This window comes from Ovis canadensis, chromosome 15, assembly GCF_042477335.2.
Source record: "Ovis canadensis isolate MfBH-ARS-UI-01 breed Bighorn chromosome 15, ARS-UI_OviCan_v2, whole genome shotgun sequence".
Lineage (NCBI taxonomy): Eukaryota > Metazoa > Chordata > Mammalia > Artiodactyla > Bovidae > Ovis > Ovis canadensis.
This window is the reverse complement of record NC_091259.1, coordinates 52,140,195-52,211,221: the sequence shown is the minus strand read 5'-3', so window position 1 is coordinate 52,211,221 and position 71,027 is coordinate 52,140,195. Positions and strand designations below refer to the sequence as shown.

The following is a 71,027-nucleotide window of genomic DNA, read 5'->3' as shown; positions in this document are numbered from 1 at the left end:
CGAGGCAGGTCTTCAGCAGTTAATGCTCAGATGCTCCTTGTCTAGCAAGGTCTCCCTTCTCACCAAATCTCCTGCCATCCTGGGCCTCCTTCCTGCTGTCCAAAGCCCAGAAGTGGTCTGGCCAGGAGAGAGAAGAGGGAGTCCATCACCTTCCACATTGTAGACACTATACTGGTGGGCTATTTAATCCATGGGGTCTATAATGCAGCCTCGCTGGCAATAAGGTTCTTAGCAAGGGTCCCTCTTCTCCCCAATACCGCCTGTCCTCCAAGGTTCAGATTCATTGTTCTGAAAAGGAACCAGAAAGAATAAAGACACCAGAAGAAGGGTGGGACCCCAAGTATTGGGTTGGTCGAAAAGTTCATGTGAGTTTGCCATACCAGTGTGCAGAAAATCCTGAACGAACTTTTTGGCCAAGCCAATAGGTACTCCCAGACTTAATGAAGTCGTCAAGAACATAGGTGTTTCCACGCCTTCATTCTGCTTTCCTGGGTGTGAGCTTCATTCTAAGGCTGGTTTCCTTTGCGGTCATAAGATGCTTCCAGTAGCAAACAGAGCTTCCTTGGGGTGACTTGGATACCTACTCACAGTGGACCAATAATTGGTGTCAGGTGGACCCTTTTGATTTAGACTGATCATCTGTGGAATGGAGGTTGAACCAAATGTCCACCTGAGAGGGTGTCTCAGGGAGATGCTCCCTGTTTCCTGTGAGAGAGAAAAGGATGCTGCTGCTGTGGTTCTGCTTCAGTATCTCAACCAGACATACACGGCTTCTCCCTGGATTTACCTAAGAGAAATTTGCCACTGCAACATAGCTGATTCTCACCAGAGGAATGCGTGTTCCTCCTAACAACCTCATTTTTATTTCTCTCCAATAATTATGACCTGGAATTACTGTGCTAAGGAAGTGTTTGACTCATTTCTGATCCTGCTCTCCCAGGCTCCTCCATTCACAGAAAATGCTCCCACTTGAGTCATTTGGGATATTGGCACCATTCTCAATTCCTTTCTCTATGAGCCCCAAATGTCTTCCCTGGTAATGGAGGGGGTGATACTGAGGAGCTGGCCACAGTCCATCTCAGCTCACGAGAAATTGTTTACGCAATAAGAACACTGTTCCTTTGGCCATTTTATTCTCTGTGCTTGCAGATGCCCTGGGAGCAGAACCTGGGTAAAAGTCCTGGGGAGGAGATCTGGGAGGCTGGGTTTTCTGAAAAAGGAAAAGGCAGACCTTGGAAGGTATGGCAGGTAGAGCATCTCACCTCTGCATCCCCAGAGGGGTTCAAGTATATGTTTTTTGAATGGGTATAAACATAAAAAATCCCAGCAGGGGCTTGTGAGGAGCAAGTCATGCAAAGCTCATTTCTCACCTGGGCAATTTAAACCACAGGTGTTCCCACCCCTGGGGTCTGCTCCTTCTGATTCACCCTTTATGTCACTCCAGAATGATCTTTCAAAGAGTGCAGATCTGATCATGTCCTTATTCCGTTTACAAAGGCCTGACATTTCCCTGTTGCCTCAAGGATAAAGGCCCATCTCCCCAGCCTGGTGTGAGGGCTCCTGGCAGTAGCCCGGCTGCTCTCCCTCAGGCCTCTGTGCTCTGAGTGGCAGGCATACCGAGCTCTGGGCCACCCTCCACCTGAACTCATTCTCTCCCACCTCTGGGCCTTCACCCGCTGCCTGCCATGATCATCTTCCCTTGTCTGATAGTTGAAGCGTCATTTCCTCAGGAATTCTCTTGTCTCCCAGGCTCAGTTAGTCACCTTTTTCTTCTTTCTGAAGCTCTATCATGACACTGACACCCTGAGTTATGACTTTTTCACTGGCTGGCTCCTGCCTCCCCTCCTTTCTGTGAGACTTTTTGAAGGCAGGCACTTTGCTTCATTTCTTTTGTATCTCACTTGTCATATCCTGTATTAGATGTTCAACATACATTGGCTAGATAGAGAAGTGGATGGAAGGGGGAATGGAAGTGGGGAGGGATGGATGGAGAAATTAAAACAACCTCATTTTTTTTCTGCCTCCATCACACACACTTAGGTGTTTGAAGACTTGCCCCTCAAAAGCACCAAATGTAGTAGCTTGATAGGAGGTGCCTAGTGATCAGATACAGAACTCTGTCCTAGGCCATGTCATGCCCAATTTTTAGCCAAGAGAGTGATCCTCTCTGCTTGCAATCAGCATTATTATCTCTTGGGAGAGGCAGCATTTAAAAACATCAACCCATGGTGCTGAACTCTGCCATCTGTTGAACCCTCTGGTCTCTCAGACTTCAAAGTCCTCTCCAGTAAAGGGCTGGGGATGCCCTTTACTGGGCCCAGGGCTTGCACTAAGAAGGCCTGGAGGTCCCCAACAGGACAGAGCATATTACTTTTTTCCCCTCTTATATTTCCACTTTAACAGGTTATGGGCTGAACATTGGTGGACATCTATTGCTGCTGGAACTGGGAAGAGAGCATTCAGTATCACCACGTGTCCTTTGAGAGGGGAATCAAGAGCTCCCAGAATGTGGGCGGGGAGGGATCTCTAGGATTATGTAGCAAATTCCCCAGTGAACTCAGGAAAGCAGAGCCAGATGGAGTTGGGAGCCCAAGTTAGAGGCCCTAAATTAAGAAAACAATGTTAGGGCATCTCCCTATGTTATTTAAAATAAATATAATATCTAAAGTGCAAAAGAAAAGTGCATTTTTGAGATGAAACAAACTTACATATATGACAAAATTAAGATTGTCCTTTGGGAATTTCCTGGTAGACTCTGTGCTTCAAGGTTGGGGGAAGCCCAGGTAAGGTCCCTGGTTGGGGAACTAATCCCACAAACTGTTCCCCCCGCCAAAAAAGAAGATTTCCCCTTTTAATTAATTATTTTTTTTTCCACCTGCAGGTTCCAGGCAGGAGGTAGAGAAGAAGATGGGTCACTATGAAGGGCTATGTTGGTCATCATTTCCCAGAGTTAGAGGGGCCTGACAAGGGGTCTCCCTTCTTAGACTCCAGCTGCTTCTGGAGACAGTGAGCACCTGTCTTCCCAAAAAAGGCTACGTCTTGATACTTGGAGATGCTTTCCACCATCCTTTCCACTCTGGATAGCTGAAAGAACCAGAGAGCTCAGGCTCAAAAAGTTCAGAACCATGGAGAGCTCCAGGGAGCGCTATAGCCCTAACCCCATTCTCCCTTCAACAGGGCATGTTCAAGCCTTGGGTTTGAGCAGGAAAATTCTGAAGCTCCAGAGGCGATGATCGCCACCAGTCAGCCCTGCTTTTCCCTTCATCCCTCCTCCTCAATACCTTCTCTCCATCCAACCCTACCTGTTTGGACCTATCTTGTGCAGTCTCCTCCAGGCTCAGCTTTCCTGAACTCACTTGGACATTTGCCTGGAAGGAGAGGCTCCTCTGATGATGCTCCCACTGCTTCCCTGCTTTGGAGCCTGGAAAGGCATCTGTAAAAAGCCACAGCCTGAGGCTAGGTGGGAGGACAAGGAGCAAGGTCCCTCTTCAGATGGGAAGCAGTAGTGATTAGCCTTACCAGGGAGGGACGGGTAGCCCATTTCATTACAGGGAAATGAGATTTTAAAATCACATTTTAAGGGCTGCATCAGCTCTAAAATGGCCAGTGGTGGGGCCTCAGAGCAGTTGGTAATTAGCTCTCTTGTTTCTAATGAAAGCAGAGGGGCAGGAGGAGGGGTCACTTAATGAACACAGGGATTAGCTTCCAAATAGGCCCTGAGCAAGAAGACAGGTGCAGGAGACGGGGTGAAGGACAGGCCAGGCCAGCTGGGTCTGAGAATGAGGGGCATCCAACTTGTGCGGACTTGGAGAAGGGGGTCCAGGGTTTCCTGAGCCCCACAGAACCAGTGCCTACACCAACCCTGCTTTGTGAAAGTTCCCCTCACTTCTTCACTGGGAGCCGATAGGGCTGGGTGGGGGCCCGGTGTCCCTCATCTAGAAGCAAGGGGCTCTACTGTCAGGGGGATTCTAGAAATCTATAGCCCTGGATGAAAGGCCAGGATGAAGCAGGAGGGGCATCTCAAGAGTCAGACAAAACCACTCTTCCTCCAGGGGGTGCCTGGTGGGGTACACTGTTGGCAGCAGCCCCCAACCTCAGCTCTGTGACACAGTCAAGAGAAACCCACCTCCACTGGCCCCTCTCTGGGCCAGGTCAGTCCAGTAGGAGCCCTGAGACTGAGCCTCAAGCTGGATCACCTCCACCCTCAGAATAGACCAGCAGAGCTGAGGGTGGTGAATAAAGAGCTGAGGGTGGTGAGGGTCTGGAGAAGAGGTAAAGGAGGGCTGGTCATGCTGCCCCATTGTTCTGTGGCCCTCTGGGCACCGCCAATTTCTGCTTTTAAAGCACCTCTTCTCCCTGGAAACTGGTCATGCAGAATCTGCAGAGAAACCTACTTTCTTGATGCATCCTCTGTGGAGGGCAGTCATTCCAAGTGTTTAGAACAATCAGACTAGAATCCCGGGAAGCAAGGATCCAGCCACTATGTCCTAAGTTAGTGGTATTACCGTGCAGGGAGACTGATGATGGCAGCCAGGAACCCAAGCCCAGTTTCCTGGTATTTTAAGAAATGCTATTTTTTATGAACCTAGAAAACAAAAGGAGAGAAGCAGCGAGCAGGTGTCAGGGCTGAGAGATGCTCTCTTCATGCATGGTGTCCCAAGGAAAACCCTTGGCTGGAATACAGGTCTCAGGATGCAGGAGACAGAGCCCTGGGTCAGGCTGAGGCCCAGGAGGCCAGGCTTCCAAACCAGTCTGGCTACAGTGTGCCTACAGGCATTGCTTTCTCTCTGGGTCTCAGTTTCCCCAAAGTGAGCTCTTTGGTTAAGATGGTCTATAAGAGTGGGCAAGAAAAGCCTATTCCTTCCCACTCTGTCTGAAGTAAGCCTCCTTCAAGCCACTTGACACTATATTTAGCTTGTTATTGATCTATTTATCATTTGTCTCCCCCACTAGGGTGTAAATGACACACAGAGAAGGACCCTATCTTCCTTCTCCATTGGCATTTCCATTCCTTTGCACCCAGAACCATGCCTGGCATGTTGGCATGTGGCAGACACTTGATTCATGACTGTTGACTGACTGATGGGCTGGCTCCCTGACTGAATGATGATGCACTGAGGACTGTCTCACTGAGAAACCTCCAGCCCAGGGATTGGGTGACTGAGAAACCTCCAGCCCAGGGATTGGTGACTGAGAAACCTCCAGCCCAGGGATTGGGTGAATGCTAAAACTTTAGCCTTGGGATTGGTGGCTGAGAAACCTCCAGCCCAGGGATTGGTGACTGAGAAACCTCCAGCCCAGGGATTGGTGACTGAGAAACCTCCAGCCCCAGGAGTGGATGAGCTGCTGGAGTCTCACCATTGCTCCACCTTACACTGCCTCTAACTCCATCACCTGGAATTGCTCCGTTCCAACCCAGCACCCAGCACAAGCCAGGCCCAGTGAGAGGCTCAGTCAGGATGTGCAGTAAGGGACAGAAGGGCCATCCTTACCCAAGAAATAAGTTCTCATTTGGAGGATGGGTTGTGAGACTCAGGGGTAGTCTGGGGAGGTGGAAGTCCAGGGGCTCTGTCATAGGTAAAACCTACTGTGTACCCTCGGATCCTTTCACTGCATGGGGCTGCGTCTAGTTATTCATCTCATATGGAAATTACCTGCATGGAATCTGGTTAGGCCAGGTCTGAATTCAGATCTAGGTTCTATTGCTTACTAGAACAGCTCGCTGAGCCTCTTTCTTCAGCTGTAAAATGGGGATGATGATAATAGTGGCACCCATAGCAATGGGGGTAACAAAAATAGCACCTCGCAGGGACGGGGGAGCCTGGTGGGCTGCCGTCTATGGGGCCGCACAGTCGGGCGCGACTGAAGTGACTCAGCAGCAGCAGCATGGTCCTCTTGGGGAAGGTAATGGCAACCCACTCTGGTACTCTTGCCTGGAAAATCCCATGGATGGAGGAGCCTGGTGGGCTGCCGTCTATGGGGCCGCACAGTCGGGCACGACTGAAGTGACTCAGCAGCAGCAATACAGTTATGGCTTCCCTGGTGGCTGAGTGGTAAGGAATTCGCCTGAAAAGCAGGAAATGTGAGTTCAGTCCTTGAGTCAGGAAGATCCCTTGGAGAAAGAAATGGCAGTGCACTCCAGTATTCTTATCTGGGAAATCCCATGGACAGAGGAGCCTGGCAGGCTGCAGTCCATGGGGTCCCCGAAGAGTTGGACACAGCTAAACGACGAACAACAGCAGAGCTCTGGAATGGCTCAGCTGGGTTTGGCATGTTTTTGCTTTCGAAAGCCCACTGAGTCCAGAGTGCAGTGCCCTTTCAAGGGACCACACACCAATGCCCAGCAACAACCACTGGCATGTGGCCAGAGGCTGCTGTGGGGAGCCCAAGCCTCCTATGGGAGGGCTCCAAGCCTCAGAACCAGACCTAGACATGGCTGAATGCAGTGAATGTTCCAGCAGTGGAACTGCATGTTCTGGTGTTTACCATGAGCCTGCTGCAGTTGTAAATGTTGTCCATGTAATGACTCAGCTAATGCTCAAGGCAGCTCTGAGAAGTAGGTACCATTGACACATCCCTTACAAAGATGAGGAATGCCTCATCTGTAAGCTAAGTAAGTTGCCCAAGGCAGTAAGCTGCCAAGAGGAGGAGCACCTGAACCCACACAACTGGCTCCCAGGCCATGTGCCACCACCATGCCACACTGCCCTCTGCCACCATGGCGGCCCCTACCCCAAGTCTTCCCTGCAGTTGGCAGATTCTTCCCAGACTCTTGCCCGTTCTCTCTCCCACTCTGTCTCATCTCTTTTCATCTCTTTCCCCCATGCCCCCTTCCTTCTCCCTATCCTCATTGCACCTTTCCTCCCTTCCTGCTCCCTCTCTTATTCCCTGCTTCAGCTCTCCCTGCCCCTCTATCTCAGGGAAGTGATCCCTGATCTGTGTTGGCAAATGGGGAGGGAGGAGGAAGAAGGGGAGCCTGGGTCCTCTGGGGAACCTTTGGCTACTCTATGGGGCGAGCCCCCATGTCCCCAGGTGCAGCAACAGACCAGGTGGAACAAGAGGTGTGGCCTGGGAACTGCCTTAGTCCCTTAGCATCTCAGACTCTGGGAGATAACCATGGACTTGCCAGAACTATAGGAAACTCCACTCCGCTCACAAAGCAGACCCAGGAGGTACGAGTCTGTAAGTCAAGCAGGGGGAGAAGCCCCCGCCTTAGCTTCTCTCTGGGATCTGGTTGTGCCTGCAGAGAAGGCAGGGGAATGTAGGTATGCAGACCCCCGAACTCGGTGCTTCATGCAGCCCGAGGGACTCAGCCTTTCTCTGCCAAAGTCATAGTCTCTGTAAAGCCCAGTGCCGGTGGGATGGACTTGGGACTGGGCTGCTTGTCCTGGGCTCTGAGCATGTGAGTCCAGAGAATCGGGGCCTGAGCAGCACCCACTGGAAGCCTTGGGTAGCTGTGCAGACTGGGCGTCTGGAGGGCAGGAGCGACTGGTGATTTGGAGTACCCAGCAGCACAGAGGGATTCTATCAGTTCTCAGAAAGGAGAAGGATGTGGCCCCAGAATAAAAAGAATTTTGTAGAGTCCAAAATATTTGCATCCAAGTTTCCCCTGCCCCGAACACTGAAAATAGGTTCTTAAAGCTAACTTCACTCTCTGGGCTATAGGGTTCCCTCCTACCTGAGGCTTGGTCCAGCCTCTCCTTCCTGCTACAGCAGTTTCAGAGTAAAGCACCTCTCACCTCTGCCCCGCACCCCTGATGGATGCCGGAGCAGCAATGGCGTTCCCTTTCCTTAGGTGCAGCCCTGAGACCCTAGAGAGGGTCGTGAGGGTCTAATGCAGGTAGAATGAGCCATACCGTGGGAGGTCCGCTGATCCAACGAGATGGGTATAGGCAGTGAAAGCGAGAAAGCACAGGGTGGAAAGAAGTTTGCTGTGAAACTTATTATGTGAGCATTGGATCCAGTCCCAGGGGGAGAGTTGGTGAGTGCTGGAGGCCACTGGGGCCTCAGGGGCTGAACATGGTGGCAGGAACAGAGAGGTGTTGGTAGATTGGGGGCAGACCCACTGGCTGGAGGGGCTGTTGGTGGGGGACAAAAAAATGGCCCCAACAGGAGGGAGCTCAAGAACAATCTACTCTGGAAGTACCAAGAGTCTGAAGAAATCTGGACACCCCTCAAACCTTTCCTCTGGGAGCAGGAGGTTCCCACTCTTGCTGGGATAAAGTAGCCTGAGAGTCTGCCCCAGAGGCCAGGAGCAGAGATGAGGTTTGCTCAGTAGGTGCTGATTAACCAGCACTTTTTTCCTGGATCTTAGTTCTGTGTGTGGGTGTGTGTTTGGTTCATTTGATCATTTTCTCATGATAAACCAGTCTGGATCAAGTATTTTTCTGCACCAACTCATCTTCATGTCAGCTCTTCTCTATTCATTATTAGGCAATTAAATATATAGCAAAGGAAATATATAGCAAACTTTGGCCACCTGATGCGAAGAGCCAACTCACTGGAAAAGATCCTGATGCTGGGAAAGACAGAGGGCAGGAGAAGAAGGGGGCAACAGAGGATGAGATGGCTTGAGTTTGAGCAAATTCTAGGAGACAGTGAAGGACAGGGAAGACTGGTGTGCTGCAGTCCATGGGGTCGCAAAGAGTCGGACACGACTGAGTGACGAAGCACCCAACAGCATATAGCGAAATAATGATGTGCAGACTGGCAGAATTTTCTCACTGGAGTTTTCACCAAGAGTGATACACAATCTCAGCTACAAAGCATCTTTCCTGAACCTACCCTCACCTTGTGGCAGCATCCCCAGATGGGTGATGCTGGGGATCGGTCAGTGCCAGATTTAGCCTGCCCTTCACTATCTCTGACAGCTTTAAGGGAAAGAGCAGCTGCCTCCATGTAGAGATGAGATGTCCCAGGCAGAGATTTCATGTGGATTCCACCTGTGGCTCCTATGTGTCTCATGGTGTGGAGCACGGTTTCTGGGCCATGTGAGGTTTCAGGATGGGCCTTGTAGTAGTTGCAAGGCTAGACTCAAACTTCTTTCCAAACACAGACTGTGTGGTCCAGCTTCAGACCAAGCAGTGGGGGCATAAGCACATGCCATGTTCCATGGGCCCCAGGCCTCTTGTTAGAGTATTTTTGATGCCAAGCCACTAAGGAAAGCAGGAGGGGAGATGGGATCCCATGGGCTGGTTGGGGATAGAGGGGGTTTAAGCATCGCTGCAGTGCAAGGCCTTCCACATTCCTACCACCCACAAGCCCCAGGCTGAGGCTTGAGCTACTATAGCCTCTACTGGATCATGTTCAGTCAACCTGGCTTCTCTAATCCAGTCCCCTGTGGTGGTGGGAGGCAGCCTCAAGGAGAACCAGGTCAGGACCATTCATGCGCTATATTTAACCAAGTTTCTCCTACACAGTGACCAGGCAGGTGGAGAAAATCAAGGTCTTCCTGCATCTCCCCTGAAGGCTTGCAAATCCTCTCCAGGCACATAATGCCTGGCTCCCAGTAGCCATTCCAGCCCTAGCTTGACTGCCCTGCTAGAGAGATTGGACCCCTCTCTGACTCGCTCTCCTCCCCACCTATTGGTTCTACAGCTGCGGAGGCAAGGCCTTGTGTGGCCTCTTCGTGGGGGCAGCTGTGAACTGCTATGGGTCTTCCTGGGCTAAGGGTCTCCTACTCAGGACTTCATGATGTCCAGGATGGTGACCCCAGCTCATGTAAGCACAGCACTTCACAGTGTGGATCTCAGCCTTGTGGCTGTCCCAGGAAGCAGATCATCTCCATTTCCTGGAGGAGGACAGTGAGACAGAGGTCCGTGGAGTCACGATGCTGGACTTGGAGCTTTCCACACCACGTTAGGCTGGAGAAGCATCCTGGCAAGGTCTGCGTCAGGCAGAGTGGGGCTGGGGTCACCTTAGGAGGCCGGCTCTGCTCTTAGGGGCTTTCAGAGCCTAGCTGCCTGACTTTTGAGTCAATCTCATTGTGAATGAATTAATTGTTGTGCAACCTAGAGTGTGAGACAAGTTAATTACATAATTACTGCAAAATGACACATTATTTCATGGCTGCAATATGGTAACTCTGTTGGAAACAACTGTAATTGCCCAGAAACTGCATTCGAGTGGCTCCGTTATTTCTCGATAACCATGCAATTAACTTGCATTACAACTTTATCTGTGGCAAACTCCGAAGTCAGGAGTTGGGTTCTTCGGGGTGGGCACAGCCATCCTAGACCTCAGGGGCCAGGGAGGGTCTGGCACTGGGGATTCTGCTACAGTCCAGAGAAATAATTTACTTGCTCATGTTGAGCAAGAAAAATCCCTCACTACGGACTTCAGCCTCCAGTTCATGCTCTCAGATCCATTCACAGTCTCACATAGTCACATATGGATGACAGCTCCTGGTCTCACCAGACTCACTCCCCCTTCAGCCTCTCTTCTCTCTCATATACATGGATGCAGCTCCTTCACAGAAGGTGGGAGACCCAAAGAGGAGAACTCTTACCCCAAGATCCTTGGCCGTAGCAATCCCTTCCCGTGGACTGGGTCACTGGCCACAAAATCATATCTTAGAGACACAACCTCCTCCAAGTGCCCCTAAGAGCCCAGGTGTCCTCCCACATCACTCCAGGGAAGAAGCAGGCCTCGGGGCGGGTGACATGAGGTCACAGTGCAGCCCCCGCTCCATCCAGGCAACAAGTCCCTTGTCCAAGAGTAGGCAGAGCTTGAAGCTGTGGGCTGACTTCATCTGGGCTCTGGTCTGTGGCCAGGATAAAAACAGTCCCTGGGGAAGGGGGAGTGAGTGTCCTGATGGTTGGAGAAGCCTGTCCATTCAGCCTTCTCTGTTTCGGCTTTGGATCCAAGGAACCTCTCTCTTTAATACTGGAAAAGTGATGCCTTTTCAGCCCCAGGCCGTGTGCTTGGAGCCATGTGGCTCCAGCTGTGGCCCCACTCGGCCACTGGTTGTCTGGCTGCCTTCCGGTCTGAGTTCCTGCCAGCTACCTGGCTGTCCCTACCTCTCTCTGCCGACACACCCACCTATGTGTGTGTCCATCTCTTCTTGTCAGCACACGTATCTGTCTGTGTGGTGTTGACTTGTCTGTCTGACTCTGGAGTCATCACCAACAGTCCTGTGTCTGCTGGAGGAAACGGGCCTGTCCCGGGTCTCCCCATGGCATTGGTCCTCACTTTGATGTGATCTGTTTGTTTTCTTGGCTTTCCCCTTGGTCCTCAAGGGCACGGACTGTGTCCGATCCGTGATTCATCCTCGTGTCTGGTACTGGCAGCACAGGGCTCAGACAGAGCGGATTAAGGTTTGCCGACTGAATGAATGAAAACCTCCAGCCTGCGTGGGTTGAGTTACAGAGAAACAGGATTTTCTCTCTCACCCAGAGGAGCAAAATGCCAAGACCCAGGCTGTAAAGAAGAGACAGCGAATGCTGCTTGTCCCCCTGAAGGTGAAGAGAGGTTTCAGGATTGTGGTCCCATGGCAGGGAGCCTGGGATTTGGGGTCTTAGCATGGAGGTAGATCAGAGCTGGGTCCCTGACTGAGCAGTATGGGGGGGGGATGTAACACAGGATCCCAGGGAAGGGAAGTTTTCATTTGGGGGCCAGGGTATATGGTTGCCAGAGGGTGGGGGGTGGACAGCCTAGCTCCTGCTTCTGGTTGGGGGGTACTGGGGGTTGTCCCTTCCCCTCCAGCTTTTCTCCATAAGGCCCACCTGGAACTCCCTTGCCCAACAACAGCAAACGCTAGGGCCCCCACGTCCTGCTCTAGGGCCCTCCACCCTGCCAAGAACTGAGGGAGGGCCTTGTTTTACTCCCAAGCTGAGGGGAGGGTCCCCCAGGTCTGTGTCAGTCATGTGATCAATGCAGAGTAACCTCCCCGGAAACATTCATAAGTTTAATCCACGCCAGTAATAAAATCGCATTACATTTCTCATAAAATAAATGTTCCCATTTATATACAGAAGACAGACTGTACAGGCCCAGCCTGGCCCCAGGAGGGGTCACACACAGACGGGCAGCGGCGGAGGGAGGGCCGTCCCTCCCATCGAGGATGGAGGAGTTCTGATCGGCAGGAGAGCGGCTGGCCGGCCAGGCGGGTGGACAGGCGGGTGGATGGACAGACAGACGGGCCTGGAGGCCAGGTGCCGGGCGTTACTGAACGTGGGAGTCAAAGGTGCCGTTGAGCTGCCCCTCCTCATAGTCCATCTGACACAAGATCATGTTGTTCTTCAGGAAGAATTTGTCTCCCACACAAAATCTGGAAAATCCAAGCAGGAGAGAGAGGCCATGTGGGGTCCCAGCGGATGGTAGGAGCTCCAGACAGGACCCCACCGGCACAGGAGGACATGGGGACAGTGAGGTCCTGGGGAGTCTGTGCCTTGAGCTTTCCAGACAGGATCCCAGAAAGCCCCAAGCAAACCCAGCCAGTCACCCTGGGTGAGCCCAGCCCTCAGCCAGGCCCACAGCCCAGGCCAGAGGCTTCCACAGCCAGCTCTCTCGTGGGGTGGGGGCAGCGGTGGGCTTGGTGGGAAGGTGTAGAAATGACGCCCAAGAGAGGGAGAAAGAGAGATGGACAAAGAGATAGGAAGAGACCAAGAGAGGAGAGGGAAAGAGAGAGGCAGAGGTGGAGAAAGAAGCAGGGATTAAATGGCCGACTTTTCCAACCCTCTGTTCCCCACCCACCTTAAGGAGATGGCTCAGTGACGGGCACTCGTCTTCTAAACAGAATCTGTGGGTTTCCGGGAAGAGGTGACCCTGTCCCAACATCTTCCCTCTAACCTAAAGAACGCCCTGCCTCTCCCAGTCCTCCTCAAGCACTGGAGGATTCAGCCCTTCCCCCAAAGATGTCCCCGGGGGTCAGACGCCTTGAGTGGGACCCGAAGGTCACAGGCCCGGTCCCAGGCAATCCTGCTTCAACCACCAGGTGGCGCTGCAACTTCACCGAGCCCCCCTGGCAGTGGGTCTGGGCATAGCCCCAGACAAACCAGTGTTCCCTGCAGGTCCCCCTGGACCTTAACCTCTGGAAGCATTTGTATGAGCTCTTTCCTAACTTTGGGGCTCCTGAGCAAAGGGCTTTTAGGGTCTCCCACAGGGCAGGGGGGCAGGGCACAGAGCAGGGGCCAAAAGACCAGAAAGAAGGCTGGGCTGGAACCAGAATCACAGGAATGAGTGAGAGTTCCCCAGGGGTATTTCACTGGTCAGGTCTGGGAAACTCTTCTCACTAGAATGTCCATGCGTGTATCTGCATGTAGCACACAGGGCACAGGACACACACACACAGGGCTCCGGTGCACATACATTTAAAACACACATGCACAGGCATACTCACCCATCACACACACACAACACACACAGACCCGCCTGGTACACGGACATTTAAAAATACAATCATGGACACAACACACAACGTACACACAGCTCATGCACAGCCCCGTCCATTCCGCTTGCACAGAGATGAACCCCACACGAGTACACATGCTATTAGAGCACACACATTTGGCTGGAGGGCTCAGGCATACATAACACACACACATGCATGTACATACTTACAACAACATGCAACAGAACCCGCGCTTGCGTGCGTGCCTCTACGGCACTCCTGGTCTGTGGCAGCAGGTGTCAGCTAGGGTCTGCTGAGTATGTTGGGTCTGGTACGGACCAGCACTCACCTCTGGTTGCAGAGCTGGCAGGCAAAGCAGTCGAGGTGATAGACGTTGTCCCGGGCCCGCATCACCATCTCAAAGGCTGGAATCAGCTTGCTGCAAGCGGCGCAGTTTCCTGTGGTGCCGAAGAGCCTGCAGAGGGAAGGGTGCAGAGGGCTCAGGGGCCTGTGGGGAGCTGTGGGGGGCAGGGGAGTTGCCTTGACTTGGGGGCCCACCTGCCCCCTACCCCTGTAGTTCAGCAGGCAGGCCCGGGCCAGAGGGAAGAAGCACAGATGACAGTGTCTAACTTCGGCTAAGAGAGCAGGCTTCAGAGAAATTGACACAGTCACTCAGGTAGGAGCCTGTGGGGACTCAGGAGTTGGTTGATACTGCCTGTCCCCTGGCTTCGCTGACAATGAGGGCTCCCACTGGGGTCCCTCAAGCACCTGGGGCTACCAGAACAGTAAGTAGGCTGGGCCCTGAGCAAGGATTCCAGGCTTACACAAGCTTGAACTTAGATACAGTCTGCCAGTCATGGGCTGTGTGTCCTTAAGCAAGTCATTGAGTTTCTCTGAGCCTGATTTATTTCAACTGTAAAATGGGGACTGAAACATAGCCTTCACAGGCTTGTGAAAACTGTAACCTCTTAGCCACAGCTCCTTTAGTGAATGCCTACATAACATTTGCTATATGCCAGGTGCTATCCTAGGGGCTCTTCAAAGACCAAGTCACTAAATCCTGACAACACCACTATGGGGTAGTCTTTTTCTGCTACTGACTCATGGTGTGACTTGCCTAACTCCCTTGAGCCTCAGTTTACCCTTCTTTAAAATAGGGATGCCGGACTAGATGATCCTGTTTAAAGATGCTTCTAAAACAGGACTGATGCCAAAAGGAAGTTTCAAGGACATCTGGCACAACACCTCTTTGGGGCAGGCACCCCTCCTCTTGGCTGCTGATTGCAAAGCTCTAAGGACAGGGAACTCACTCCCTCCCCATTCAGGCCTGCCCTTGACTGGACATTCCAGGGGTATGTGCCAGCCAGGCCCCAAGTGAGGCAAGGGACCGAGAGGCAAGCGGGAGGCCCTCTAATCCCTGATTTGTCCAGCTCAAGCTCAGGCGCCTGCAGATGAGCGTAGCTCCATTATTCATCAGCCTGAGCTGCCTGGTGGCTCAGATTAAGGCAGACAAAGGCTGGGCCACAACATCTGCCCGCCAAGAGGGGCCTTTCTGGCCACCAGTCCAATGAGAAGTCACTGCAGAGGGGCAGGTTCTGGGCAGACATTCTCTGGGACTGAGCAACTCAAGGAAGCCCCACAGGCCCCCTGGCCTACTGGCCCGCGTGGCCTCAGAGTCATTCCTGGGCCTCTGCCAGAGCCCAGGAAAATATCTTCAGGCTCCAATAGCTGGCGGGGCCCAGGGTGCTTGTGGGTGCATTGACCTTATAGATGAGCCCCTCCTGCACTGTGATCACCCCTGGCCAGGTCAGCTGGTCTGCCATCTCCCCTCAGCCTGGCTGGGTTAGCCCCCAGGTGATGTCCTAAACCTCCAGACTTGGAGGCAGCTTCCAGGTTGCCAAGGGGTGAGTCCCCAGTGCCTAACCCCTCCTCTTGGCCTCAGCATCTCTCCTCCAGCCCCAGGCTGAGTCACACATCTTGGTTTATAGCACCACTTGAAAAAAAACAAAAACAAAACAAAACCTCCTACAAAGGCAGAAGGTGGAGGCAGGTAAATCTTAGGCTCTTTGGGTAAGTAGGGGAGCCTCTGCTGATAATCGTACCCTCCTCCGCAACAAGCCCAGTTCTGAGCAGAAGGAGCCCCCAAGAAACCCTGGCCACGATCTACTAATTAATGCGATGGGCCTTCCTTCCCCGCAAGGCCCAGCCACCACCCAGCAGCCTGCATGGGAGCCAAATGCAGATGCTGGGTCTAAGCCAAGGCCCCTGCTTGGTGGACTCCTTCCAGCCTTGCTGATGTCATAGATGGCCTAAGGGAGGGATAACTGGGGGAAGCAGCCCCAGGGAATAGGATCCAGGTTGTAGGGGAAGGGTGGGTTGGAACTCTGAGGAATGCAAGGTGGGGAAGTGTTGGTATTTTCACTATCTATAGAGGAGTAAACTGAGGTTGGGAAAAGAGGCTCAGAACTAGTTTAAACCCAGGTTTTTAAGCTCCAACATCAGTGGCTCTTCCAGGGTCTGACTACCTACCAGATTCTGCAGGCATGGGGGTGTCTAATCCCAGGGCCCACCTGGAGGATGGGGAGCTGGGCCCTGGGGATATTGAGGAGGAAACCAGCAGGCCAGGGGGCCCAGGGAAGTTGGAACTCCCCTACTTGCTCCTGGAAGCTCCTTCACCGCATCCCTTCCTCGATTCCAGGGACAGGGTGGGTCAGAAGCGCCTGGCAAAAGCAGAGGCAGAACCATATTGGTGCCCTTGGGAGGCTCCTCTTGGATGCCCGATGGTTAGAGACATGCCCTCCCTGGACGAGTGCTGGGCACTGAGTCCCAGGGGCGGGGGCAGGGGGCAGGATGTGTGTAGACTGGGTGTGGGGGCTGAAGCAGGGCAGAGCAGGGCCAGTGTGGAGAAGGGGGCTCTCGGGGCGGCAGGGCCGGGGTGCGTGAGGGGTGGGGGAGGCCGCCCACCTCAGGTAGTCGCGCCGGCACAGGATGAGGTTGGCCTTGGTGTAGAGCGTGGAGCCCACCTCGCCCAGGCGGCAGTCGCAGCAGGCGCACTTGAGGCAGTCCTCGTGCCAGTACTGGTCCAGCGCCTTCAGCAGGTAGCGGTCCTTGATCTTGCGGTTGCAGCCCGCGCAGCCCTTCTGCTTCCCTTTGGGCTGGACGGAGAGCATCGGCACACCTGCGGACGGACAGACAGATGGACACGGTGGGCGCTGTGGCTCAGGACATGTCCCTCTGCTTCTTTCTGCTGCCCCCTCCCAGGATCCCTCCCCGTCTCCTTGGCAACCACCTCTCCTGGCCTTGGGTCCCGCGCTGTGGGGCTGCAAGGCACAGCCTCCTCCCCTGGCCCATGAAGGTCCCTCCAGAAGCTGCAGGAGCCCCAAGTCTGCTCGGCTGCAGGCAGGCAATCAGCCCCAGGGCCCAGCCCCCCTGAGTCACCCCCCTCCATCCAGCCACTGTACCCTGTGCTGTGTGACCCACCTACACCCGAGGCCTCCTCAGGCGGCCCCATCTCATCAGCGCTTCCAGCAGCCCTGAGAAGCTCATCATGGGCTTGGGTTCCACTAGATCTGTTTGCCACCTCAGGACATCCTCACACTGCAGTGTGCTTTTTATTTTAACCGGACACATCAGACTAAAGCCTCGTGGTTGTGGGGGTCTCAAGAAGAAAGTGGAGTGCTCCTGTGATACTGCCGGGGGCACAGGAGCTCTGGAGCTCCTGGCTGGTGTTGGGGTGACAGTGGGCGCTGGCCTCGTTGCTGGTCTCCCTAGGAATGTTTCTGCATGTGTGCCTGCTCAGGTGCTAAGTCGGCTCCAATTCTGTGACCCCGTGGACTGTAGCCCGCCAGGCTCCCCTGTCCATGGGATTCTCCAGGCAAGAATACTAGAGTGGGTTGCCATTTCCTGTTCCAGTGGAACTTCCAGACCCAGGGATCAAACCTGTGTCTCTTGCATCTCCTGAACTGGCAGGCTGATTCACGCTGGGCCACCTGGGCAGCCCCCAGGAATGTTTCTAGCTAGATTCAAACTTCCTACCTGCCCTAGCCTGAAGGGGAGTTTCAGTGCCTCTGATCCTTGCTCGTCCTACCAAAGTAAGACTTGGAGACTCTGGCCGGCTCCCAGGGCCCATATGAGCTTCCCAGCACACAAAAAAGTGGTGAGTACAGAGGACAGGAAGCTCAGCATGGCCTTGCCTGGAGGGAGGGGCAGACCACCCAGCAGCAAGCGAGTGCATTCACTCGCACACTGGCACTGCATGCAGGCGTGAGCTTGTATGTGCACAGAGGCACGCTCCCAGGGCCCCAGCCCTGAGGCCACAGGGAGGGGAGGTTGAGAAGGAGGTGAGGGTGGATGTCTCCAGGGGACCTGGACACCCATGCAGAGCCCTGCGGCTCGGGTGTGGTGAATTCCAGGCTTGGATGGAAGTGTGGGGAGTCTCAGAGACAGGCTGGACAGCGGGGTTGCCTGTGACACTAGTCTAAGAGCCCCTCACAGGGGTGGTGGGGGTAGAGGGTGTTCCTTCCCTGACCAGGGCACTGCTGGGCTGAGGAGTCGCCTCTGGAGGAAAGAGCCCAACTCCTTCCTGCCCCCTCGGTTTTCCAACAAGCCCCTGAAGGCTCCCTCTTCCTGGGCCCATCTTCTCCAAAGGACCTGCGTACTCTCCAGGCTCTGGGTTCAGTTCTAGTCCCAGGGCACCCCTCCTCTCGGCCCTCCCCCTCACTGTACCCCCCCACCCCAACCATTCCCTTCCTTCTTCCAAGGGTGACCCTTCCTAAGGCTTCAGGAGAGAAGTAGCTTCCAAAGGACCTCAGTCTCAGAGTCCACAGATGTCTGGTCAGAGGGGCTCCCAGACTTCTTATAGGCAAATGCTCTCATTCCACAGGTGGGGAAACTAAGACCCAGACAAGCCAAACTGCTCATGTAAGCCCCACATCAAGTTGGCCTCTGGGGTCCTGCGTCCCTCCTGTGCTCTTCTCCGCCTCGCTGCCTCCTCTGGGAGAAGGGTCGGCCCTGGAGAACCCAGGATCAGCAAGACAGGCGAGGGCAGTGTGGAGGCCGACCAGGCTTCCTGTGCTGGGCTCGCTCCTTCCTCCCCCAGTCCCCGCAGGGCCCATCTGTTTAGCTGGGAAGTCCGCTGCCTCATTTCCTTAATGCAGCTCTAAAGGTTAATTGGTCTGAGAGAGTGATGGAGCTCAGGTTGGCTGCGTCCTCAGGACTGCCTGTGTCTCCGCTGACAGGGGCCAGCCCGGTCACAGAGCTCTGAGGAGCCCAGAGAGGCTGGCTGGGGAGCAGACACGCCCGCAAGCTAAGAGGGGCCCAGGGGACCTTTCCAAGGCCTGGCCTACAGGGAGCAAATGCGGGAAGGATTCAAAGAGCTGGGTGTGGGAAGGTCTGGGGGCTCCCGGGGGCAAAACTGTCCCTGGGGCCTGTGGAGGGATAGCCAGCCAGCATAGCTGTGCATATAAATTCCAGCTTGGAAAACCCCAGGCGAAGCCTCTATCCAGCCTCCCTAAGGCTGATTTTACCCTTGTTCCCCTGGGCTGGCAGCAGACCTGGCTCCCTTCCCAGACATGCTGGGCCCTCCCGGGGCTCTGCACTTGTGCTTTCACTGCTGGGGGGTTTGGGGGTGGCTGGAACTTCCTTACTCAGGGAATATATCTGGCCCACTAAGTTATTCCCCCAAATGAAGGGGGATCTCAGCAATAGGAGTATCTGTCCTGCTCCATATTCCATCTGGCTTGACTCCTGGAAAGGCTAAGCCTGCAGGGCTATAGACCACATGGTAGCTGGTAATTCTATCGCCGCTGAGATGGGGCACCTAGAGGACCCAGGGATGTTATAGGGAGTGAACCTACATGCTGCCCCAGGTCCCCAACCTGGCATAAGGTGGGGGCTCTGTATGGCCTGAACGCCCTGCTCCAGGCAGGCTGCTTATCTGGACACTGCTTTCTGGGCCCTGGAGAACTCTTAAGAAGCCATGTGGCTCCTGTTAGTGTCTGATGTCCACTGAGACACGGAACACTAGGGTCAGCCTGGCCAAGGAGGTCCCAGAGCATCCGGAGAACTTGTGCTTTCTCTGCCTAGAAAGTCTGAGGTCCTGGGAGAAGTCTGACTCACCTCTCCCTTCCTTAGGGAACACTCACGCTATTTGCTCTCCCTGGGCTGGTCCAGGAGACTTGAAAACACCCCTGGCAAGGTGAAAGGGCTTTAAGGAGGACATCTATGGTCCCTTTTTCCCCAGATAGAGCAAGATGCTCCCCAGAGGGTCTGGGCTCTTCCTCCCTGTCCTGCCTCCCCAGCCCCCTTCCAGCCTGCCAGTGGGCCCTGCAGACACCTCTTCCCTCCCTCCCTCCCCTGCCCGGCTCTGGGAGCTGAGCCTCGGGCCATGCACTTTCCATTAAGGAGATAGCATCCTTTTGCTGAAGTCCATTTGGGATCCATTTTAGTGTTATCTAAAAATCAAATCTACATGGTAATCCTTTTAATGTACTCCTGACTTTAGAAAAAAAACAGCTTTGCGCTCCTTCAGGAAAGGTTTTAAAGCATTACCCAGTAATTACTACTCACCCATGAAAACACTGATATTTTACAATGGATGGTGTTTGCCCCTGCACGCGTGTGCAGGCTCATGCTGACACACACACACGGGACCCAGCAAAATAAACTAATGCATTCAGCTTGAGTGTTCCCCCAAATCTTGGGGTGTGCAGGGGGATATTTGAGGGGAGATGAGCCCAACCCTTACCCTATCCCTACCCTGGTCGGACTGAATCCCTGGGCGGGCTGATGCAGGAAGAAGGCAGGCTCCCAGTCTGACTCATCCGGCTGCCAGACACTAACCCTCAGCTCTTTAATCTGGGGGAAAGCCAGACAGTCCGGGTGACCAGGAGGGACTGCCAGAGGTCATTCAGCTCTTCCCACACCCCACAGAGTGGTCTGTCAGGCCACACCCAAGTCCTCAGCAACTCTTGCCACCTACCCCCGGCTAGCCTGCCCCTCAGATCGGACATTTCCAAAGTGCCAAGGCCACCGGCTCCTGGGCCCACCCATGCCTCCAGTTTGGAGAGCAGGCTAAGCCCAGCTGTGGAGCACTCTCTCCGCTCCTAGTGATCTCAAGGGCCGGTCCTCCTCCCCAGAATGCCAACCCCATTCAGTCCCGGTCACTCCACGTTATGCTCTGTGGCTCCCCTGCTGGAAGCCACTGTGGCCACCACCCAGCTCCACCTGGTATTTGAGGCCCCCTCCACTGCCTGGCACTGCTGGTTCCGCTCCCTGCAGAATCCAGGAATAATATTCCCTTTCCATCCTGCAAATGGAGTTCATCTGCTTCTGCCCCAGAGCCTTCCTTTCACCATTGCTCCAGGAAGAAAAATGCCTGGTCCTGCCCACCCCACTCTTTCCCAGAGGTCAGGGTCAACGGTGGAGCTGAGGCTAAGAGCCTAGACCCTGAACTCAGAAAGCCTACTTTCCAGTCTTGGAACTGTCCCAAGTCACCGGAGGGCCTGGTGCAAATCGCTTCACCTTTCCAACTGTCATCTGTGAAATGGGGCCAAGCCAGTTTCCTTCCACCAGGTCATGGTGATGACAGAATAAGGTTCTGCATAGGAAGCCACAGCCCAGAGTCTGGCCACTGGCTGCGACTGACAAATAGGAGCCTCTATATTGCTAACATGCACCCTGGGAAGTCTTCCCCGTTCTGACACTTGTTTTCTTGCTCTTTAACTTTTTATCTTGTCACCACTTCAAACTTCCAGGTTTTGCAAGAACAGAAAGAAGTCCTGTATATTCTTTACCCCAAACCTCTAAATATAAACTTTTTAAACCATATTTACTTTATCCTTCCCTGTTTATCTATGCCGCTACCTCCTTCCCTTCCTATAATTCTTCTCCTGACTCAGTTGAGAGCTGGTTTCAGTAATGAAGCCCCTGAACCCCTTAAAACTTTGGTGTGATTTCCTAATAGAAAGGACAGTCTCTCACATGATTCCAGTACAATGATCAAAACCAGAAAATTACCACTGATCTAATACTGTTATCCATCCATTCAGATTTCATCAGTTCCCCCAATAATATCTTTTACGGCAAAATAAAAGTCATGCATTTCATTCAGTCATCAAGTTCAGTCTACTTGAATCTGGAAGAATTCCTAAGCCCTTCTTTGTGTTTCAAGACACTAGCATCTTTGAAGAGTACAGGCCAGTTATTACGGAGTTTCCTTCAATTTGGTTTTATCTGACACCTTTGACTATATGACCTTAACTGCTCTGTGCTTCTTTGTTATAAAACGAATATGAGAATAGCACTCCTAGAGTTTCGGTGAGGAATCCGGGAGCTAATCCATGTGAAGTGCTCTGGACTAACCGAACCTGGCAGTCCAGAGTTAGCCCCGATTAGTGTCAGCCCATTCAGCACGTGGGGAAGAATGACATTAGTCACGGCTCCATCTCAGGGCCCTACAACCCGTGATGGACACATTTGGAGGAGAATCACTTGATTTGAACATGCCACCATGGTTAAAGTCATACAGGCCCTGACTAGAGTCGAGCCTTACCCAAAGGATTGTCTAGTGGCCACTGCAAACATGTACAGGAGATCGGCCGCGTCTATCTGACAGGCAGCTTCAGGGACCAGTCGGGGGCTGTGGCAGCTCAAGGGGTGACAGCTCAGGGCAAGTCTCGCTGGGTGCTCTGGGAGGCCTGGGACACAGGCAGGTGTGGGTTTGGGATTTCTCGTCATTGCCCCACGTGCCTCAGGGCAATGTTCCAAACCGCGTTCACACAGCACAACACAGCTGTCCAACTCAGCACTGGGCCTCCCTTTCTCACTCGAGGGGCAGGCAGGGAGCCAGGGCTGGACTCTCCTGGGGGCTAAAGGTATTCTGCAGGGAGATATCTATGATTGAATACTTAGCAGTGCTTGCCTCCCACTGCCTTATGAGATGGTACCCTGATTATTTTCATTTTATTATTTTTTTACACACCACCTGGACCCCATTCCTGTCCGCTGTTGACGCCTTTGCCTCCCCTGAACTTGTCCTCGGCTCTGTTGGTGGTGTGGGGCACCCACTCCTGCAGCGGGCCGACGGAGCAGGGACTCCACGGACCAGCCCCTGTCTGGTCTCCTGTACAGAGCCCTGGTCTTGATCTTGGATAAGTCATTGCGTCTCTCAAGCTCCTGTTGGTCTCCCCACCTGCATGGTGGGAAGGACTCTAGCATGTACTTCCAGGATGTCCTCAGGGGCATGTAGGATAACATCTGGCATTAAGTGCACCTCTCCTCACAGAAACTAACAAATGCCCTTGAAGATGAAAATGATTTCCATTTTAACAATGGGAAAACTGAGGCACTGGAAAGGTTGTGACTTGTCATAGGTCATACAGAGCTGGGATTTGAAGCCCAGCAGCCTGTCTTCAGGATTCATCTGCTCTGATGTCGGGCTGGGCACTGCTCACCTGGAGGTGCTAGCAGACCCAGGAGGCAGACATCACAGAGGTCAGGAGACACAGAAGGTACACAGATGCAGGTCACACCTACAAGCATACATAGCTGCACACATACTGTCACACATACATGTAATCGCACACTTGCAAACTAGGTCCATAAGAGGCAGGGCCGTATCTGCTTATTCTCCCCGGAACAACTTTATTCCAGGCTCCAGCACAGCGCGAGCATCAGTAGGTACTCAGTAAATCACATGAAAAGACATGCCCGCCCCTGCATCCAAGCACATGCACGCACGGGTGTCACGTAAATATACACACGTATACTTGAGTGGTCATATGATTGTTAACTGTCTTTTAAAAAAACAACGTATCAGGACTTCCCAGGTGGCGCAGTGGATAAGAATCCACCTGCCAATGCAGAGGACGTGGGTTCGATTCCTGGACCAGGAAGATTCTACATGCTGTGGAGCAACTAAGCCCGTGTGCCACAACTACTAAAATCTGCATGCTCCAGAGCCCCCAAGAGTAGCCCCCACTCCCCACAACCATGGAAAGCCCTCGTGCACCAGTGAAGACCCAGCACAGCCATAAATAAATAAAATTATATTAAAAATAACCCACAACATATCCAAAAAGTGGATCGTAGCTCAAAATCAAGCTCTGATTTGAACAAAACCCACAAGAAGAAGCCTGGTGCTCTGTCCTCAATACCACGTTCCCCAGGAAATGGAAGTGCATGAGCCCTGAGGTTTTGCCCACATGGACCCACATGAAGTGGCTGAAATTATCCAGAAGTGATCAGTCTACAATCATCATACCCATGTCAGCTGCCAGAGGGTAGGGTCTGGGTCCCTGCCACCTGCAAGGTGCCTGTACCCAGCAGCGTCCACACCTGGGCCTGGAACTGCAACGTAGGATCCCAAACACAGCCAGCCGGGGGCCCCTCCTCAGCATCAATCCCGTTTAATAAGGAAATTTGAAAGTGTAATCTAATTCTGCAGAATCTCTTTAAATCTCGTTTTCTCAGAAGTAACTTCATTTCACACGGACACATCCAGCCTTGTGCGAAGGCCTCCATTTCACACCAGTTTTATCTCCACAATTTCTCGTCTCACTGCACTCTTATCCCAGGGCCTTGCCATGCGCCAAGCGAGGCCTGAACTAATAGCATTTCCTACTCATTTGGACTCAAAAGCCAATGAGAACAACTGTGGAAGCACGCAGCTACAGCCACCTAGAGCACACTCATTACCACCTCTGTGCACACACCCCCTTGCAGGCAGGTGGCTGTGTGCTGGATTCAATGAGGAAGGGATGTCAGGCTCCAGTGACCTCCAACTCCCTGCGGTGGGGGATTGGCTCCTGGGATGCTGGACAGTGCGGTGGGGGGACCGGCCCCTTTGACTCTGGAGGAGAGGAAGGCCGTGTAGACCCTGACAGTGGTCCACACAGAGAGATGGGCTCAGCTGACTCCATCACTCCCCAGCCCAGGCTCAATATATTCACCTGCTAAATGAGGACAGCCTACTTCAAAGGATTATTTAGAGTATCAAATTAGATAATGGACACGAAATGCTTATAACAACGTTTAACAAAGTAGCTTTAAAAAGTCAGCTAAGAAAACTTACGTACATCTGATGACCCAACAATTCTCTTCCTAGGTATGCACCCAAAGAGTGAGAGTTTATGTCCACCGAAAGAGACGCACAAGGATGTTCCCAGTGGTTCTCAATAGCTCCAAACTGGAGACTGCACAGATGTCCATCAACAGTAAAATGGATACTAAATCATGCTATGATCATACAATGGAATAGTACACAGCCATGAAAAAGAATGAATCCCCAATATACACAACAACATGGATGAATCAGACAGTATAATGCGGCACAAAAGAAGCAAGACAGAGAGGCACACTGTATCATTCTATATGTGTGAACTTCCCAAACAGAAAGCCGACCCATGGTGATCAATGTCAGAATGATGGCGTGCACCATCACCCGCCAGGAGATGTGAGGAAGCCCGCTGAAGGCCTGAAAATGTCCTTTATATTGATCCTGGTGGTGTGTGAATGGGTGCACACATACGGAAAACTTCACTGAGCAGTTGAGACTTGGGCCTTTTACTGCACATTATACCTCAGCAACAACAAAAAACTAAGAAGGCCCCTCAGTTGGGACTTTATATGTCTTTTCATAAAACCCACCATTTACTCACCATTCACTACCTCTTGTCTCAGTGAATCCTCATTTTTACCTTGAGGCACTAAATGATTAACGCACTCAACAGAGGCCCAGAGAGGTTCAGGCTGTTACCCAAGGTCAAACAGCTGGAAGGTGGGAGGGCAAGGATTGGAGCCCCAGCCTGCCAAATTCCCAGGATCAAGTTCTCACCCCTGCACACACCCCATGGCCTCCCTGAACAGCCCAGGTGAAAAAGGTTTGCTGGAGCAGCTTCTGGGTTCTCCTGTGCAGCCTGAACATGGGCAAGTCTAGGGTGGGACTCTGGGGGCAAGCTTAGAGCAGGGTCTGGACTAACAGCAGGAGGAGTGACGGGCAGGGCACTGTCTCCAGGCTCTGGTGTGTCACAGGCTTCTCACATGCTGGTCCTTCAGAAGCTGTGGCTGGTATGGGATGTAGACAGGGCTTCTGGCCGGGCCAGCAAGGGGATGTGGACTGGAATCTAAGGACAGAGATGATTCAGTGGCTGGGAAGGGAGCAGAAAGGCTGTGCGGAGGCAGGGCTGAGATGTTTGCACTGCGGCCTTAAGAAAGACAAAGAAGCTTCACTAGGGAGGGCTGAGCTGTGAGAGGACAGACAGCTGGCAGCTCCAGACCCAGAGCTACAAGGGTTGGGGGAGCCTCAGTCAACAGCCAGGAGCTTCGTGTGAATGAGATGACTGGGGAAGCGGGGCCTGGAGAGGGGCCTGGGTAAGAAATATAAAGGGGTCCAGCAACAGTTGCCTTCTCTAAAGTGCCAAGTTTCTCCTGGTGTCCACAGACCACCACAGTAGAGGCGGAAGGAAAGCACTGTCCAGCCCTGTCCCAAACATCTGCAGCCACGGTGGGTGCGCCTGACCTCACGATAACACTCCACAATGAATGCCTACTACAGCCAAACGCTTTAGACTCCTTAATGCTCATCCTCCTCATGACCCCAAGGTCAGGGAAATCAGAATCCTGCCCAAGGCGACCTATGAGTGGCCGAGCAGGGCTTTGGACCCAGGCTGCTGGCCAGGAAGTGCCCCACCCCCTCCCTGCTCTCTCCAGAGGCAGCATTGCATCATTTTTTTCCTAAGCGACGGGGAAAGTGAACTTCTGCTTGGACCCGACCTAGGCCTGGCCAAAAGAAGGCGGCTCTGAAACACCACTTGCAGGGACGCACCAGGGCAGGATGGGCCCCTGGTCCCCAGGGTGCCACTTTCTGTGCTGGAATCTGAAAGCAGCTGGCACTTCTGCAGCAGGTTCTGGTGGAGGCAAACCTCCTGAGGTATGGTGCGTCTGGAAGCCTGAGCCCGCGGGGACCTTCCAGTGGGGGGAGATACCACCACATGGGTCCTCGCTGCTGAGGTAAGCCGGACCCAGCATGGCCTGCTGTCGGGCAACAGCTTTAGGGAACCCAGTAGAGGACTTGAAGGGGAGCACCGAGACATGGGAGCAGCTGCAGACAGAATCTCGGGGCACTTTGAAACATCAGAAGCTGCACGTTCTCTTTGGAGGTTGTCGTGGGGAATGATGCCTAAGTTAACTGCATATTTATCTTCAGTGCGTGCCCTTCCAGCATTGGTGAAGGCCTTCTCTTCTCATCTTTGGGAAGCTCCAGACACATCTAGGAGGCAACAGATCCAAAATAGGGCTCTAGATCTCCTCCCTCAAACCTGTACCCTTACCCAGGCTTCCGTTCACAGTCCTAACACCATCATCCATCCTGGTGGTCAGGGCAGAAACTCAGTCATCCTCAGATCTTCCATCATCTTCATTCCTCTCCCCTGCTTGGTCTATATCCCATCTCACCTACTTCGTTCCACTTCCAGAGCCACCACCATCTTTCACCACACTACTACCTAAGCCCCCGACCAGCTTCTTCCTCTGTTCGTATCTACAATGCAACTTTAAATAGCAGCTGGAGAAATCTTTCAAAACAAAGTAGGTCAGGTCTCTGCTCAGCTTGAAACCCTTCCTCAACTTCCAGGGGGCTGGGAATATCACCCACACTTTTCATCAAACCCATGATGTCCTTGTGTGGTCTGGTCTCTGCTCCCCAACCCCCAACGAGCTTTAGCCAGAGTCCAGATCCCCCTCCTGCCTCAGGGCCTTTGCACCTGCTGTTTCCCCCTTGCCAGAACACCCTTCCCGCTACTTCATGAGGTTGGTTGACTCCTTCTCATCTTTTGGCTTCAGCTTAAATGTTATCTGCTTAGACAGGTCAGCCTTGATCTCTTGCTTTCCTTATTTAAATGACTCCTTGGTCATTTCCTTCTGAGTTTTCACCACAATTTGTAATTGTTGTTACTTTTTTGTGATTTTACCTAAGAAAAATGCCTGGTCTCTTATCATTAAGAATGTAAGTGCCATGAAGACCTACTCTGGGGGTTCTGTCTTATTCACCACTGTGTCTCCAGCACTGAACCCCACGGTGATCACTTTTAAACCATCAGTTCAGTCAATGAATGCAGAAACTGAACAGAATCTATCCAGATATTACTGACCAGAGTCTGCTGGGCCAAGTGGGCTGATGCAGATAGGCAGGATCCCCAGAGACGGGTACTTTCATCAAGCTTGGTGCTGTCCTGAATCATATACCTGGAGCTATGTAGCTAAAAGAAACAAACAGATGCAACTGCAGCAGTGCCTGGCCTGCCATTCTCTGGAATTTGAATAGGCCCACCCCAGGGCTCCAGCTGAGAAATGACTGCTCTTGTGCAAACATTGGATTGGCCAAAAAAGTTCCTTCGGGTTTTTCCATATAATCTTAAGGAAAAATCAAATGAACTTTTTTGCCAATCCAATATAAACCCTCTACCTTTTAGATAAAGGAGCAGCAATCCTGTCCTTCAGCCCTGCAGACCCATGAGGAATGAAGCCCCCCTCCCCTCCTCAGTGCATCTGAAAGTGAAAGTATTAGTAGCTCGGTCGTGTCTGACTCTTTGTGACCCCACGGACTATAGCTCACCAGGCTCCTCAGTCCATGGAATTCTTCAGGCAAGAATACTGGAATGGGTTGCCACTCCCTTCTGCAGGGGATCTTCCCCAACCCAGGGCTTGAACCTGAGTCTCCTGTATTGCAAGTCTCTTGAGTAAATACTCCCAACTCTAGTGTAGAGGCCTGGAGCTCAGGCATCTGTGTAATCTTGGCAGTTCAGTCTTTCCCTTTGCGTTTGCGGCCGGGGCACCCCTCCCCTGGCACACATTCCCACAGCTCCCCTCTTGAGGGTCCTTTGAGCTTAAAGATATAACCACTCCTCCCTCCCTGCCTACTCTGAACCTCTGGGGGGCAGTAGGAGGAAAAAGCCCCTGAAGTTTGCTACAGAAAACCCCCAGGTCCAAGCCTCTCTCTATCCGTAGCTCCCCCAAGCCCCAGCCCATCCTGGTCTGTTGCAACCAGCCCCTAGTCACTTGGCAGGATGCTGCTTGGAGCTGCATAATTGTGGGTACTAGTGGGGAAACATCTGGAAGCTGAATTCCCCAGAAGGCAACTCAGCTGCTCCCTGGGCACTGGCAAAGCCCGCGTCACCCATCTAATGAAACAGGGCTCCCAAGGGGCCTGCAATCTCCACAGAGGAGGAGGAGGGCATGGACTCTCAGACGAGTCTCAATTTCACAGCATCAGAGACGCGAGCACCAACGCGCTGAACCAGAAAACGAGAGTCTGGCAGGAGCTGCAGACACACCGTGAGCGCCAGGGGATCGGAGATTAGGGCCCTTCAAAATCAATTTTGAATTCAAACTTTTAAATGTGTTCTCTAGATGCCACGAGGGGACCCTCCAGGCAGGCTTGGCCTAGCCAGCTGCTGGGTCCTGCTTGCTTCTTGGAACAGCCAGGGCCCATCTGCTAGCCCCCAGGCTGGGTGAGGGAGGGGAGGGTGAGGAGGCTGGGAGGGAGACCCCAGAAGTGGGAGAAGCCTCTTAGGTGCCAGTAGCCCCAGCACGGCCCCTGGGTGCCTGCCTGAGGTGCCACCCTGGGGCCTCCTGTTGAAGGCTAGGGGGCTGCTCCTCCCTCCTTTGCAGACCTTGGTGAAAAGAAGTGAAGGCAAGGCCCACATGAGCCAGATCCCCACAAACCCCAAACCTGGCTGAGGAGGCTCGTGGGGCCCCAGTGGAGGGAGCTGCTAAGAACACAAGCAGTGAGTCAGACAGGCAGGAATTTGTATCTCAGACATTTGTAACTCAGACCAGCCATGGGTTCCCAGGGAGAAGGTGTTGGTTCAGAAGTGAATTTCCCTTCCAGAAACCTGGTGGGAGGAAGCCTGCTGTGCAGGCCTGGGCGTGCAGGCCCTGGGCAGTGAGAGTAGTCTGAAGCCTCCCAGAGCAAAGGGAGAGAAAGCATGACTAGGTAGCTGGACTGCTGGGAAGGCCGGGGTGGCCGCAGGCTGCACTGAGGCATGGGGTCTGCAGCCAGAGAGCTGACAGTCATCCTGCCTGCCACCCGTCAGGCCAGGTGGGGCGTGCTGAGCACCATCCTGGCCCTGCTCTGGAAGGGGATGGGAATCATGGGACAGCGGGCCTCAGGTGGAAGCCAAGCAGAACAGACTGCTCCAGCCAAACTTGGGAGGAGGCCCCTAGGCCCACAGGAGGAGAGCCTTGGGGATACTTGCAGGCAGAGTAGGCTCCTAGCAGCCCTTGCCCTGTCTGGGGCCCTGCTCAGGCATATTTGTTCCTCCAAGCAGACGATCAGCCCACCACTGATGCGTTCCATCTCTGGGTGGGGAAGCTGGTCCACAAGCCTGTCTGACCTCAGTGACTCACCGCCCCTGCCCCTCCAAACCTGAGGCTGAGCCCTCAACTGGAAGCCACACTGAAAGAGACATAAACACAAGCAACTGTGAGCCTCTTCCACTGAGAGGCACCAGAAGGGCAGCCCCCTTCTGGAATGAGCAGCCCTGCAGAAGGGCTGGGGTCACCAGACCACTTGCAGGCGAGGAGGCAGGAATGCCCCAACCCCTCCCACCCCTTGTCTTGGGAGTGGGCTGCTGGCTCTGCAAGGAAATTACAACATGGGCCTGGGTAATGCTCCTTTTAGTTACAGCATAAACTGCGGCAATAAAGCGTACCTGGGGAATGTTTAGAGAAAGCACTAATGATTTCTTCCCCAGTGGTTAATAAATTCACTTCCAGATCAATTTGTTCGCGATAGAGCCTGGCGAGCGGAACCCGCGCGGCGGGCACAGCCGACTGTGTCTTTTTCAGTATAAATGATTTATTACAATGATTAGCGGCACATAAACAATTTAAAATACAACGCTAATTAGTTTGGGGAAGAAAGGAGGGGAAAAGCCACCCTGCCTCTCTCCCCATTATGTTCTACTTCCCTAAGTGTGTACTTTTTAATTAAATCCAAATGTCACAATAAATTTAAAGTGTTTTATTACCATTCGGGCTAACTAAGGCAGTCATGCAAGCCCCCGTCTCAGGCATCATGGGCGAGGCTAGGGGTGAGGGCTGAGGTGCAGCAGGGCCTGTCTACAAGCTCTCCTGGAGATGGGAGGTTTGGGTGAGACCCCTGGAAACCCCTCCTGCTTTCTGGCAGCCCCAGGCTGGAGAACGCTGGCAAAGCGCACCTCCTCTCAGCTTCCTGGCCAGCCCAAGGGATGTCTCCTCCCCAACACCAGCTCTGAACAGCCCAGAATCTACCCATTTCTCCTCAAAGGTCCCACAGCACTCCGCACCCTCCCCAAGCCCCCCTCAGGTGTTGTAGCACCTGCCTCACATCGTGCTTGGCATTTCCTATACATCTTACCACATTCTCCTTCCAGTGCTCTGAGTAATTACTGCTTCAGTTTGGTGGATGGGGAAATTGAGGCTCAGAGAGGTGGAGTAATTTATCCAAAGTCACACAGCTAAAAAGTGGACTCTTGACAAATCCTAGGGTAGCATTTTGCCTTAGAGCCCACGTCTTGCCACGTCTGGGGCCTGACTTTCCAGCACGCAGGATGGGGATGAGAACATGATGGCTGCTCAGACAAGGATCTCCCTCTCATAACACCCTGCTGTGCCCAGAGACACAGGCAAGACGGGAGTTCAGGCCAGGGACCTGGACCCTGATGAGTCTAGGTTCAAGTTCAGGTTCTGCCATGAATCCACAATGTAAACTCAGTCAAGTCCTTCAGACTCTCTGAGCTTCAGCATTTCCATCAACAGAACTCGAGTAATAATACCCAAACTGCATGGCCAAAGGAGCAAAGCAGCTAAAGCAAGAGGAGTGTTTTACAATCCTAGACACGCTATGTAAGTAGTAATTACTAACAACAGCTCTCGAAGTGAGCAAAGATCCATAAGAAATCCCACTTCACTGATCAGAAAACTGAAGCCAGCAGGTGAAAAGGACTGCCCAGGGCACTAGGCTGCAGGCAACCTCCTTTCCCAAAGCTCAGACAGCCAAGGATGGTTTATCTTCTCAACATTCTTGTACTATTTATTTAAAGTCAAAAACAAATATCCCTAAACATAGAATTACCATATGACTCAGCAATTCTACTCCTAAATATATACCCAAGAAAAATGAAAACATATGTCCACACAAAAACTTGTATATGAATGTTCATGGTAGCATAATTCACAATAGCTAAAAAGTAAAAACAATTCAAATGCCCATCAACTGATGTATGGATAAATAAAATGTGATATATACAGATAATGGAATATTATTTGGCCATGAAAAGAAATGAAGTATTGAAATATGCAACAACATGGATGACTCTTGGGAACATTACGATAGGAAAGAAGTCAGCCACAAAGGCCACCACTTGTCTGATTCCATTTGTATGAAATATCCAGAATAGGCAAATCCTTAGAGACAGAAAGTAAATCAGTGGTTGCCAGAGAGGAGGGGAATGGGGAGTGGCTGCTAATGGATATGGAGTTTCTTTTTCGGGTGATGAAATGTTCTTGAATTAGATAATGGTGATGGCTGCATCACTCTAAATACACTGAAACGCACATTTTTAAAAGGTTAATTTTGTGGCATTCAAATTACTCTCAGTAAAGCTGTTATAAAGGAAAGCAAAACAAACAACAAAACAAATGTTCCTTTCAGAACAAGAGAAAACAGTTCATAAAAAGTAAATGCTGGGGTCAGGAGAGGGGTCCAGCCAGCCCTCAGCCGTGATCATCCTGTCTCATAACAGCTACTCCATAAGGAAGGGCTTCAGATCACCCTCCCCACCCCTACCAGCTCCCTCCTCAGTACTCCCATTCAGAAATCTGATTGTGCCTTCTCTTTCCAGCCCTGCTCCCTAGGCAGCTCAGACCATACTGGTGTATCACTCTCCTCTGACTCCCTGAGTGTGTCCACGCCTACACTTGTGTTTTATCTCCCTAGAGCTCTCTGTTGAAATTTCTCCATCCTCTGAGGCTATCATCCCACCCACAAACAACACACTCAGGGAGGGGGGTCCCTGTTCCATACCCTGAGCTTGTCCTACATTAGGGACAAGTGACAGCATAGGCAACTTGGATTGGAGTGAGGTCCTCCAGGTCCCCAGCCAAGGTTCAGAAAGGAGTGCTACCCTCTCTCAGGGCCTGAGAGTCTCCCCTAGGCGGGGTGTACCAGCTCAGATCCAGGCCACAAAGGCCAGGAAGGAAGGTGACTAGGCCGCCTTGGGGTCAAATGAAAACTGCTAGAGGGAGAGAGTACAGTGCCCAGGCCAGGGCAGCGCCCCTTGTGGCTAATCTGAGAAGGTGATTCAAGAAGATGAAGCTTGTGGTCAGCAGAGGGAGCCAGGCCCACTGTGGCAGGGTGTACCTAGCCACCCCTGAATCTGGGGCCTGGACTGATGCTCTTGGGGTTTCTCTCTTCTTGGGGAAGGGAATCTGAAGCCTTTACCCCGGAAGGGAAGGCAGGGCATCTGGAATGTGGGCCATGGGGAGAGTGCAGCCAGGGTGGAATGGTCTGGGTGGCTCCCTAGGCCAGGCAGGAGCGGTGCTGCACAGAGGCCCTGAGGAACAGCTCACTGCAGAGCCAGGGCCTTACACTCGGCTCACCATGGAAGTGCCCTCAGACACAGGTTCTGATCTTCTCAGGCCAGTCATACTCTCACATAATCAGGAGGTGGGCTGTATTAGACATGGATAAGGGTAGAGGGACTTGGCTCTTTCCCAGAATCAGGAGGTTTTTTTTTTTTTTAATTTTAAATTTTATTTTTGGCTGCACTTCATTGCTGCACTTGGGTTTTCTCTAGTTACGGCAAGTGGAGGGCTACTCTCTAGTTGTGATGCACAGGCTTCTCACTGTGGTGGCTTCTCTTGCTGCGGAGCATGGGCTCTAGGAAGCCCAGGCTCAGTAGCTGCGAAGCACGGGCTTAGCTGCCCTACGGCATGTGGGATCTTCCTGAACCAGTGATTGAACCCATGTCCCCTGCATTAGCAGGCGAATTCTTAAGCACTAGATCACCAGGGAAGTCCAGGAGCTTTCATGGAAGACAGCCTGAGAGAGGAAACAGGCCCAGAGCTGTGAAGGCCAGGAAACACTTTACAGACCGATTAAATGAGATTCTGGGAGCTGGGAAGTGGATAGCTGGTTGGGCTGGACTTGCTGCTCCCCTGCCCTGGTGTGCTCCCGCCTGCCTCAGGCCAAGGGCTTCAGCTCACTCCTTTGAAGGCTGGAAAGCCAGATGCTTGGTCCAATCATGGGGCAGCCACAGAAGAGAGCACGTGTGCAGGGAGCCTCAGGCCAAAGCTGGGCAGGGTCAGCAGGAACCTCTGGGACAAAAGCGGATAAGGACAGGCTTGCAGTTGAGGACTCTGCCTTCCCTGGGGCTCAACTCTGGAAACTCAAGCCTTGCTACTGGTAGTAGAAATGCTCTAGGCAAGATCTTGACCACCAGGAGACTTCAGAGGAGCCCTCACATTCCCAAGGGCACAGCTCTAGCCACACCCTCCACCATTTCTTTCCAGGACTTCAACTGCCTCCAGTCTGACCATCTAGTCCCCCGTCTCCACCCCACCCACCCACAGGCCCAGAATGACTCTTGGAAGGAAGGGAACTGCAGGAAGAAGCAGAGGGCAGTCTGAGGCTGGAGAAGGTAGGGAGTGGTCATCCTATAAAACTCAAAACAAGGAACACTTCCCTCCTACGTCATGCCTGGTCTTTTTCTGCCCCTAGTTTTATCCCCTCCAATTATCCTCCAAATTGGGAAAGGAGCATGTCAAGGCTATATAATGCCACCCTGTTTATTTAACTTATATACAGAGTACATCATGAGAAATGCCAGGCTGGATGAAGCACAAGCTGGAATCAGGATTGCTGGGAGAAATATCAGTAACTTCACATATGCAGATGACACCACCCTTATGGCAGAAAGTGAAGAGGAACTAAAGAGCCTCCTGATGAAAGTGAAAGAGGAGAGTGAAAAAGCTGGCTTAAAACTCAACATTCAAAAAACTAAGATCATGGCATTCAGTCCCATCACTTCATGGCAAATAGATGGGGAAACAATGGAAACAGAGACAGACTTTATTTTCTTGGACTGAAAAATCACTGCAGATAGTGACTGCAGCCATGAAATTAAAAGACATTTGCTCCTTGGAAGAAAAGCTATGACCAACCTAGACAACATATTAAAAAGCAGAGACATTAGTTTGCTGACAAACGTCCATCTAGTCAAAGCTATGGTTTTTCCAGCAGTCATGTATGGATGTGAGAGTTGGAACATAAAAAAGGCTAAGCACCAAAGAATTGATGCTTTTGAACTGTGGTGTTGGAGAACTCTTGAGAGTCCCTTGGACTGCATGGAGATCAAACCAGTCAATGCTAAAGGAAATCAGTCCTGAATATTCATTGGAAGGACTGATGCTGAAGCTGAAGCTCCAATACTTCGGGCTACCTGATGTGAAGAACAGACTTATTGGAAAAGATCCTGTTGCTGGGAAAGACGGAAGGCAGCAGAAGGGGACAACAGAGGATGAGATGGTTGGATGGCATCACCAGCTCAATGGACATGAGTTTGAGCAGACTCTGGGAGTTGGTGATGGACAGGGAGGCCTGATGTGCTGCAGTCCATGGGGTCACAGAGTCAGGCAGGACTGAGTGACTGAACTGAACGGATTGAGTAGATATAACAGTAATATATCTTTGTCTTTGTCTCAGGTTCCTGGCACTGAACTCCCCTACACCTTGGAATTTCCTGGGTAATGGGAGTATCTTTTGTCATTCATAAGGAGTCCCTACTGAGTCCCTCTGAGTTTATACTAATGAGGTGACTTAGGGTGGGGGCCCTAGATAGCCTCAGGCTGGGGCTGGTCACCAGAAAGACCTTATGATTAGATGGTCAGAACTTTCTGCCTCACGCACTGACCTCCAGGAAAGGCTGGGAGGTGGCTAGTGATGAAGCTCTATACAGAGTCCTGAGCAAGATTCGATGAGCTCTGGGCTGGTGAGCATGTTCACATATTAGGAGGGCGATGCATGCCAGCTCCACAGGATGGAAGCTGCTGTGCTCGGGACCCTACAGACCTCACCCTACGTGCTTTTCATCCACCTGCTCATCCGTATCCTTTATCATATCCTTAGCGCAAACTGGTAAATGACAGGAAATGCTTTCCTGAGCTTTGTGAGCCATTCCAGGAGATGATCTCACCGGAGGAGGAGGTGTGGGGAACCCTGATAATTACCATGTTGATCTGAAGTACAGGCGACACCTGGGCTCGAGACTGGCTTCTGAGGTGAAGGCAGTCTTGTGGGAGTGAGCCCTGGACCTGTGGGTTCTGACGTCACCTCTGGGAAGACAGGTGTCAGAATTGAGTTAAATTTGTAGGACATCCAGTAGGTGACCACTGAAAACTGGAGAACTGCTTGGTGGTTTTGGAAAACATTCCAGAATAGCCCAAATGATCTTAATAAAATGAAAATCTGCCCTCTCTCTGGGATAGAGGAATTCTTCATTCTGTCTATTCCTCTCCTGCCTTCCTTTACCTGTTAACTCATTCATTCACAGGTCATGCAACAAATATTTACTAAACATCTACTACTAGGGGCTAGCCCCTAACAGCCATATGTTAATAAGCATTGTCTCTTGATTATATTTCATTAAGAAAGTAGTTCTTAATGAGCTTCATTAAATCAGTTTGATGCCTTGATCAATTTTCTATTCATTAGTGTTAAACAATTTCTTTCTCCTCCATTTTATTATATTGGAAGTATTCTCATTGGGGTAAATTATTCTTAGATTTTTAAGTTACTATGTGGCTTATGATCAGTTTGGTGCTCAAATGAAATCTTTCAAACTAGAACTTTCATTGTTGCCGAGGATTTTTTTTTTTGGTAGTAATTATTTATACCAGAAAATATTTCCTGAGCCAACTTTGGCAGGTCTAAATTCTATCAGGAAGATTTGGTTCTTCTGTCAATTTTTAGTCAATAACATATTTTGCCAGGTGCAGCCTTAACTGCTGCCAGTTTTGCTTTGTGTTAATTATTTCAACCAATTTAGATTTTTTCCTGGATTATTTTTTTCTTTACATTTTCAATAATACTAATGAGATGTTATTCTTGTGTAAAAGGCATATTTTAGCACTGATCTGATAAAGCATTCTGAGGATCAAAGAGTAGTGTGAAAACATCCTAAGGGGCAAAAAGGCAGGTCAAAACATCATACTCTGTACTTGGGCTGAGTACTAATCGGGACCTGCGCCCAAGTTAGCCCCATCCACTGTCCTCTGGTCCTTGGGAGCCCTAAGCCCTGCCAGGATGCCTGGAAGCTGGGGAGCAGCCTCTGGCTGGCATGAGAATGGCCACCTACAAGAGACTGCCTCTGGTCAACAGGCAAAGAGATGAGGTTCAGCCCTGATGTCCCATCCCAGGTTGTAGGCAGCCTCTGCTGGGCCCCGGACTTTTCTACTCAGAAAGTATCAGCTGAGTATCTCAGGGTCAGCAAAGAATTATTAATGGATGCTTCTTGGTGCATTCATACCCCCACCCCCCAACCACTGATAAAAGGACATAATTGACCAGGGTCCTCTCAGGTCTGAAGCTGGGACAGGCTCACTGGCCTCCAGGCTTTAGACCTATTCCAAGAGTCCCCTCTGTCTCCTAGTTGAGCTCTGTCTGGGAAGAGCCAGGGATGGGATCGTCCACCTGACCAAGTGTGGAGGGTTGGAGGCCACAGATGCTTTCACCTGGGATCTCTACTTCTTAACCCCGGGAGACGAAAGAAGGACACAGCAACATCAATGGGGTGGTGTCTCTCTCCTGGTCTTGGCCTCACCCCAACTGCTATCCACCAGTGGTCACGTCTCCATGCATGGTATAGCTGGGCATCAAGCAGCCAGCAACCCTGGAAACATAAATGGGAAAACATAACCCCAGAGAGGGGAAGAGACCTGCTCAGGGACATACTGTGAATTGGTGGCAGAGCCAGGTGGAGGAGGCATGAGTTTTGGTCTCCATCCTTGCCCCAGCCCACAGGAGAGTCTCCTTCAGCCCTGTTCACAGGTGAGAAACTGCTGAGGTGGCCTCTGCCCAGGCAACCTCAAAGACGCCAGCTCCACCTGAGCAGAGCAGGCAAAGGGCCGAGGCCCTCAGTCCCACTGCTGTGGGGAGGCTGCCACAGGAAGGAACGACCCTCATCTCCTCCGAGAGAAGAGAGGCCCTGGAGTAACAGACAAGTGCTTTGCAAGCCTGCCCTCTCTGGGCATAACCCTCTCCTCTGCAAAATGGGCCTAATGCTGAGCTCCAGCCTCCTGGAGGTGCTGTGAAGATGAAATGAAAGGTGCTGGGACATCCGTGTCCTTCCCTGGTATGAGGTGATGCAGGGAGTAGAGGCACTGGGCCTCCTAGGGATAGAGGTGAGTCACTCTCTCTGGGGGCAGCTAAGCTGTTGGACACCTGGGGCCTGAGATGCTATTCCGGAGGCTGACCTCTCACAAGCAATAGGAAGCTTCTTAAGATTGTCCCAGTGATCCTCTGGCTTCCCAGGTAACTCAGTGGGTAAAGAATCCACCTGCCAGTTCAGAAGTCTCAGGAGATGTAGGTTTGATTCTGGGTTGGGAAGATCCTCTGGAGGAGGGCATGGCAACCCACTCCAGTATTTTTGACTGGAGAATCCCACAGACAGAGGAGCTTGGTGTCCCTGGGGTCACAAAGCATTGGACAGACTAAAGCAACTGAGCACACAGGCGTGCAATGATCCTCTGCACCCTGTGCCACCCCGCCCCCCACCCACTTCCTTGAGTGTGAGCTAGACCTAGAGACTTGCTCCCAAGGAAGAAAACACAGCAAAAGTGATGGAATGTCACATCTGTGCTTAGATGTGTCACATTGTATAAAAGACTGTGACTTCCTGCTGCTAGCAGACATTCTCCCTTGGTGGCTTCAAGGAAGCAAGCTGCTCTCAGTGGAGAAACCCACGAGGCATGGAGCTGAAGGCAGCCTTTGGCCATCCATCAGTGGAGAATGGAGGCCCTCGGTCCAGCAGCCCACAAGGAATTGAATCCCACCAACAGCCACATGAGGAGAAGGCAGTGGCAACCCACTCCAGGACTCTTGCCTGGAAAATCCCATGGATGGAGGAGCCTGGAAGGCTGCAGACCATAGGGTCGCTAAGAGTTGGACACGACTGAACGACTTCACTTTCACTTTTCACTTTCGTGCATTGGAGAAGGAAATGGCAACCCACTCCAGCGTTCTTGCCTGGAGAATCCCAGGGATGGGGGAGCCTGGTGGGCTGCTGTCTCTGGGGTCGCACAGAGTCGGACATGACTGAAGTGACTTAGCAGCAGCAGCAGCAACCACCACATGAGTGAGCTTGAAAGTTCATTCCCCCAGATGAATCTTCAGATGAGACCACAGTCCCAGCCAGTGCCTTGATCATTATGACAGACCCTGAACAGAAGACCCAGCTGAGTACCTGGACTCCTGACCTACAGACACTGTGAGATTAAAAAGTGGGTTCTTTTTTAAGCTGCTAAATTGTGAAATAATTTGTTACACAGCAAGAGATAACTAATACACCACCACACGGGTGGATACACACAGGACAGGAAGGACCTTTCCTCAGGCCAGAGACAGGGGGCCTGTGTACAGATCTCTGCCCTACAACCGCTGTTGTTGTGAGCCTCCTGGAGCCCCATTCTTGCTGTGTAGTATGGAGAAGTCGGAGGACAGAGAACACCCTCTAGCCTGCTGCAGCAGATTCCCTGTTCTCCGCTGGGCAGACCAGGAAAGTGGGTGGGGCTGACCCATTTCCTTGCGGAGTCATTGCCCCGGGTCCTCTCCAAAGAACACTCCTGCCAGAGCTCTGAACCCAGGCACATCTGGAGCGGAGTAAACTTTTCAAAGCACAGCCACATCCACTTTCTCCCCTACTCCTCCCAAAACCCTAGGAATGTGAGAGAAACCACATCAATCACCTTTAAGACCATCAAGAGCTGTGTGAAGATGGTCATGATCATATCCGTTTCAGCAGTTAGAATTACTATTCAGTTTACTATCTAGGATTACCTAGTGACCAAAGTGGGATTTGAACTCAGTCTGTCTGACTAAGCCCAAGCTAGTTTCACTTGGAAAATTAAGAAACGGAGAGTTCAAGCATTCATGATGCAGCCCCCAACAATCCATAGGCAGCCCCCAATAATCCAGGCTGTACAGTCTATCACCAAGGGATCAGGAATTGGAGTTTTTAAAGATTCAGGGGACAGGAAAGTCTGGATGGAGTGGGTGCCCGTGGGGGCCATCGGAGCCCAGACCAGGGCTGCTCCCACTTATCCAAAAAGAACCAGCGTCCCTCCCCCTCTCTATCAAGTCATTGTGCCAACCAGCAAAGGTGAATTATTAAAACTCCCTTCTGGGGTACCACATGGATTTTTCTCCACTGAGATTCCAAGCAGAGGGGCGGCCGCTCCCGCCACACAATATTAAAATGTCAGGAGTTTAAGGTCTGCGTTGGTTGAGTCATAAGTTATCAGCACCCAGTGAGGGCCGGCAGAATGCCTCCCTTAAATTATTAAGCAGAAAGCGTCAGACTGTAATATTTTGCTAAACCAAAGTACAGACACAGACAAAGATGTCATTTCAATATTTGAAACCAGCAAGTTTAATTTAAAATAAGAGCAAACCAATAAGCTCAGAACATAGCGGCGTATGAGAGGAAAATTATACTGTGAGAGGAAAAAAAGTGGAAGGACTTAAGAAATTTATAAAAGTAATCTCCAAGTGGAAATTAGAAATCAAGGCCTAGAAACAGAATAACACAAAAGAAATATTACTGTCCACTTTCTAAATCAATATAACACTGCTCCACGCTGGAATTACCATGGTAACTCAAGTAAAAAGAATCAAGCAATTCTTATTATTTCAAAATAAAATCACAGCCTGAAGCCTGGGTTTTATTACAACCACTGATAGATCGCTGGCTTGTATTTATCTGAAATATTGCTTTTCAATCAGCTGGTTTATGAATGTACACGGGCCTCTCACCAGCCCACTTACTGCCCTGTTTTGAGGCGAGGGGCTAACCAATGAATTGATTCCCGCCTGGCTGCATCTGCATGGATGCCCAGGTTTCAGTCCACTCTGGGAACCATGGAACTTCACGCCCCTTGCAACTGATGGGTGGCTTTGCAGGACAGACGAAAAGCCAGAGAAGGCAGTGGGGCCTGACCTCACTGTGGTCCCCGCCAGGCTTCCCCATGGAGGAACCGGCCAGGCCAGGCTCTGATGTCGGCTCCCAACAATGGCCCCCACAGGAAGCCTCTCACACCCCCAACCCCAAGTCATCCTCTTGCTGGCTCCATCCCTCTCCCATGAGCTCCCCCTGCGGCCCCATTACAGACCATTCCTGATCCTACTCAGGGTCACAAGTATCATTGTCTCCCATCCTCAAGTCTGCCAGCTGCAACGGGGAGCTGGGAGCCAGCAGAGCAAAGAGGGGTGCGGATGGCCTGGGCTCACAGCCAGCTCTGGTCTTGTGAGTTGTGCAACCCCTATGTGGCTCTAAGTCTCTACCCCTCCCCATATTCACACTCTTTGCAATGTGACTTTTCACCTCCTTCCTTCAAGGATAGAACTGTTCCCTCCTCTCTTGAATTGGGGCTGGCCTTGTGATTTATTTTGGCCAACAGAATACAAAGTGACAATATCCCAGAGCCAAGCCGAGGCCTCAAGAAGCCTTGTGCACATTCATTCTGGACCTGCCTCCAGCCTGGGAACCATCTAGAAAAGTCTGCTGGATGATGAGGGACGTAGTCTTGTTATCCCCAGCATCCAGCTGATCAGCCATCCCCCAGGCATGAGCGAGTCCAGCCAAGGCCCAAAAAACCCCTTAGCCAAGCCTAACCTTCATTACTGACACACAGATTCAAAAGCTAAATAGATGCTTGTTTTGAGCTTCTGAGTTTTGGAGTGGTTGGTTATGCAGCAATAACTAACTGATACACATGCACAGTACAATGCTTGCTTTTAATCAAGGGCTCAGTGAAACAAGAGCTGCTGTGTAAAGACCAAGAGGCCAAAGCCAAAGAGATCATCCTGCATCTGTGTAGAGAGCACTCTCACTTCACATGGACACTAGGCTTCCAGGATTATCAAGTGTGTACATGGACATGAGGTGCCAGTTAAGTGCTGCCCCCACTGTAGACATGTGAAAACCGAGGCCCAGGAAGTTGCCGGAAGTCACACAGCAGTCAGCCAGGTCTCCTGACTTATGCTAGCAGGCTGCACCTGAAGCAGTAGGCCACTCAAGAAAGCCCACTTAGAAAGGGGTAGCAGGTAGAGTTGGGGACTCGGTAGGCCTGCACTCTGAGGCATCTGTCCCTGCACCTGGGCCAGCCCCCCTCCCTCCTGCCCCCCACCTCTGTTATGTCAGCCACAATAGGCTCCTGCCTTAGCCAGAACACAAAATAAACGTCCTCCAACCAATGAGAGATGAGCTTGTAGCTAGTTGGGTGGATGTGACTCTGAGCAGGACCTGGAATGGTCTGTAAGAAGCCTAGGCTGCCTGTAGGCTCCCTCAAGGCCAACCAAAGGGTAGAGAGGATGCACCAGGCAAGGGGGACAGCATGAGCAAGGGTACAGAGGGAAATGCCAGAATGGCATGGGAGATAAAACCAGAGTGGACATATCAGTCCTGCCCAGCCTAGTGTGGCAGCAGGTATCTGCTAGAATGTCAGGGTGGCAAAGGCTGTGTCCTCTGGTACCAAATGAAAGGTGGTAGATGGGATGGGAGAATGGTGGTGAAAGAGTTAGGTCCAGAGTCCCAGATGAATGCAGTCCAGTGGTGTGTTGATAAATATCTCACAACTGATTCTCCAGGAAAAAAAGAAACCTTGATTTCCAGTGTTTGCCAATTTCTGTGGTGTTAATATTTCCACTATGGCTTGTATCAAGTTACCAATGTGATGTCACTGAACTCAGAATTGGAAGGGATGTGCAAAATCAGCTTTTGCAAGTCAGCACAAGGTGATTCCACTGGTGTAGCCCTATCTAGAGGACAGACCTACCAGGAAAACTCAGGCCAGCAACACCAAGGAAATTTCAGCCGAGGCTGGGAGGAGGTCGTGTGTGCCTTGGTGTCCTTCAGCTCCAGGCAGGGCAGGCAGGCAGCATGGGCTACAGGCCACATGTACCTCTGGGGCTGCTCCAGCCCATGAAGGCCCAGGTCAGGTTAGCGCCCATCAGCACCTACCAGGAAGACCTACCTACATCTGAGAACACATGCCCTGGCTGTCAGTGGGGCCATGAGTAGGATGCCCAGACACATGGTCTTGGTTAGGTTCATATTCCTCCTTATCAGAGATTTCTACCATCCAGCCTTGTCACACTTTGGGTACAGGCAGAGGCATGGAAGCCAGGATGGAACACAGAAAGATGCTAAAGCTCTGGGCTCTAACTCCCTATGTAATTCTGGGCGACTTTGAGTCTCAACTCTGCCACTATAAATGGAAGGGCTTACAAAGAGTGATTTTGGAGGCTTCTTCCCATGGTGCTACCTGACTGTAAGGACCTGAACAGTGGTGAGTAGTGAGTTTGCCCTGCCTCCCGGACAGTGGTGAGGGATGGCCACGATGGATAAACTAGAGAAAAGGGAGGATGAGGGCCCAGTGCCGGGCAGCAAACAAAGCACGGATCTGGGCACAGGACTATTTCAGATCAGCCTGTGGTTTTGCAGCTGGCACTGTTACTGCACAATGCATGAAGCTTCCTGGTTTATTATGTGTGCACATGTATATTATCTGAGTTAATTCTGATAACAATCCTGCCAGTTAGATGTGGTTGTTCTCACCACAGAGATGAGAAGAAAGTCTAGAGGCAAAACCACCTCAACGCTGGGTTGGCACAGAACACAGAACTACAGTGGACATATTGGGCCTACGTAGCTCAGCAAAATAGTAGATGTGGCAGCCAGTCCCATAGTACCTGCCACACTGGGTATCAGGTCCTTTTTTCTACCTTCATCCCTAGCTGCTTCCAAACTTCATAATGTGCCTGATCAGGGGTTCCTGGGAGGTCCTCTGGCCCCAGGAATTGGACCTGAACAACAGTTTTGGCCTCCTGGCTACATGGGGACAGCTCTGCCCTTTGTGGGATATAGCTCTGGAGGAGGCCCACATTGGCTAAGGACCCCATGCTGGCTTGGGTCACTTTCATCAGCCAACCAGCTCTGTCTTCTGTTCAGAGAAGGCCCAGCCAGGACCACTCTCCAGCTTCAGCAGCCTTGCCTGTGCCAGCAGTCCAGCTGTGCTGAGCGCGAAACCTCATGTCTCTTCCGATCATAGAGGGTTGGCCGCCAATGCTCACTGGCAACCATCCATCTGTTCCAAGGGGGAGAGACCAAAATAGACCTCCTCTTGGTCCTACTCTCAGATGGGGCTGAGCAGTTGCTTAAATGGAAGCAGGTGGGGCAGCCACCCCGTCTGATTCTGGGACTTGGAGCTAGGTGGGAAATCAATTCTCAGAAGGGATGAGAAGCAGGCCCCGGCTCTAGGAAAATGCACATTTCCATGTGCTAAAAGCATCGTTGTGGGACACGAAAGAGAGAGAGAGAGGCAGTTCCTACGGCCACAGAGGCCAAGTGAGTGGCCAGGCCAGGGCCGAGCCCCGGCACGCAAAGGGTGAAGCTTTTAGGCGAGCAGCGGCCAGTGATCTCAGCTTCCCCCAGTCCTAATGCTCCTGAAAGGCTCTCTCCCACTCCCTGTAATTGGGCATCAGTAGTTAATGCAGTATTGACTGCATTACACGCTCCCGTGCCTCCCTCGCTAATGCCAATTGCATCACCTTGTACAGTCACCGGCTTGCTTAGCCAATAGCCGTTAAAAGCAATCCAAATCATGAATCATATGGGAAACTTTTAGCAAGACACTGCCATCCAAGGAGACAATTTACAGTTGAGTTAATCTGGGTACATTAGCGAGACATGGATTCCGGACGACAGACCAATTTATGTTGTTTCCCTGTCCCCCCACCCTGTCCCTCCCATCCCGAGTTCTCCGCATGGGCAGATGAATGGAAGAGCAGAGAACAGACAGAAGCACCTGCTTTTTACCCTGGGCTCTGGGAGGGGGTTGGGGAAAGGCATCCTTATAGGCTCCCTGCCTCGCTGAGTTTGGGCAGGAAGGGGACATAGCTGTACATGCTCAGATTTTGTGATGCTTCATTCCCCTGCATGAGGAAATGGCTGAAGCCCAGGCCAGACTGGTGGGTGCAGTTGGAGACCCTTCTCTTCCAGGCACATGGCGGGTGCCAGGCCTGCTCCCCACCGTGCCAGCCTCACAAGGCCTTTACCAGCCCTCAACAGAGAGCAGTGTCTAGTGGGCTCCACCCTCCTGCCGATGGGTTGGGGTTTGCGCTACGGAACAGCATCAGGGCCCACTCCCTCCCTGCCTTACCTCCAGGACCAGGGAGGTCCTGGCCACACTCTGCTGGGAAAGGCCCCTAGGACCCTCTGTAGTCCAGAGCATGACGGGATATTCTAGGAGGTCCTGCCGATCAGTAGCCAAGTGTAGCTGAGAGCTTGCCCCCATGGATCAACCTAGTCTGCTGTGGAGGCCGTGCTCATAGCGGTCATTAACAATTGAAGATGCACTGTCTGGTCCTCCTCAGCCCAGCTCCAATCTCCTTAGGTCTTTTTAACTTATTAAAAATGCCCTAGGAATTAAGTCTGGCGTTTAGTTCCACTGGCTGCCTGTGTTTCCTGCAGTCGTCCCGGCCCTCCTGCCGGGCCTATGCAGAGGCAGCTTACACCCAGACCTGCCTTTCTGCAGCACACACGTGGGGCCACACCTTGGGGGTGACTTCAGCATGCTCTCCTGCCCATTCCTTCACAACCTGAGGCTCTCCCCTGTTTCTGGGGCTGCCTGGACCCTCTGCTGCCTGCTCCCGCTCTAGGGCCATTTCTCCAACAGGCTGAGAGCAAATCTGACTTCAGGGTTCAGGGCTATAGCTCCCCTTGGACCACAAACCTCCCCTGAAAGCCCACTGCCTGGTGCCAGTCCAAGCACAGGTGCCAGGGGGAGAAGGGTGATTTCTCCAGGAAAGTTGGAGCTGGGCTCCCTTTGCTGACAGGCAGGCCCCACGGCACGTAGAAAGGCAGGACCCTGAGTTCCAGTAAAGTGGAGCTGGCTAGGCCAAGAGCAAGCATCCAAATGAAAGCAATTAATCTTGAAACCCGAAGTTTAACCGTTTGCAAAACAGATCTTTCCTCTCTGTGGTGGCCCTTCACTGCTCGACCTAATGGATTACTTTATTAATAATGCACTGTGCTTAAAAGCAAAAAAAAAAAAAAAATTTTTTTTCTGACGATTCAATACTTCAGAAAGTCTCTTAAACCCGTTGCTACGGCAAAGCGATTGATATTTTATTATCTTTCAGAAGTGCAACATGAAAGCCCTGCAGCCCAGCAGAGCAAGAGCTTTGGTCCTCGGCAGCTGGCAGACCTGACTTCAACCAGAGGAGCCTGGGCCTCTTCCCACAAGATGCTGTCAGGTGGAGAAAAGGCGTTGGGGGTGCTTAATAGGAGCCTGAGCTCCCCGCTGCAGCCAGACAAAGGGTGCAGTCCACAGCCGGGAGGAACACACTCCTCGGGGCCCTGGGGACCACTGCTGCCACCCAGCCCATACGGCCACCTGCTGGGAGAGCATTAAGTGTGAGGAAGGAATTAGGCAGCAGGTTTGGGGTGGGGGGGAGGTGAGGATGTGAATGGGTCTAGAGCCTTTCTCCCTCCATCTAGCTGAAGGTACCACCTTCAAGGTTTCCTGGAACCAGGAGATGCTAGACTCCAACAGGGAATGGAGGGTGGATTTATGAGCAAAAAGGCTGCTTTTGAAAGACATGCTCAGGACACGAATCAAATGACTCCTCAGGACTTAAGCCAGTCTTCTTCCTTGTGCTGTGAGGGGTCCCAGAGCTCAGTGATCTCAGCACTACTGGGCACCACATCGTTAAGACTGGGCAGGCTGGGGACCTTAGGGCAGAGCCAGCTCTTCTCTACAGGTCTGGGGAACACTAAGGGAAACACATATACCAGGGTGGGTAGGCAGGAGACTGGCTGATATGACCTCCAAAGAACCATTTCCATTTAGGGCTCATCTAGAAACCTTTAGTACACAGAGTCGAGGCATTCTGGGGTGCCTGCACAGGGTACAAGAGCTGGTGCTGCTGGCAGTGTTATCTTGTCAGCTGGAAGCCAGTCTTCCTGCCTGAGGCCACCTGTGTACAGGGCCTGGGTCTTCTGGATTTCTGGCTTGGGCCTAGGGAGTCAGTGCCAAACAATCTGGGCTGAAGACATACCCCAATTTTCACATGCTCCCCATGGTGGGAGCACCTCCAAACACCAAGGAAGGACCTGGCTGCCCTGGCTCCTCACTTTACCAAGAGGAAAAGTGAGGTCTTGAGATGGGCACGACTGGTCCAAGATAACACGGGGAGTCGATGAGAAAGGAGCTAAAGCAAGGACTCCTTCTTCCTTGTCTGGCCTCACCCCAGACCTCTTCTCCTTTCCAGTTTGTACACACCTGCACCAGCCCAGCCCTCTAATGGCCCACCTGGGGCTCCAGGGGAGGGGCCCACAAAGAAAGAACAACACACAGGAAGTGGGTGTCTCACCCTAGTCAAACCCTGGCAAATGGATTCTTTTGGCCTGAGCATTTAGCCCTCCTCCCTCTCTTTCTACACACATGCCCAGAAATGGGCTGACCAGCCACAGAGCTCCCCAACATGCCACCCGTGGGCCAGATATTTTAAATGGCTCTTCCTGCCTGAGGTCTCAGTGGGTGGAAGGGAGGCTAGGGGCATCGACACACAGTGGCAGCAAAGCGAACATCCTGTGTGACCTTAAGTCACTTAACTTCAGATTTCCACCAAGTGACCAGGTCAGGAACACCACCGACCTGGAGGGCAGAGGGCACAGACCTCCATACTCACTGGGAGAGGTCAGCTGATGTCACTCAAAGAGGACTCCGGCTGACTCACAGGAAACCCCTCTTCTCAGGTCCTCACCAGCAGTACAACGCAGCTGGGGCCTGGGTGCTAACAATTACATTCATGTCTCCTGACAACACTAACCCACCAGGTAACCCTCACCTCCAGGGCAGGGCCAATCTCCCGACCCCGAGGGCTGCCCCTGGGTCACAGGACACCCACTGGTTTTACCCTCAAGGGGGCTGGGTTCTCCGACCTCTCCTGCACATACCAGGACAATTACTGCGGGACAGTCACAGTCAGGAAGGCTTTGGGTGTGTGAGACCCCCTGCTAGTGGCTTCTAGCCACCGCGGGCCCCGCTGTTCTGACCTCTCAGGCGCAGTGAAGCTCTTGATCAGGGTAGGTCCTGGTGGCTCCGGCACGCGTGCTACTGGCCAGGAGCGGGACACTTTCTTCCTCTGGGCCAAACTCCTGCCTCCGAGCTCAAGAGCCCGCAGGGAGACAGTGGGCAGCACAGGAGGCGTCCCTTTATCTCAACGAGCTTTCGGGCAGCTGTGTCCCCGAAGGTCCGGCCGGCTTTCCCCCTGGCCTGACGGGCACCGCGGTGGCCACCTTCTTTCTGCGCGCCAGCCGGCCGCAAGCTCTGGAGTCCGATTTCCCGAAGCCACTGATTTGCTCGGCGCTCTGCGACTCTCGGGTTACGCGTGCGGCGCGAGGGTGATGGCTGCGGTGAGAGGAGCAGCCGCAAAGACGAAACGCTCTACGCGAACCGCCTCCGCGCCGAGATCCGGGGGCAGCCAGAGCCTCCACGCGGCCCCGCAGAGCATCACACGGCCGGAGCACAGCTCGCCCGCCCGTGGTCCGGTTCGGCCTGGCCCGGCCCCGGGGGCGCGCAGCCCAGAGCTCCCTTGCCTCCCCACCCCAGTCCCAAGCCCCTTGGGGACCGCCAGCCCAGCACAGCCCGGCGTGTGCGCACCCGTGTCCCGGCGTGTGTGTTCCCGCGCGCCGTGGCGGGGGCGCAGGGGCGCGGGGCGTTGGGACCCCCGCCCGCCACCTACCGTCCTCCTTGTCCAGCACCATCATCTCGGGCGCTCCGTGTCCAGCCGCAGCTCTACTCGGCCGGGAGAAGGGCGCCGATTCCGGGCGCGCTTCGGCGGGGCGGCCGGTCCTCGGGCAGCGAGCGGACTCTAATTACCCGCTTGTCCGGCTCTTAACCTAGATTGCACTCAGCTAGAATTACATTCAGAAGTGAAGCACTTCGCAGATACAAAAGCAGTCTCACCTACTTTTGTGCCTCAGAATTGCAAGGAACTACGAACTGCAATTTGGAGAGGGAGAGGGAGAGGGAGAGGGAGCGAGAAGTGGGAAGAGAGGATCAGAGCCGTTTCTTTGATTCTCACCTTCTAAATGGCTCAATTTGCCCAGTATAATCTGTCTTAATGTAATTGCATTTGATAGCTCATAACCCTGGCTCTGGCAACGACACAGCTTTCAGCCTCATAAAGTGTTTTCCCCTCGGATTTAATCTGAATCTCAATCTAAAATTATATTCAAAGAGATGGGGGAATCTCGGCGGCCGTCTCCCGCTGCCTTTCTCCCTCAATGTATGAGGTTTGCACTCCTGCTACTGAATAAATGCACACATTTCCCGAGGCCCCCCTCCCTCGCGAGTTAATGGGGAGTGGAGACGCGCGGCTGCCCGGCTCCGCAGCGCCACCTGGAGGCCTCTAGGCCTCAACTCGGCGCGTGGCTCTGCTCAGGCCCCAGGGTCCTCATTCCCAATCACTATCTGGTGGACTACTCCTGTCTCTCAGTCCCCTCAGCCTTGATTTTGGACCCCTCCCAAGGGGCACTCTTTCTCTGACCACGTACCCTCCCTTCCTACCTCCTCTCTCTGGGGTTCCTGGTTGCTTCCTGGATTGTTTGGCAAAGTTAACCCTCTGCAGGGCACAGATTTTCTCACTGTTGAGTCTTCCATCACCACCCTTACTCCAGCAGGCCCTCAGAAGAGCATCTTGATTTCACAGAGAATGAGATCCTGTCTCAGCTTCTATCTAAGCAAGCACAGCATGGCCTTGAAGGTTATTATTTTCATTCCACAACTATTTATTGAGCACATATTATACACCAAGCTCTATTCTAAGGCACATGGGGATACAGCAGTGAAAACAGATTCCTACCATTACAGAATTGATGATTCTTGCTTAGTAACGCCGGAGGCAGGAAGAGATACAGTGTTCATCTCCTCTCCTTCTGAACCCTGCTTCTCTCTGAGCACCCTGGGGCTGGTGCCTAGGCTGCCTTCTCTCCAGGAAGGCCACTCTTCAATATCAAGGGCTTTTTTTTTCTCTTTTGACAGTACAGAGTTCCAGGATGGGGTGGAAATCTCAACAGCTCTTCTCCAGACACATGTGCCAGAGGCTTATCCCCCGTAGTCACTTCCAAGCATTAGATCCAGGCAAGGAGAAGGAAGCTGGAGTCCTTGGAGGGGCAAAGGGCCATCACAACTTCATCTCGTCTCTGCCTATTACCAATAGGGGACTTTTGCAAGTCATTTTCTCTCCCTGGGGCCTCAGTTTCCCTGTCTGTGAAGCAGAAGATGGCTTTGCTATCTCCAAATTTGCTGTGGGGATCAGATGAGACAATGCATATGAATATGCTTTGTAAACTGTGGCACCCGGACAATGGTGAGGGGGAGGCAGTGGGTACAAGGGAGATTTGAAGGCCAGGTCATGCCCCTTAAGCCCTAGAGGGCCCCAATGTGGGGTGCCTGATGGGAGGGGGAAGGGGAGAGGGGATGGTGCTGCAGCCCATCCTCCTCTACCCTAGGCAGGAAAGTCAAGCTTTGAGAAAACAGAAGAGAGGCTGCTTCTAATGAGATGCTTCATCCGCAGCTCAGAGAGTTTCGCTTTCCCCTTCATCTTGAATACTTAATCCTAATAGTCCTTGAGTATATTTGATGTTAAATATATCATTTTGCTCAGACTCACCATCCCTCAGGACTGCAAGCTTGATCTCTCCCCTGCCACTGCAGCTCAACTGTACCCTGAGGGTCTGAGGGAGGCTTTGGCACTGCCGCCGCTGGCACATTTAGTGCCAGCCCCTCACCCCAGCCTGAGCTGGGGGCCTGACAGCGCAGCAAGCACTGGACCTAGCAGGCTGGCAAGGGGGAGCTTCTTTCTGTAAGACACCGCTTTGCTACCTGGAGGTGTTCACTCTACAAGGGCTGTGGCCTTTCTCCTGGCCTCTGGGACTGCTTCTCACTCTCAGGGTCTGGCCCTGACCCACAAACCCAAACAGATTAGCTGGGGCCACCTTCTCACTCTCAGGTGTGTGCTTGGGACTCTGTCCCAACATCAGCTCTCCTCAGCTCCCAAGGTGCCCAATTAGCAGCCACACAGTTAGCAGCATCTCTTTCGGGAGTCAGGGGCCTTGCAGCCCAACCCAGGGACTGGGGCAGGCCTGGGTTACAGAACAATGCTGTAGAAGAGGCTGGGGTGTGAGCAGGGAGTAGGTGCTGTGTGTGAAGGGCTAGCTGCCTTTGCCCACAGGCAGTTCCCTCTGCAGCCCCAGTGATGAGCACTGAGCTGCCACACTCATCTGGAGAAGGGCCTCCACAGAGGCCTTCTGGTGGACAGAGCTACCCAGCAACTCTTGGACGCTTTGGGTGGCTTGAGCTCCCACCCAGGAAGGGGCCTGCTGGGCTGACAAACCCAGGCAGGAGCCTGGCTCCTCCAGCAGCCTCCCTCGCAGCTTATGGGTAATTGTTGGGCAGGGAGGTAACTCTTGTGCCCATGCTCACTCCCACCCAAACTGCCTTCAGGTGCAGGGGCACGCCCACAACACCGAGGGTGGAACTCTCGTGTCCCCCGGGGCTGGGGGGCGGAGGGGGGGGTGTATGCACCTGACACATTCCACAGGTGATGAGCATGTACTCTCACTGTGATACTGCCAAGAGTGCTCCAAAATGCCCTTGAAATGCCTCTGGGGACAGCAGAGGGAGACCAGTTGCTCAGCCCCCTAGGTTACGGTGAGCAGAAAGGGGGTGAGCCTGGCTGCTTTACAAAGTTTTGGGCGGGTCCTCGCAGTTTGTCATTGCATCTGGCAGTAAAGTCCCGATGAAGGATTCCTGCACTGGGGTTGTGGGGGAGGGGGCTAAAGACCTGATGCCCCGGAGGCCCAGCAGACCAGATATTCCAGAACTCCTCAGTGGGGCTTGTCACATGTGCCTTGGCCTGAGGGCCTGCTTCCAGCTCCAAGATGGAGTTCCAAGCTGGCCTCACAGGTGACACTCAAATGGGGTATCTGGAGTGACAAAGGCCCGTTCCCAGTGGCCGCCACAGTTGAGGGGACAGAGTGAATCTACAGACTTTGTGTACCATCAGGATGCCTGCTGGCCAAGTTCAGGCGCCCCACGCTGCCCAGCCTCCTACTCCCACAAAGCAGCCCATGCATAGGGATTTGCAACCAATTAGAGTGGCAAAGTAGACAGTTGGCAAACTTTTCCTCTTTCAGTTTCTGGAAGCCCAGGACAGGCCTTCCAGGAAGCTGCCGTTATAACTTGTTAGGTTTTGTGAGGGCCTATGGAGAAGGTAATGGCACCCCACTCCAGTACTCTTGCCTGGAGAATCCTATGGATGGAGGAGCCTGGTGGGCTGCAGACCATGGGGTCGCTAAGAGTCGGACACGACTGAGCGACTTCATTTTCACTTTTCAGTTTCATGCATTGGAGAAGGAAGTGGCAACCCACTCCAGCGTTCTTGCCTGGAGAATCCCAGGGACGGGGTAGCCTCGTGGGCTGCCGTCTATGGGGTCGCACAGAGTTGGACACAACTGAAGTGACTTAGCAGCAGCATGCAGAATCTACACTCCAGAAAACAAGTCTCCCCGTCCCTTCAATGAAGGCCAACCCACCCCTGCACAACAGCCCAGAGAAGGTTGTGGATATAGGCTGTCGACCAGATGTCCTAGTTTGCCCCAGTTCTCTGGACTGAGGGGCTTCCAGGACCTGGGACTGTCAGTGATAAAACAGGGATGGTCCTGGGCAAACCAGGACAGTTAATCACCCTATTGGGAGGTGGCAGGGTGGGACAAGGGACTAGCGGGGCCAGAGTGAAAGGCCAGGCACCCAGACCCCTCCCTGCACACAGGCAGCTGCCTCCCAACCCCCAATTTCCCAGCCTCCTGCCTTAGGGCTTCATCTCCCAGGCTCCAGAGAACAGCCCTAGTAACTGGGGATGCTCCATGGACCAGCAGGGCTGTGAGTTCTAAGAGACTGGCAGTTACAATGGGAAGGGTGTGAGCTGGACCCCAGGGATGGTTAGATTTTCTGAGAGTCAAGCTTCCTTATGCAACTAGGGTTGGGGTGGGTAAGTAAAGGGTCTTTAAGAAAAATAATAGATTTACTAAACAAAATTACAACGGAAGGGCTCTGAAGCTTAAAAACTCATTCCTTCAAGGTGAATCCGCCTCTGCTATCTTGGATACACAGCCCATCCACATGCCCTAACCGGCAGTGCACCTCCCAACACTCTGGGCTGGGGTAACTGATCGGTGAGAGTCCTCCCCAGCCCGGTCAGGTGTGAAGCCATGTCACCCATCCCGCAGCTATGAAGTTCCAGACCTGAGGGACCCCAGGACGGTGCTGGTTGGACGGCACCCCCACCCCAGGGTTTTCTGGGCATCCTCCTGGGGGAGACTTTCCCCAACGGTGCAGAACTGGGAACATGCAGATACCCAGCGGGGAGGCAGAGAGACTGAGGTCAGTGGGCACTGCGGGGAAGCCCACTGCGCGGATTGAAGAGGTGCTCCTTTGCCCGCGAGGCGGCAAGAGTCAGTGAGAAAGTTCCCTGCCCGAGCGTGCAGGGCTGCCGGGCTTGGCTGGCCCGTGTGACTTCCTAATCCGGCTGAGGAGCCTCGGGCTGAGCCCGGCACTCCGACAAGCACCCGCGCGCACCTCCACCGCGGGGCTTCCGGGGAGCGGGCCAAAGGCGGCCGGGGCTGGGCGCGGGGGAAGCTGCAGCCGCCCTCGCCCTGCGCCCCGCGGGTCCCCGGGCACCTACCGTCCTCTTGGTCCAACACCATGGTCCCCGGCGGCTCCAGCCCGGCCTGGGCCGAGGACGCGGAGGTGCGGGCGGCTCGGACTCCACCGTCGCCCGTCTGCTTTGCTCCCGCCGGCCCCGCGCGGGCTCCGCGCCCGGCGAGCGCGGCCGCGGACTGGGGCGGATCGACCGGCGCCCGGAGCTGAGCCCCACCGGCTAGGAGCTCCGGCGGGCGGGCGGGCGGGCTGGCCAGACCCGGGGGCGGGGCGGGGCGGGGCGGGGCTGGGGCGGGGCTGGGGCTGGGGCGAGTCCGCCCAGCCTCGATGGCCGAGCCGAGCCGAGCCGGCAGCCGCTGCCCGGGCCGGGCCGGAGCCGCCGGAGCCGCCGCCGCCGAGCGCTCTTCTCTCCGCGCCGGCCGCGCTCGCTCAGCCGAGTGAAGAAGCCTGCGTTTCCCAGGGCCCCTCACATTCCCCTGTTAATTAAATCAATTCATTATGTTCAGATCTGATTAGCGGCCCTTCCCCCCCCTTTGAATCAATTATTCAATACACAAACATAATTGCTTGGGCCAGAGGTGCCCGCCATTAGCTTATTTAACTCCAAGGACACTAATTACCCGCAGGGCACGGGAACTTTTCTCATTAATTCTGACAAAACACAAAAGCACAGCCAGAGTGTGTGCGTGTGAGGGACTCTGTGTGTGTGTGTGTGACCACATGCCAGAGTGAGGGCTGTGTGGGGTGGTGAGACACCGTGGGAGCTTCAGCTTGGACTTGGGGGAGGCGGAGTGTGGGCGATTTCGGGTGGGTGTGTGTGGGTGCCGTTTTGAGTCCCACTTGTGAGTGTGGGACTCCCCGTGTGGGACTGAGTGCATCGGAGTGAGTGCAGCTCTGGGGCTGGGGACCGTGGGCCAGTGTCTGAGACCCAGCTCAGGAAGGTGTGAGCTTGTGCTCGCGCTTCTGTGTGTGGCTGTGAATGTGACTCCGTGGCTACTGTGGCCGGCGCCCCATCCCCTTTCATTTTGTCTAATTTTCTGGCCATTGCACACTGCAGGCTCAAACCCACAAGGGCAAGTGCAGACCACAGAAGAGACGAATCAGGAGGCGGTCGGGGTCTGTGGAGCCAGGCTGAGAGAGTATCCTCCTCACCCCATCACGGGCTGGAGGATGCTCCCCTTCCCCCCACTTATAAACTCCAGGTTCCCATCATCCCCTTCTCTTGCCCTCTCACTGCACATCCCTGTATCCACCCCACCCCCCATTCTCCAGGTTTTATCCCAAAGCCCTCCCCAGCCACAGCTTGCCTCCTCCCATTTCCACAAGTGTCTGATATCTAGGTGCACCCCCAGCTCCCACTCCACAAACCCTAGTTCTTTGCCTCCTGTTTGTAAGGCTAAACGGAGGGTGTGCCTATGGTTGACCAACTTCTCCACATTTTACCTCCCAGGAAATCTCTATTGAGAGAAAGCCAGTGAGAGAGCCCACAGAGGCAGGGACACAGAGGGTAATTGATTCCCCCAAATTAGGTTTCTGCTTTCTAAAGACCAGTATTGTTCCTGTTCTCAATGTGCACAGAGGTATTGAAGATTTCCTTTTTGTTTCCTCGGGCAATGAATGAGCTTAATCCATTTGGCTTTATAAATCAGGAAACTAATATTCGCTCCTTCCATAGCAGCTTTTTAAAAAATTTAATTGGTGGAGGAGGCACAGTCGGTCACCCTTATGCTGTCTCCCAAGCCCCCACTTATCAAAACACATTCTGACTGAGGGGTGGAGAGGGGGCTAAGGGAGGGGAAGGGAGGGCTCATCCTGATTCCTCCTGCCCTCCTCCATCCTTGCACATTGACCCACATAGTTCATATGGGGCAAAGTTTGTGAAATGAGTGAATTAATTATACTCAATTCAGTGAAGAAAAGGGGGCTGTTCAGGGGTGCTCTTCAGAATGACCTCCCAAATCTGCTGCTTTCATCTTCCACAAACACTGGACATAGCCATGCAGTGACCGAGTTTGGCAAATCCTCCTCACCATCCAGCATAAGCTGCTAGAGTCATCTTCCTGGTGCCAAGACCTAACCCTACTACTCTCCTGCTCAAAAAGTTTCTGTGGTTCCCCTTTGTCCACAAGACCAAGCCCTAACTGCTTATCAGATCATTTTAGGCCCTTCACCAGATCTGGGGAAGCCTTTGTAACCACCACTGCCCTTCACTTCAATTTAATTGCTATCTATTGACCTCCAACAACAGCCTCACACTCCTGCCCCTCTGGATTGCTTTGCTATAATTGAACACACCCTGCAGGTTCTTGCTCTAGTGATTCTTCTCATGGCATCCCTCTGCTTAGGAAGCCCTTGCCCACCTCTCAAAGTCCTCTAAGGAAACATCTCCCCTGTGTTCCTCTGAGTGTCTCTGTGTGAAGTTTGGACTTCTGAGTGGTGCGTGCATTACTTCACTGAAACCTGGAGAATAAGGTCAGTCCCTGAGGGCACAGTTTCAGCTCTCCCCTAGAGCAAAAGGACAGATACCATATGAAGAGTCTACACTGGGTCACTGGAGAAAATGGGAGCCGTAGAGGCAGGGGAGGAATTCAGATATAAAAATGGAGGCTCAGAAGGCGAGAACCTTAGGCACCATCTTTTTGTCCTCCCCAGGACCTCAGATGGAAGGACCAGAACCCAGGTGCATGCTTCCTATGAATCCAATATTTTGATCTCCATGCTCTTTTGTTCTCTGTGTTGCCAGGCACGGCCACTGTCTAGACTGGTGCTGGCTGTTCCTGGCACTAGGGCTTCTGGCCAAGAGGACAAGAGGGGGCTGAAATTCTGCCCTCTCTCTGCTCTCCAAGCCATGTGCCTGACATAGGCTGCACCTGCCAAAAGAGAGTACTTTTTGCTAATTTTCAGAAAAGCACTATATGGACGAACATGGCCTTGCAATTGGGTTATCTGCTTGGCCAGATCTGACACTTGAGTCGAGCCCAGCTTCACTACCCCACCCTCACTTACACTGAGGACCTGTGTGAGCTCTTTGAAGACCAGCCTCATGGTTTTCATAGTGGAAGAGAAAATTAGAGCTTCACCATGATGGGTGGTCAGGGATACTGAAACAGATGCCCAGCCCCATCTCTGAATGTATATGGGCCTCAGGCACTAGTGAAGGACGCTGAACTTAGTCCATCCCTGAGATTTGGACATGGGTGGATGTACTATAAGGATCAAGGTCCCCAAAGGGGACCACGCTGGAGGAGAGACAATGAGGATCCTTGTCAGTGAGGAGATCCCCATGGGGGTCTAGATTGAGTAGCAAGGCCTGGCGTTTGGAAGGGCAACCGTTCCAGGTATGGTGCAAAGCTGGGCCTGGCCCACTTCTGCCCAGCACTCTAGTGAGAAGAGGGCAATGATGCAGATGAGGAAGCAGGTCACTAAGAGTCCTACAGCTCTACTATCAAGGCCTCCTCTAAAACAGCTGGTCGCTAGAAGTGATGGGTAATCGCAGAGAGGGACAAAAGTACCCATGTCAGCAGCTCAGTGGCATGGGTGGAAACATGTGCATGCAGTGGATGACAAGATGGTGAGAGTATCAGGGAGCAACCCTAATTATATGGGAGGCATCTGTATCCCTAGCCTATCAGCCCTGCCTCCCAACCCTGGGAATGTTAGAGAGAAAATGGCTTTATCCAGAACTCAAAGTCTGATGGTGTCCAGAGGGCACCTGGATTACATGTGTAAGCATTCCTAGAAGGTCTTACACCTTTTTGTAGAGGAGGACCCAGAAGAGAGGAATCAGAATTTGGAGCTGATTGTTATAAATGTGTGAGATCTGGTACCTGACATATGTACGGCCTCCACGTTCCAACCTATTTTAGCTATGTGACCGGCATGAAGGGAGAGGCCGTGGGAGCGAGAATGGGCCAGAATAGCACCCACAGCCAGCCTTGCCTGGGGGGCAGTGGAGCTCAGCCAGAGACGCAAAGGCGTCATCAATGTCATCAACATCAGGCCAACCCAAGGCTTTGCTCCCACTGCCCCTTGCTGCCCGGAAGGTCTCCTGAAGCCACACGTGTTCTCCCACACTCTCTTTCTCTTCGTGTCCTCTTTCTCTTCTTGTCTCCCCAGCTGTCTGATCCATCCCCCTGCTCCACTGCAGTGTCAGTGGGTGATGTCACTTCCTACTTTAAGAGATGAGATGTGTCAGACAGAAAGGCCCAGGTCCTCCTGCCCCAGGTCTGTGCTTCTACCATCATTTTCCACATCTGCAACAGGCACCTGGTCATGCATACCTTCCCTCCTGGAGAACATGACCTTCTTCCTGCTGGGCCCTGTCTCTCAGCATGTGCTCTGGTCCACCAGCTACCACTGGTCAAAGGATCCCATTGGTTCTTCCCCTTCCCTTTGACCTCCTGGTTCTGCTGGACCTTTCACCACAGCAGGCAGACAAACTCTGGTGTCTCCCCTGAAACAAGTATACAAAGGAGTCCCTTGGACCTCACATCTGCCCTGGGACCTTTTGCCATCTATTCCCTCTGTTGTCACACTTCCTCACCACCCACCCTCTCCTCCTCCACAACTATCTGGCTTCAGCCTCCGCAAGGCTTGCCAAGGTCACCAGTGACTTTTATGTCACTAAAAGACTATGTTTAGGCCTCACTGTACCCCTCAGAATTTAATGCATATAATCCCTTCTGTCTTGAACATATTTCTTCCTCAGACAGACATGTTCTCTGAGTTTTCCTTCTACCCGGTGGACATTCCTTCTGCTGCTGCTGCTGCTGCTAAGTCGCTTCAGTTGTGTCCAACTCTGTGCAACCCCGTAGACGGCAGCCCACCAGGCTCCCCCGTCCCTGGGATTCTCCAGGCAAGAACACTGGAGCGGGTTGCCATTTCCTTCTCCAATGCATGAAAGTGAAAAGCAAAAGTGAAGTCGCTCAGTTGTGTCCGACTCTTAGCGGCCCCATGGACTGCACCCCAGCAGGCTCCTCTGTCCATGGGATTTTCCAGGCAAGAGTACTGGAGTGGGTGCTATTGCCTTCTCTGGGACATTCCTTCTAGTCTTCATGTATTGCCAGCTTTTCTTCTTTCATCAGCTGTTAACTGTGGCATCCCTCAGGACTGGGTCCCAGGCATCTCTGAACCCCTTCCCCACCTTGAGGTGCCATCTAGGGTTGTTGGTGTGTGTAGCCCTTACTCAGGATTCTCCCTTTGAGTCCTGCTCCGGTATTTCCACATACCCTCTTGACATCTCCTGTAGAATGTTTCATCCCACTTGATGTTTCCAATTGGATGTATCTTAAAATTAAAAATCCAAATTGAGCCCATGAGTTTCTTCCCAAATCTTTCTTCATCTTGTTTCAGTAAACCAACCACTCAATTCCTAAAATCAGAAATCTAGAAGTAAAGCAGAATTTCAACCAAGCCAGCAAAAGCAACAACAACAAAGGGGTGTGTGTGTGTGTGTGTGTGTGTGTGTGTGAGGGGGGAAGAAACAACAAATATATGGAATAAGATGGAAAAAGTAAAGCTAAGTATATCGGTATATTACACTACATGTGAAGAGGCTGAATTTCCCTATCAAAAAACAGATTGTCTGAGTAATTTAAAGCATAAAATATAGCCACATGCTGTTTACAAGAAATATTCTCAAAACAAGGTGACAAAGAAGACTGAAAATAAAGCAATGAGCAAAGATACACCAAGTAATTGCAATCAGAGAAGGAGTAGGAACAGCAATATTATTATAAATAAGACTAATCTCAAGGCCAAAAGTATATACTGCTTGGCAATTAAGAAACACTCTTTTAAATTACTACTGGACCAAAAATAAAGTCAAAACTGAAATTACAAACCACCTAGTAATGAAAAAGAGAATAGCATACCATACAGAATTTATAAGACACAGCTGTATTCAGAGGAAAAAATATAGCCATAAATTTTTTTGTTTGTTTTTTTTATATACTTACTATAGATATAAGAGAATTTAAAAAATAGTTGGGTCATAAGTGCTCTTAACAATGAAACAAAGACTAAAAAAATTTTAACTAAGTATTTAGTTTAAGAAATTAGAAAGAAAACAAACTAAGCCCAAAGAAAATAAATGAAATTAACAGTTATAAAAATCAGAAACTAACGCAACAGAAAATAAATAACACAAAAATAATTAAAAGAAAACCCAATCCTGGTTCTTTGAGAAAACCAACAAAATTGATCAACTTTTCCAGGCAACCTTAGTTAAGAAAAACAAGAAAGAAAAAACATACATATTAGGTATAAGAAAAGAGGCATATCACAGGTACAGAAAAGGTTAAAGAATTGTAACAATAATGTACATAAGCCTATGAAAACAAATGTGAAAACCTAGAGGAAATAGATGCTTTCCAGGTAAAGTAGAAAATTATCAAAATTGAGCACAGAAGTTGAAATCTTGAATAGGCCAATAAACAGAAGTTGTTGTTTTTTTAATGAAAACTCTGCTATTAAAACCTTATAAGATATCATGTGCATGCATGCTCAGTTGCTTCAGTCATGTCCAGCTCTTTGCAATTCTATGGATTGTACCCCACCAGGCTCCTCTGTACATGGGGAGTCTCCAGGCAAGAATACTGGAGTGGGTTGCCTTGCCCTCCTCCAGGGGATCTTCCCAACCCAAGGATTGAATCCAGACATTGCAGGCAGATTCTTTACTGTCTGAGCCACCAGGGAAGCCCAAGAATACTGAAGTGGGTAGTCTATCTTTTCTCCAGGGGAATTTTCCCAACCCAGGAAGTGAACTGATGTTTCTGGCACCAGGCAAGAATATTGCAGTGGACTGCCTTGTCTTCCTCCAGGGCATCTTCCCAGGCTGGGGAACAAACTCGTGTCTGCTTGCATCTGCTGCACTGCAGGCAGACTACCCACTGAGGCACCTGGGAAGCCCACAAGATACTGTACGATCCAGCAATTCCTCTCCTGGGAATATACCCCAAAGAATTGAAAGCAAGGTCTTAAAGAGGTATTTGTAAACCCCTGTTTGTAGAATTATTATTCACAATAGCCCAAAGGGGGAAGCAACTCATGTGTTCATCAGTGGATGAATAGGTATGCTAAATGCAGTATATATACGTAAAAATATACATATATATATGATGGAATATTATTTGGCCTTAAAAAGGAAGGAAATTCTGACACATGCTACAGCTTGGATGAAACTTGAGGACATTATGCTAAGTGAAAAAAAGACCATTACAGGAAGATCAATACTGCATGACTTCACTCATAAGAGGTACCTGCTGCTGCTGCTGCTGCTAAGTCGCTTCAGTTGTGTTCAACTCTGTGCGACCCCATAGATGGCAGCCCAACAGGCTCCTCTGTCCCTGGGATTCTCCAGGCAAGAATACTGGAGTGGGTTGCCATTTCCTTCTCCAATGTATGCACGCCAAGTCACTTCAGTAGTGTCTGACTCTGTGCGATATTATGTACAGCAGCCTACCAGGCTCCTCTGTCCACGGGATTCTCAAGGAAAGAATACTGGAGTGGGTTGCCATTTCCTTCTCCAAAGAGACACCTAGAACAGTCAAATTCATAGAGACAGAAAGTAGAATTGTGGCTGTCAGAGGCAGAGGGATGGGGAAAACAGGGAGTTTTTGTTTAATGGGTATAGAGTTTCAGTTTTGCAAGATAAAATGAGTTCTGGAGAGAGTTTCAGTTTTGCAAAATAAAAAGAGTTCTGGGGATTGGCTGCATAACAATGTAAATGTACTTACCCTTAATGACATGTACACTTAAAAATGGATGAGAGGGTGAATTTTATGTCATGTGTATTTTACCATAATTAAGAATAAAATAAAAATATTACAAGCCACAGATTATAGCAAAAATGAGTTTTATATAACCTTTAAAAACAGATGATTTTTAATGTTACCCAAATTATTTCCAGATGAGAGAATAATTTGGAAATATTACTGGTTTGTTTTATTTGCTAGCATCTTCTTAATTCCCCAAACTTATAAAGATTGAATTAAAAGAGAAAGAAAAAATTACAGACCAGTTTCAATGAGTACAAGATCTAAAATAAGGATATTAGCTACTAGATATGGGAAAAGTATCACAGATTTACACCATACATAGGAGAGTTTATCATCAAAAACATGATTCTGCATTAAGAAATTTATAAATATAAGTCCAGTATATCAACTAATGAAAGGATCAAAATATGACCATAGTAATAGATGCCAAAAATCATTTCATAACATTCAGCAAATATTGCTAATAAAATACAAAGCAAAGTGAAAAAAAGAAGAAAAATATTTTAATTTGATAAAGACTATCTATCAAAACTCAATAACAAATATATGACATTCAGAAGCTCTTGCCAGAAATTGGCAAGAGCACCTCTTGCCAAGATGCTCATTACCATCACTAATATTCAACATTTTTTGGAGATTTTAACTAATTCAATAAGAAAAAATAAACTAATTGGAATAAATAGCTGATTTTTAAAAATGACAAACATGTTTGTTTACAAATGATATGATTGTATTTCAAGAAATTCCAGCAAAGTTTAGTTTAGAAGTTACTAGGTGGTTAAATACAAGGTAAAGGAAAATCTATAGTTTTTTTCTCAATGCAATGACATATTAGAATGTAAATGACAAAAGAATTAATTTGCAATAGTGACAAAACAGTAAAATACTAAGGGATAATTTTAAAACAACAATCACAAAGGTAAAATTCTTTGGATAAAGTTATAAAATCTTATTGAAGGATATATAACAAGATCTAAACATATAGAAAGGTAGCCATGTTTCAAAGAAAAGACTTATTCTCATAAAAATAATTCATTTCCCACTCCTGACAAGCCAGCCTTTTGGAATTCCCTTGTGGCTCAGCTGGTAAAGAATCTGCCTGCAATGCGCGAGACCTGGGTTCGATCCCTGGGTTGGGAAGATCCCCTGGAGAAGGGAAAGGCTATCCACTCCAGTATTCTGGTCTGGAGAATTCTATGGACTGTATAGTCCATGGGGTTGCAGAGTCAGACGTGACTGAGAGACTTTCACTTCACTTCACTTTCAATGCAATTTCTATGAGACTCTCAAATTTAAAAGTATTTTAGAAATGTAAAAAATTAATTTGAATTATATTTGAAAAATAAGTGTCTGAGTCTAGTTGAGAAAACATGAAAAGAAAGACTAGTTGACAAGATCTTGCATTATTAGATAATAAAAGATATTACAAAGCCACCATGACCTGAACAGTACAGGATAAGCTAGGAAGTGGTAAATAGATCAGAGGAACAAACAACCAATATAGAGATCCAAATTAGAAAATAATTTAATATAAAGTTTCATTTCGGTTCATCAGAGAAAATGAATAGATCGAACTGAATAGATAGTTCCCTGAAGAAGATAAACAAATAAGCCAATAAGCCACCTGAAAAGATGTCCATCACTATCGGAAATGCACATCAAACTACAATAATATACCACTTCACATCCAGTAGGAAGCTAAAATCAAAAAGTCAGATAATAACAAATGTTGGTGAAGATGTGGAGAAACTGGAACCCCTAACTGCTGGTGGAAATGTGAAATTGCAGCCACTTTGGAAAACAGCCTGGTAATCCCTCAAAAGGTAAACATAGAATCACCATATGGCCCATTAGTTCTACTTCTAGGTATGTAGACAAGAGAACTGAAAACATATCCACGCAAAAAATTTGTACACTGATGTTGAAAGTAGCGTTATTTATAACAGACAAAAGGTGAGAAAAAAACAAATGGCCATCAACTGACAAAGGATATTATTGGGCCACAAAAAGAATGAAATACTGATACGTGCCACAAAGTGAATAAGCCTCAGAATGTTATGCTATGTGAAAAAAGGCAGTTACAAAAGTCTACATATTATATGATTCCATTTACAGAAATGTCAAGAGTGGGCAAGTTTATAGAGACAGAAAACAGATGAGTGGTTGCAGGGGTAGGAACAAGCTAGCACCTAAAATGTTGTTGCTGTTATTCATATGCTGAGTTGTGTCTGACTCTTTGCAACCCCATGGACTGTAGTCCTCCAGGCTCCTCTGTCCTTCACTGTCCCCCAGAATTTGCTCAAATTCATGTCCACTGAGTAGATGATGTTATCGAACCATCTCATCCTCTACCTAAAAGATACAAGGTTTCTTTTTGAGATAATGAAAGGTTCTAAAATTGTGGTGATTCACCTATCTAAGAATATATTAAAATACATTAAATTCTACGCTTTAAATGGGTAAATTGTATGTATGTGAATTATATCTCAATAAAGGAGTATGTCAAGGGTGTACATTGTCACCCTGCTTATTTAACTTATATGCAGAGTACATCATGAGAAACGCTGGGCTGGAGGAAGCACAATGTGGAATCAAGATTGCCAGGAGAAATATCAATAACCTCAGATATGCAGATGACACCACCCTTATGGCAGAAAGTGAAGAGGAACTAAAAAGCCTCTTGATGAAAGTGAAAGAGAAGAGTAAAAAAGTTGGCTTAAGGCTCAATATTCAGAAAACTAAGATCATGGCGTCCAGTTCCATCACTTCATGGCAAACAGATGGGGAAACAGTGGAAACAGTGGCTGACTTTATTTTTTGGGGCTCCAAAATCACTGCAGATGGTGACTGCAGCCATGAAATTAAAAGACACTTGCTCCTTGGAAGGAAAGTTATGACCAACCTAGACAGCATAATAAAAAGCAGAGACATTTCTTTGCCAACAAAGGTCCATCTAGTCAAGGCTATGGTTTTTCCTGTGGTCACGTATGGATGTGAGAGTTGGACTATAAAGAAAGCTGAGTGCCGAAGAATTGATGCTTTTAAACTGTGGTGTTGGAGGAGACTCTTGAGAGTCCCTTGGACTGCAAAGAGATAAAAACAGTCCATCCTAAATTAGATCAGTCCTGGGTGTTCACTGGAGGGACTGATGCTGAAGCTGAAACTCCAATACTTTGGCCACCTGATGGGAAGAAATGACTCATTTGAAAAGACCCTGATACTGGGAAAGATTGAGGGCAGGAGGAGAAGGGGACTACAGAGAATGAGATGGTTGGATGACATCACCTACTCAATGGACATGGGTTTGAGTGGACTCCGGGAGTTGGTGATGGACAGGGAGGCCTGGTGTGCTGTAGTTCATGGGGTCACAAAGAGTTGGACACAACTGAGTTACTGAACTGAACTGAACTGAGAGTTATTTTTTAAAATGGTGTTGTCATAAATGGGCCAAAGAACTAAATAGACATTTCTCCAAAGAAGACATACAGATGGCTAAAAAACACATGAAAAGATGCTCAACATCACTCATTATCAGAGAAATGCAAATCAAAACCACAGTGAGGTACCATCTCACGCCAGTCAGAATAGCTGCGATCCAAAAGTCTACAAACAATAAATGCTGGAGAGGGTGTGGAGAAAAGGGAAGCCTCTTACACTGTTGGTGGGAATGCCAACTAGTACAGCCACTATGGGAAACAGTGTGGAGATTCCTTAAAAAACTGGAAATAGAACTGCCATACGACCCACCAATCCCACTGCTGGGCATACACACCGAGGAAACCAGAATTGAAAGAGACACGTGCACCCCAATGTTCATCACAGTCTGTTTATAATAGCCAGGACATGGAAGCAACCTAGATGTCCATTGGCAGGTGAATGGATAAGAAAGCTGTGGTATATACACAATGGAATATTACTCAGCTATTAAAAAGAATGCATTTGAATCAGTTCTAATGAGGTGGATGAAACTGGAGCTGATTATACAAAGTGAAGTAAGCCAGAAAGAAAAACACCAATACAGTATACTAATGCATATATATGGAATTTAGAAAGATGGAAATGATGACCCTATATGCGAGACAGCAAAAGAGACACAGATGTAAAGAACAGACTTTTGGACTCTGTGGGAGAAGGCGAGGGTGAGATAATTTGAGAGATAGCATTGAAACATGTATATTATCATATGTGAAATAGATCGCCAGTCCAGGTTTGATGCATGAGACAGGGTGCTCAGGGCTGGTGCACTGGGATGACCTTGAGGGATGGGATGGGGAGGGAGGTGGAGGGAGGTTCAGGATGAGGAACACATTTAAACCCATGGCTGATTCATGTCAATGTATGGCAAAAGCCACTACAATATTATAAAGTAATTAGCCTCCAATTAAAAGAAATAAATTAATTTACAAAAAATATGGTTATCCATCTGAAAGAAAAAAAATGATATCCCTACCCACCCCCCATAAAGATTATGTTCCAGATGGGTTAGAGATTTTAATATAAAAATGAACCAGTGAAAATATTACAAAAATTTAAGGGAAAATAGAATAGATTTGGATAATGAAATTATGAATAAATTTAGTGGGCTATACCTGTAAGAGTAACAGAAAAAGTTAGATATTATACTACAGTTGATTTTTAAAACTTTGATGGTAGAAGCTACCATAAATAAAGAAAAAGACAAATGATTTACCAGAAATCTGCAAAATATAAAACAGTAAAAGGGAAATTATGTCATATATGCAAAGAGTTTCTATAAATTGTAAAGAAAAAGACAAATGCCCAACAGAGAAATGAAATAGGATATGAACTAGTCATTGTGAGAGAAGACCTAGATAGCCAATAAAATGCTTACCCTGATTATTAGCTGGGAAAATGCAAATTAAAGTGAAAAAATTTTCATTGCTTTAATTCATCAGAGTGGAAAAAATGGTAAGAGTAAAATGTTCAGGTCTGCTAAAAATCTGAGGAAATGGTGCTCTCATTTGTTGCTGAGCAAGTAATCTGGCACTATCTATTACAGTTTGGGGCAAGTAACCTGGTGCTATTGATTAAAATTAAAAATGCACATGCCTTTTGACCTAGAAATTCTCCTTCTGGGAAAGTATCTTATGAGGCAAACCACCTGTATTTAAGGATAACCTCATAATTTCAGCATTGTTTGTGGTGGCAGGAAACTATTTGAATATCAGCGTCACTCAGTGATCAAACAAACTGTTGTACAGCCCCGCTGTAGAACACCAGGAAGCTGTTAAAACATGAGTTAGACCTACAATCCTACAGAATTGCAAAGGATATCTGTGATGTACTGTTAAGCGAGAAAAGTAGGTTGCAGAGTAAGTAGCGAGTAATATCCCATTTAAAAGGAAACCTCTCTCCCCTTAGATGAGCACAAAGGAAAGCTGTGCAAGGCTGCTCCTGTCCCAGCTGTCAGCAGGGTGGCCTTAGCGGGAGAGCGGAATGAGCGTTAAGGGGAAAGTATTACCTTTCTTCATTACTCACTTTTAGAATCTTTTGACTATTTATAATGAATAAGTCATTTGTAATTTTAAAAATTTAGAAATAAACCAGAGTCATATTTAACACTCTCTCCAATCACACAGTCACCACTACTGTCCTAGTCCGAGTGACCATTATCTTTTCCATGCTGCTATTCCAAGAGCAGGATGAAATCTCAACATTCAAAACACTAAGATCTTGGCATCTGGTCCCATCACTTCATGACAAAATAGATGGGGAAACAATGGAAACAGTGACAGACTTTATTTTCTTGGTCTCTAAAGTCACTTCGGATGGTGACTACAGCCGTGAAATTAAGACACTTGCCCCTTGGAAGAAAAGCTATGACAAATCTAGACAGTTTATTAAAAAGCAGAAACATCACTTTGCCAACAAAGGTCCATATCGTCAAAGCTATGGTTTTCCCAGTAGTCATGTACGGATGTGAGAGTTGGACCATAAAGAAGGCTGAGTGCTGAAGAAGACGCTTTCGAACTGTGGTGCTGGAGAAGATTCTTGAGAGTCCCTTGGACAGCAAGTAGATCAAACCAGTCAATCCTAAAGAAAATCAACCCTGAATATTAATTGGAAGGATTGATGCTGAAGCTGAAACTCCAATATTTTGGCCACCTGATGTGAAGAACTGACTCATTGGAAAAGACCCTGATGCTGGAAAAGATTGAGGGCAGGAGGAGAAGGGAATGACAGAGGATGAAATGGTGGGATGGCATCGCCAACTCAATGGACACGAGTTTAAGCAAGCTCAGGGAGATAGTGAAGGACAGGGAAGCCTAGTCTGCTGTAGTCTATAGAGTCGCAAAGAGTCCTACATGACTGAGCGACTGAATCACAAAAGCTCCACAAGCATCCTGTTAGAATACGTGCACCCACCCTGAGGCCTGCTAATCCAGCCTCCATACTCCATTGGCAGGTGGGACATATTAAAAAAACGCAAATCAGATTTTGTCAACCAACCTTCAAAGCTGTAATGGCTCCCCATTACTCTCTGCAGAAAGCCCCCATCTCTGCCCCTCCCTTGACTCTACACAAGCAGACTCTCCTGGAGCATCTCCCATCATGGACATCCACCACTGGTCCCCGCCAACACCCATTGCCCCTGTCACCGCCTGAACCACTGCCTGCCACAGGGCCCTCGGACTTGCTCTTTCTTCTCCTTGGAATGTTCTTCATTTGGACCACCTCTGGCTCACACTGTGAGTCTGAGATTTAATGTCCCTCCCTTCATCAGGGTGGCCTCTCCCCTCCAGACTAGGTTAGATCTCCCTGCTACAGTCTGGCAGGGCCCTCTCTGCTTTTCCTCCATAGCTCTTATCACAACCATCAAGTTAATTACATAGTTATTTGTATAGTGATTTGTGCGATGGGGATAAAAGAAAAACTAGTAAGCTGTGTTTGCATCTTCTCTTCCAGCTCCCTGCTATGGGGGAGAAATGGGTCAGACAAAAGGCCTTGAGGGTCTAACCCAACTCTGAGATTCTGAACTTGCCCTTGCCCTCTGCACACTTACCACCCAGTACCCAGATGGGAGAATTTGTCTGCTCAAATATTTCCCTCCATTCTCTTATTTATCTAGCCAACTGGCTTGTTCTGAGAATTGGTGATGACAGAGCCTCTGTATTGCTGGGGAGTTTGCAGCCTTCCTCAGCAGTTAGAATGAGGCACACCTGGAGGGTGGGTCTCTCCTAATGGCCGAATGGCTTTCTCTGCACCTCCCACCCCTGAGAGACCCTCACCATGGGGGCTCTTGGAGCCCCGATGTCCCTTCTGGGGTCACAGCCACACCAGTAACCAAACTCCAGCCTGACCTGCAGCCTCAGAATCCCAACCTCAGTCCCAATCAGAATCCCAATGCTCATCCTGCGGGATTAGGGTCCTCTCTCCCTCTCCCACCCTCCTAATCACCTGCCCACCGAGGTCAGGAGTCCTGGAGTGGTCCTGGGCTGGGTCTCGCAGGCTGGGTGTTCCCACATGCTCTGGGGGCTGATGCTGGTTCTAGAGCTTTGTGGACTCCCAACCGACTGGCCCGTAGGGCTGGGCATGGTGACTCACTCCCAGAGAACAGACCGTCTCCTGACAAGCTCACAGAGTGCACACACCCACATGCAGGTGGTCCCCTTGGAGCTACAACTGCATGTCCCAACAGTACACACCTACAGAAGCCGTCCTCATACTGCAGGCAGGGGCCGAGGCCTGTGGCGCTGGTGGGGGAGCATTCCTTTTCTGCTTCCTCCAAGCTCTAGCTAGTGGGATCCTTCTGTCCCATCCCTACCCCAAGATCGAAGGGTTCTTCCTCGTGCACCACCAGCTCCCAGATGATGCAAGTTTGGAGGAAAACCCAGCCCCCTGGGAGCACATAGTCCTCCATGCCTGCTGCTCCCTAGGACCTGCCTGGGTTTCTCCAATGCATTGAGCCCCTCTCAGCCCCTCCTGTGTTAAGACGTAAACACGTCTGAGTCATGTCGGGGCTGGTGGTCACAGTCAGCCACCTCTCAGAGCTCGCACTAGATGTGCCCAAGCCCAGTAGACTAGGTCATCCCCAGCCTGAGGGACTTCAGGCTGGAGACTGGCTGCTAACTCAGACCCTCAGAGCTGCGGTGCTGCCCTGAGGCCTCTCGGACTTGGTGGTGACCGCTCAGGCCTGGATCCTGATTCGGGTTCAAAGATCTGCTCCATGCAGATCTTAGGCAAGTTCCCGTTCCTGAGCCTGGCCAACTCCTGGTGGTCTCCCAGCCTTTTTGTCTCCTCCCTCCAGGCACACAGCTGCTCAGCTATCTTTCTCAGTTTCCTTTAAAATAAGTGTAGACACTGTTCTCACCTGTAGGCAGGACAGGTATGAGCTACTTTCACCTCTCCTGCGTACAAGGACGTTGCTTATCCAGGGCTTCCTGGCTTTACCCTTCCCACAAGCTAGAAGACAGACATTTTAACACCCAGATTTGACTCTGCACGCCACCACCAGAAGGGATGAGGGGAAACACCGTGGAAGGAAGATGGGTCCCTGAGTGGCCTTGTGGAGCAGCCCTGCTAACCTGGGCTTTCTCCTGTCTTGCTTATCATGCTCGGTTGCTCAGTCATGTCCAACTTTTTGTGACCCCATGGACTGTAGCCTGCCAGGCTCCTCTGTCCAGGGAATTTCCCAGAAAACAGTACTGGAGTGGATTGTCATTTCCTCCTCCAGGGGATCTTCCTGACCCACTGGATCAAACCGATGTTTCCTCCATCTCCTGCATTGGCATTCAGGTTCTTTACCACCAAGCCACCCAGGTTATCTCCTGTAATGAGAGACAAAAATAAAGTTTCATCTTCCTCAAGCCATTGTAGATTGGGGTCTGTTACAGGAGCTAAGTCTTTCCCCTAATGAATAGACTGAGCCTGATTTTCCAGCAATAAAATAGTTTCTATGATTTCTTCAAGTTTCAAGTTTCCAATACCAGGTATTGCTCTGCCAGGCACTTGGTCTCTTGGAAGCTGCCCAGAATGGAAAACTTTGTTCCTTGGCCTGGAGCCAACCCTTGCTATACCCCCTGATTCCTCCTTCCTTCAAGAAGTTCCCTGAGGGTCACATAAAGGCCTGACCCTGGAAGAGATGGGGGAAAGAATATGCAGAAACATCTAAGACCTTTTCTTTTTAGCTGAGGGCACAGATGGAGCAGGAGTCAGGCTGAGGGATTAGTCTCAGTCTTAGGCTGCCTAGCCCTCCCTGGTTTGAGCCCAGTTAAGTATTCCACTAACCCACTCCTGTGTTCTTGCCTGGAGAATCCCAGGGACAGGGGAGCCTGGCAGGCTGCCGTCCATGGGGTTGCACAGAGTCGGACACAGCTAAAGAGACTTAGCAGCAGCAGCAGCAGGTATTCATCTTGACCCTAACCTTGGCTATTTTAGCCCAATGGGTCTAACTGTGGGGCCTCTGGCTAGGCCCTCCCCCTCACTCACCCTTTCTGCTGGTTGTAGAGCAGATGCTTTGACCCTGAAGACGTGACCTGGGTCTGTGGATACAACAGGAACAGGGAGCTGCCTTCATAAAAATCCATTTCATATTTCATTTCATAGGACCCAAATGGGTCCCTGGTTAAGGTGGCATTCTCCTACTTCATGCCTTGCCCAAGGGCCCCAGCAAGTTTGCTCAGCAACTCTTAGAGCACAGCGATAACACACAAAATGTGCCCCAGAGAATAGTCCTCTTGTCCAATCTAGTCCAACCTGACCTTGAGCATTTGCCTGGAGGTTATCCCAGCCAGAGCTTAGGATCTGGAAGCTACTGATCTAGATGGAATTACTTAACATAAGCCTCGATCTGCTAAGGCCAACAGAATAATGCCAAGGAGTGGAGGTGGGCCTGAGACTTCTACCTGGTAAATCTG

General features: G+C 50.8%; 1 protein-coding gene across 2 annotated transcripts; it reads right to left on the bottom strand.

Annotated features, from left to right (window-relative positions):
• Positions 1–11,884: 11,884 nt before the first annotated feature.
• On the bottom strand, positions 11,885–53,805 carry LMO1 (LIM domain only 1). Of its 2 annotated transcripts, none has more exons than XM_069555252.1 (4): positions 53,397–53,805; positions 16,295–16,508; positions 13,680–13,805; positions 11,885–12,268 (listed from the first exon to the last, which is right to left on the bottom strand). In XM_069555252.1, exons 1-4 carry the CDS (start codon positions 53,416–53,418, stop codon positions 12,163–12,165), a joined length of 468 nt encoding a protein of 155 aa, XP_069411353.1. In that variant the 5' UTR covers positions 53,419–53,805; the 3' UTR covers positions 11,885–12,162. The 2 variants fall into 2 exon arrangements, with proteins under 2 accessions (XP_069411353.1, XP_069411352.1); XM_069555251.1 differs by lacking the exon at positions 53,397–53,805 and adding an exon at positions 48,393–48,942.
• Positions 53,806–71,027: the final 17,222 nt, after the last annotated feature.

Bases quoted from the DNA above. Each gene is read 5' to 3' on its own strand.
- LMO1 (XM_069555251.1), bottom strand. From the start codon at position 48,417: ATGATGGTGCTGGACAAGGAGGACG. The intron at 16,509-48,392 runs GTAGGTGGCGGG...GTCCGTCCGCAG, and splicing joins GGTGCTGGACAAGGAGGACG to GTGTGCCGATGCTCTCCGTC. The intron at 12,269-13,679 runs GTGAGTGCTGGT...TGGATTTTCCAG, and splicing joins TGCCAGCTCTGCAACCAGAG to ATTTTGTGTGGGAGACAAAT.